General features: G+C 30.9%; 4 protein-coding genes across 5 annotated transcripts; 1 reads left to right on the top strand and 3 right to left on the bottom strand.

The window, feature by feature from the left end:
- Positions 1-12,606: 12,606 nt before the first annotated feature.
- Positions 12,607-13,804, bottom strand: LOC129302673 (F-box protein At3g07870-like). Its single transcript, XM_054941577.1, has 2 exons — positions 13,253-13,804; positions 12,607-13,134 (listed from the first exon to the last, which is right to left on the bottom strand). Exons 1-2 carry the CDS (start codon positions 13,802-13,804, stop codon positions 12,607-12,609), a joined length of 1,080 nt encoding a protein of 359 aa, XP_054797552.1.
- A 25,742-nt stretch (positions 13,805-39,546) lies between these two features.
- Positions 39,547-50,596, bottom strand: LOC129302921 (imidazole glycerol phosphate synthase hisHF, chloroplastic). Of its 2 annotated transcripts, none has more exons than XM_054941831.1 (19): positions 50,284-50,596; positions 50,102-50,184; positions 49,880-49,974; positions 49,523-49,626; positions 48,641-48,810; positions 48,431-48,545; positions 48,025-48,080; positions 47,881-47,919; positions 47,557-47,655; positions 47,145-47,207; positions 47,005-47,067; positions 46,810-46,892; positions 46,550-46,658; positions 46,393-46,446; positions 45,383-45,470; positions 44,969-45,006; positions 41,753-41,858; positions 40,558-40,724; positions 39,547-39,961 (listed from the first exon to the last, which is right to left on the bottom strand). In XM_054941831.1, exons 1-19 carry the CDS (start codon positions 50,480-50,482, stop codon positions 39,902-39,904), a joined length of 1,791 nt encoding a protein of 596 aa, XP_054797806.1. In that variant the 5' UTR covers positions 50,483-50,596; the 3' UTR covers positions 39,547-39,901. The 2 variants fall into 2 exon arrangements, with proteins under 2 accessions (XP_054797806.1, XP_054797807.1); XM_054941832.1 differs by having other exon boundaries at positions 47,881-47,916.
- A 9,887-nt stretch (positions 50,597-60,483) lies between these two features.
- LOC129304148 (uncharacterized) lies at positions 60,484-62,151 on the top strand. Its single transcript, XM_054943819.1, has 2 exons — positions 60,484-60,916; positions 61,773-62,151. The coding sequence occupies exons 1-2, from the start codon at positions 60,634-60,636 to the stop codon at positions 61,934-61,936; spliced, it is 447 nt and encodes a 148-aa protein (XP_054799794.1). The 5' UTR covers positions 60,484-60,633; the 3' UTR covers positions 61,937-62,151.
- Positions 62,152-63,012: 861 nt separating this feature from the next.
- On the bottom strand, positions 63,013-67,528 carry LOC129303696 (aspartic proteinase A1-like). The gene is made up of 14 exons (XM_054943174.1): positions 67,437-67,528; positions 66,757-67,132; positions 66,602-66,662; positions 66,233-66,327; positions 66,037-66,149; positions 65,707-65,875; positions 65,564-65,603; positions 65,388-65,452; positions 65,020-65,133; positions 64,798-64,862; positions 64,548-64,704; positions 64,344-64,463; positions 63,671-63,759; positions 63,013-63,551 (listed from the first exon to the last, which is right to left on the bottom strand). Exons 2-14 carry the CDS (start codon positions 67,123-67,125, stop codon positions 63,467-63,469), a joined length of 1,542 nt encoding a protein of 513 aa, XP_054799149.1. The 5' UTR covers positions 67,126-67,132; positions 67,437-67,528; the 3' UTR covers positions 63,013-63,466.
- Positions 67,529-72,089: the final 4,561 nt, after the last annotated feature.

The following is a 72,089-nucleotide window of genomic DNA, read 5'->3' as shown; positions in this document are numbered from 1 at the left end:
TTTCATCTTGAGTTATTTCTTTTTGTGATCATCTCTTATTTACCCCATTTACTTCTATCTTTTGGTTTTTCTCTTCTTCATTTTTGTGACTTTTTCATCTTATGTGAGTTTTCATTTTATTAGCCTTCTAAAAAAAAAGAAAAAAAACCTAGAAATTCATGGAAAAAAAGGCAAAAAAAAAGTGTTAGTGTGTTGAAAAAAAAGAGAAAAAAAATCCAAAAATTCAAAAAAAAATTACAAAAAAAATATATTGCTGTGAGTTATGACTGTAGAAAAAGGCTATTCTTGAACTCCAAGTCACCAAGAGGTTGCCTAAAGAGAAAAGTCGACTTGGGTGATAAGAAAGTTGTAACATCCTAAAAATTTTAAGACTCAAATTTATTTAAAAAAAATAAACAAAAATAAAATAAAATATCTATAATTAAATTAAAATTTAGAATAATTTGATAGAGGTCCAGAGTTTGAATTTTACTAAGCAAAAGTTTAGTTTTATTTGATTTTTAACTATGGGAAAAATTACCAAAGTTGACCCGGGCTTTTGTGCAATAATAAAAAATGTTGGGCCATTTCTTGTAATTTTCCCCAAACTTTTAAATCAGCTTTTATAAGATGAAAAACCAGACCAGAACGCAGAAAAGAAAACAAGGAAAGAAAGGAAACACGTGAGAGAGAGAGAGAGAGAGAGAGGAAGAAGAAAGGAGAAAGAGAGGGAGTTAGGCTCGGATCTAGGAGTCTTTGTGACCGTTGCGAGCTCGGCTACACGATAGGTAAACTCCCTACTTCAATCCTCTTCTCTTTCTCTTGATTTTCTTCAATTTTTAGAAGAGGAGATTTTTGGATTTTGATTCCAAAGGCTTTATTCTTGTAAGCTTTTGTTTCTTTGGATCCTAGGGAGCATGTTTTGAGTTTCTATATAGTGATCTAATATTTTGAGTGGATAATTAGATGAAAAGAGGTGTTTTGGACACAAAATAAATCCTGAGAAATTGGGTTTTTGCTCTTCAATGGTTTAAGCTTATTGATTTAGTTATAATTTTGCTATTTGAACCCAATAAGATTTAAATTAAGGTTTGGTTTTCATTATAAGGGCTAATGGTGAAAGTTGGTGACACTAAGTGAAGGTTTTTAATTGATAAAAAATTATATAAATTGAAAATTAGCCTAGTAATGGCTAATAAATGGTTTTGGTGGTTAAGTGATACTATGTGAATGGTTGGTTTAATATATGGACCATTAGGGTGGATTATGACTCATTGACCTAAGTTGTGTGGTATAAGTTATAGTCTTCATTAATACTATTTGTCATGATAAGTGATGTGGATCACTTATATGTTGTAGAAAATTGTTGGTGGAACTTATTGAGAAGTAAGGAACAAGCCGAGCCCTATTTTGTACAAGGGGAACTCTTTTAGTACCAAAGGGTTGAGGTAACAGGGGAATTTATATTTCTTATTACTTTGTTTTAGCTATTTTTGAATAAATATTACTAGTTATCATGCATTACATGTTTTAAAAGATTAAATGTGCTTTATAAGGGGTTATGGGGTACTACTTTGATTATAGTGCAAATATGTTTTCTAATTGTTTAATAACAATGTTTTTATGGAAATGAGATTTATAAATATTATACTACTTTAGAGTGTTGAATGGTCAATACTCAGGAAAGGTAGACAAGAGTAAAAGGCATGATCTCGGTGGGAGTTCACCAATGAGAAGGTGTGGATTTTTGATATTCTATGGCACACTGTCAGTACTCAGTGTTGTCTTACGTATTGTGGGCTCAGTGCACTAAAGTGGTTAGTGTATTGAGTGTTCGACACCTCTCAGTGGGGGAGGGAATCCGACATATGAAGTGTGAGGTTGAGTGCCTAGGCCAAGGTAGCCCTCACATGGAGAGTAAGTCGGGCTGGCTCTGGGAGGGAGTTAGCTTTGACTGCTCAGGATTCACGTCGAAGGGGCATAGGCGGTTCGGTGGATTAGATCATGCCTTAGATTATGTTTTGTGCCTGTGGAGGTACAAGTAGGTATAAGGTTTACCTGCGAGTTAAAGAGTGCCAGGGGGCATTCTGTTGGTCATGAAAGGCCATACCGGCCTAGGTCATGCATTCATGCATTTTAAATGGCTAAATTATATACTATGTTGAATTTATTATTCATTTATTTAATTATGGCTTACTTTGTAATAATCAATATAGATTTCACTGTTACTGAGACTGTGGTTGTCTCACCCCTTTCTTTTCAATATTCTAGGTCCAGGCGAAGGATCCAGTGGTGGACGGGGAAAAGAGCAAAGCTAGGGGTTTGCTTGTGATTTGTAAAGAACTGCAACCCCTTTCTTTTGAGCAAATATATTGTAATGTATTTAAGATTAGGGTGCCAGTAGGATATGATTATGTGTGTGTGTGTGAATATGTGTGGATTGTGTGCTTGTGTATGAATTTTTGTCTGTTTGCAGACTTGTGGCTAGGAAACTTGGTTATGGTGTGTGGTTTTGATGGATTTACTTAGTAGACCAAGTTTCTATTACAAGAAGATCTTTATTTTGATATATATGTGATTTTATAAGCAAATGCAAAGTGGTTGCATTGCAAATGGTGTGCTATGGGAAAACATACAGCTTGGATAGAGAGAGTGGGTGCGTGGGCCCCACAAGGAGCTCTGAGCCAAGTGAAAATGTTTAGCATATGTATTTATATAAATACATGGTATTTGGATTGATTTGTGACCACTCTTGTATGATTTGTGCATTTTGGGGGTTTAGGGTCCATTTTAGGAAATGGCACCCGGGTGGTCAAATTTTGATGTATGGGGGTTTTCCATCATTTGAATGTTCTATCAAGTGTTTTTAATCTTATTTGACGTGTCCAAAGTGTTTTCACAGGTTTGTGACCATTAGGATGGGATTTGGACAATTTTGAAAATGGTTTTTACCAAAAAGCTGCACTTTTGCATCCGGGTGTCCAAATCTTAATCCGACCGTTGGATTTCTCTAAAATTTGGGTCACAAGTAAAACCTTTTATAAGCTTCGTGTGGGCTTTGGAATCACGTCGATCGGATATCGGACGGAGAAACGACGCACTCCGGAATTTGGTCTGGAGGTGCTGTCATGACAGCATTAAATTGCTGTCATGACAGCTACAGTGTTGATTTTGTAACCTGCACAAAATTCAATCCGTCCGTTGGATCTTTTCAAAATTTAGTATGCTAATAGTATTCTTTAAAAGTGACATGTGGGCTTTGGAATCACTCCGATCGGAGGTCAGATGATAAAATGGTGCACTCCGGAAGTTAGTCCGGAAGTGCTGTCATGACAGCTTTTTAGCTGTCATGACAGCAAAAATAGTCAATCTTTTAACATGTCTAATTTTTAATCCGACCGTTGGATCTTTTTGAAATTTGGTACACTTATAGTACCCTTTGAATGTGACGTGTGAGCTTTAAAATCACTTCAATCGGAGGTTGAATGACGGAACACCGCCTCCTGGATATTGGCCCAGGAGGGCTGTCATGACAGCAATAAATTACTGTCATAACAGCATCTTTTTATTCCATTTTCGTCTAACTTGCTTCCGTGCGCTATAGGTAGAACCTATAATTATTTTTAAGGTTTTAAATGATTTATTTCTTAAGTTGGTTAGAGGATCAACTCCTTAACCACACTTAGTTTGTTTGAATTATGTGATTTTTGGATAACACTCAAGGCAAGTGTTACAAAAGTCTTATACGTTGATCACTTTCTTATTTTTAATTTTTAGTAGCACTTTTCAAATTCTCTACTCTCTTATTTGCTATTTGTGATACTCTCTTATTTTATTTAGTTTTCTATTTTTGTCTTTGAGTATTTGACTCTTTGACTTTTATTTCTTTCTTTCTTATTTTTGTTGTCACGTGTGGTTTTTCCTTTAGCAAACTTAATTTTATTTGAAAATTTTGATTTCCTATTTGTTTCAAAATTGTAAAAAAAAAAAAATTCTCTTTTCATCTTGTGCTTGTTTTCTATTTTCCTTAATTTAGAAGATATTTGTGTTTGGTTTCACCATTGGATTCTATCTACAAGCTTAGTGAGTGGTAAAAGGCAAGTGTGTTTTTCATCATTAAAAAAAAGCCATTAATTTTTTTTTTGTGAAACACGAGTGACTTTATTTATCTTGAGAGTAAACACATGAGTTTGTGTGTGTGAGGACCTATTTTTATCTTATATGGTTTCTAATGCTTCTTTGAACATGAATAATAAGGATGAATCCCCTAGTATTAATATGAACTTTGTTTTAGAACTTATCAAAACACAGTTGCAGCAGTTTCATTTAGAACTTGATCATAGGTTCCATAAAGATGATAAAGATGAGCCGGAGACTTCCTTTTCTAAAGGAAAGAAGCGTGAGATCCCCAGTGATGATGAAGAGTATGAAGAGCCCCCTTCTCCTAAGGGAAAGAAATCCTCAAAGCGTGATGTTGACTTACCGGACCAAAAAGTAAAGTATCCTTCATTCAAGGGTAGCAACAATCCAGAAAAATACCTTGATTGGGAAATGAAGATGGACCAAATCTTTATGACTCTTGATTTGTCTGAGTCAAGGAAGGTAAAAACTGCTTCTTTGAATTTCACTGACTATGCTGTTTATTGGTGGCAAGATTTGCAGTACAAAAGAAGCCAACTTGGAAAAAAGCCCATTAAAATGTGGGAGAAGCTTAAGAGGTACTTGAGAAAGGCTTATATCCCCAGCTACTACCACACAGAGCTGAATAGAAAATTGAGAATGTTTTCCTAAGGATCTATGATAATGGAGGAGTATGTGCACGAGTTGAATATCTTGAAGTTTCGTGCAAACATTCAAGAAAATGAACGTGAAGCAATGTCAAGAATTATGGATGGCTTGAGGCCAGAGTTGAGAGATAAGCTTGACTTGTACACTTTTGTAGACAAGGAAGAGCTCATACACAAGGCTATAAAGTTGGAGTAAAGAAATAAGAACAAACGTTCCAAGTCTTCTTGGAAAGACTCCAAGACAACTTCCAAATAGAAGGATTCCAAAGCCAAAGATACATCCCAGGCCAAGGAAGAAATAAAGACCAAGTATGAGGGTAAAACTTCTAACCCTAAACCTTCTTCTTATTCATCTAACACTTCTCCTATTAAGTGTTTCAAATGTCATGGTGTGGGCCACATAGTGAGAGATTGTAGCAATAAAAGAGTTATGATCTTAAGAGATGATGGTGGCTATGATAGTGTGCATGAAAGTGATAAAGATGATGCTGATAATATTGATGATGATTCTACCTCCCATGAATCAAATGATGAGCTTGAATGCAATGGTGTAATTGACTCTGTCTTGGTGGTAAGAAGAGCTCTTAATATTCAACCAAAGAAGGATGATGAACATAAGCAACGTGAGCATATTTGTCACACTAGATGCTTCATCAAAGAAAAAGTATGTAACATGGTAATTGATGGTGGTAGTTGCACTAATGTAGTTAGCACTTTACTTGTAGATAAATTATCTATACCTTTAATTCCACACCCTAAGCCCTATAAATTGCAATGGTTGAATGATTGTATTGAAATTAGGGTTTCTAAGCAAGTGTTAATTACTTTCTCTGTTAGGGTTTATACTTGTGATGTATTATGTGATGTAGCCTCTATGCTTGTTGGACACTTGTTATTAGGTAGGGCTTGGCAGTTTGATAGTAAGGCTACTCATGATGGTTTTAGAAATTGTTATAAGGTGCCTTGTAAAGGCAAGACTGTTGTATTAAATCCTCTTAGGCCCATCCAAGCCTATGAAGATTAACTAAAGATTACTCAAGATTACAAGCAAAGGAGAGATCTCCTTGATTGTGGCATGAGTGAGAGAGAAAAGAAAGAGAGTATTACTTTACTTGAAAATCAATTAAAAGAGAGAAAAAAGAGTAGTGAGAAGGTGAGAAAAGAGAAAAATAGAATGGTGGGAGTGAAGAAAAATAGTGAAAAGAAAATATTATTGTGTAGGAAAAGTGAGATTCAAGAGGCTTTGATGAGTGAGCAAGCTCTTATTATAGTTCCTAAGAATATTTATTTTTCTATTGACACTCTTGACCCCACTTTGCCTTCTAGTGTTGTCTCTTTGTTGCAGGATTATGGAGATCTATTCCCTGATGAAATTCTTGATGGACTTCCTCCCTTAAGAGGAATTGAGCATAGGTTAGATTTCTTGAATGAAGTTGCTATTCCAAACAAGCCTGTTTATAGGGCTAACCCTGAAGAGACTAAGGAGATCCAACACCAAGTAGAGGAATTGATGATGAAAGGTTTTGTGTGTGAGAACCTTAGCCCTTGTGCTGTCCCTGTTATCTTGGTGCTAAAAAAAGACAAATCTTGGGGGATGTGTGTTGATTGTAAAGCAATCAACAAAATCACTGTAAAGTATCATTACCCTATCCTTAGACTTAATAATATGCTTGATGAATTACATGGTGCTTCTATCTTTTCTAAAATTGATCTTAGAAGTGGTTATCATCAAATTCATATGAAAGAGGGTGATGAATGGAAAACTGCCTTTAAAACTAAATTTGGATTATATGAATGGTTAGTTATGCCTTTTGGTTTGACTAATGCTCCAAGCACTTTTATGGCATTAATGAATCATGTGTTTAGAAAGTTTATAGGCAAGTTTGTTATGGTTTACTTTGATGATATTCTTATTTATAATAAATCTTTGACTGATCATATGAATCATCTTAAAAATGTGTTTGACATCTTGAGGGAATATAAGCTATATGCTAATTTTCAAAAGTGTTTCTTTTGTATGGACTCTATTATCTTTTTAGGATTTGTTGTTGGATTACAAGGAATTCGTGTAGATGAGGAGAAAGTTAAGGCTATTCGTGAATGGCCAACCCCTAAGAATGCAAGTGAAGTGAGAAGCTTCCATGGCTTAGCAAGCTTCTATAGGAGATTTGTTAGGGATTTCTCTAGCATTGCTGCCCCTCTTAATGAACTTGTTAAGAAGAATGTGACCTTTAAATAGGGTGAAACACAAGAAAGGGCTTTCCAAACCCTAAAGGATAAATTGACTAATGCCCCTTTACTTGTTTTGCCTAATTTCTCTAAAGCATTTGAAATTCAATGTGATGCTTCTGGTATTGGTATAGGTGCTGTTTTAATGTAGGATTCTAAGCCTATAGCTTACTTCAGTGAAAAGCTTCACGGCACAGCTTTGAATTATTCCACCTATGACAAAGAGCTTTATACTCTAAAAAGGGCCTTAGAAACATGGCAACATTATTTGTGGCCCAAGGAATTCATCATTCATTCTGATCATGAATGTTTAAAATTTCTCAAGTCTCAAGGTAAGTTGAACAAGAGATATGCTCGCTAGATGGAATTTATTGAAACCTTTCCTTATGTGATTAGCATAAGAAAGGTAAAGAAAATATCGTTGCTGATGCCTTATCTTGAAGGTATACATTACTTTCCTATTTGCATGCTCAATTACTTGGCTTTGAGATTCTAAAAGATCTTTATAAAACTGATTCTGATTTTAAAAATATTTGGAAATCTTGTGAAAATCATGGATCTAGTGATTTCTTTAGATTTGATGGATCTTTTTAAGAAAAATAAATTATGCATTTCCTATTTGTTCTATGCGTGAGTTGCTTACTAAGAAAGCACATAGTGGTGGTTTGATGGGACACTTTGGTGTAGAGAAAACTTTGGCTATTTTGTCTAATCATTTCTTTTGGCCTCACATGCAGAAAGATGTCATATCTATTTGTGATAAATGCATTAAATGTAGACAGGCAAAATTTAAGGTCTAACCTCATGGACTTTACTCTCCTTTACTCGTCCCCTCTACTCTTAGGAACATATCTCTATGGATTTTGTAATTGGATTGCCTAAATCTTTTGTAGGCAAAGATTTCATATTTGTTATTGTTGATAGGTTCTCTAAGATGGCACACTTTATTGCTTGTGCTAAGACTAATGATGCTGTTAACATTGCTAATTTATTCTTTAAAGAGATTGTTAGTTTGCATGGTTTACCTAAGACTATTGTGAGTGACAAGGATGTGAAGTTTCTTAGTCATTTTTGGTGTACCCTATGGCATAAATTAGGGACTAAGTTACTTTTTTCCACTACTGCCCATCCACAAACTAATGGTCAAACTGAGATAGTTAACATAACTATGACTACACTATTAATAGCAATAATTCAAAAGAATTTGAAGAATTGGGTGAATTACTTACCTCATATTGAATTTGTTTACAACAGGGCTGTTCATTCTTCTACTTCTTATTCTCCATTTGAAATTGTTTATGGTTTCAATCTATTATCTCTTATTGATATTTTACCTTTACCTTTCTCTGAGCATGCTAACACTGATTGCAAGAAAAAAGCTGAGTTTGTGCAGGACTTATATATTAAGGTTAAAGCAAACATAGAGCAAAAGAATGAGCAATATGCCAAGCAAGCTAATAAAGGTAGGGGATGTGTGATCTTTAAGCCTGGTGATTGGGTTTGGTTACATTTAAGGAAAGAGAGATTTCCTAATCAAAGGAAGTCCAAACTTCAAGCTCGAGGAGATGGACCTTTTCAAGTTTTAGAAAGAATTAATGATAATGCCTACAAGATTGATTTGCCTAGCTCTTATGGCAATGTTAGTACCATATTTAATGTTTTTGATCTATCTTTATATGATTCTGCAGATTCGAGGATGAATCCTTTCCAACTAGGAGGGAATGATGGACCCCATGGCACGGATGACATAGCATTAATGGCAACGAAGCTTGAGGATGGTAATCATGAGCATGGTGACATGGAACGAGCCTAATACTTCCAATCCAACATACCTAAAGACCCATTACAACATATTGGAGGTCCAATAACAAGAGCCCAAACTAAAGCCATAAAGCAAGCATTATTCAGTCTTGTGCAAGAAGTTCAAGAGCTTGGAAAGCATTGGGGCACTCCTCTCAAGCCTAAAGGAGAGCATCTATACATGTATAATATACTTAAGATCCAAACTCATGAAGAGTCAAACCCAAGAGATGCAGACCCAAGCCCAATGCAAGGAAGACTACAAGTTGAGCCTCTTGCAAGCAAGGAGGCATGAAACCCTAGTGAAGAAGTCAAGCGTGGCGTGATTTCAAATCCTTTATGATCCCTTAATTGTCTCCTAAATTATATTTTATTTTAATCATCCTTTGATTTGATTTCCTATTTTGAGTCTAGTCAAAGGTTAGAATTAATTATAGTATTAATTTCTAAATTTTGTAATCCCATAATTTTAGGATCACATCTCCTAAATTATGTGGCTGAATATTTTATCATTATTTTATATTATTTCTCCTTTTAGTATTAGAAAATTAGGGTTTTAATTTTAGAAAATATTCTTTTCTATGAGCCTATATAAATTAGGCATGCTCCCTCTTGTAAACAGAACAGAAGTTGAATGAAATTATTCATTTTTAGAGTTTATAACTCTTGTGAGCCTTAGTGTTTTGTGGTGGCATCCCGTGTGAGAAACAAACGTAATCAAGAGTGTAATCAATTATTGTGGTGTCTTCAAATTGAGGTTCCTAGAAGCAGGTGCTCTAGAGGATCTTCTCCTTGATCATTATCCTATTGTTTACTTCATATAATTCTTTATTTCTATCGTAAATTTCGTCCCTTTCCTTTTGTTCTTGTATTTTTATTGTGTTATAGGGTTTTGTCCCTAAATTAGCACGATTCTACTTTCGTGTCCCCCATCTGACCTGCCTCTAGGAACCTTAACCTTCAAAGACACCACAATAGTTGATCAAGCTCTTGATCACATCTGTTTCTCACACGGGATGCCACCACAAAGTACTAAGGCTCACAAGAGTTATAAACTTTAAAAATGAATAATTTCATTCAACTTCTGTTCTGTTTGCAAGAGGGAGAATGCCTAATTTATATAGGCTCATAGAAAAGAATATTTCCTAAAATTAAAACCCTAATTTCCTGATACTAAAAGGAGAAATAATATAAAATAATGATAAAATATTCAGCCACATAATTTAGGAGATGTGATCCTAAAATTATGGGATTACAAAATTTAAAAATTAATACTATAATTAATTCTAACCTTTGACTAGACTCAAAATAGGAAATCAAATCAAAGGACCATTAAAATAGAAAATAATTTAGGAGACAATCAAGGGATCATAAAGGATTTAAAATCACACCACGCTTGACTTCTTCACTAGGGTTTCATGCCTCCTTGCTTGCAAGAGGCTCAACTTATAGTCTTCTTTGCATTGGGCTTGGGTCTACATCTTTTGGGCTTGACTCTTCATGAGTTTGGATCTTAAGTACATTATACATGTATAGATGCTCTCCTTTGGGCTTGAGAGGAGTGCCCCAATACTCTCCAAGCTCTTGAACTTCTTGCACAAGACTGAACAATGCTTGCTTCATGGCTTTAGTTCGGGCTCTTGTCATTGGACCTCCAATATGTTGTAATGGGTCTTTAGGTATGTTGGATTAGAAGTATTAAGCTCCTTCCATGTCACCATGCTCATGATTACCATTCTCAAGCTTCATTGCCATTAATGCTATGTCATCTATGCCATGGGGTCCATCACTTTATTTGATATTAAATCATTTTAAAGTTCCTTCGATAATATTCTCCCAAAAAAAATTATGGTCTTAAAGCATAAAAATCAAGTTTAGGGACAAGAATGACCCAAAATTGAGTTCAAGGTACCTGCAAACACTAAGTGAAAAGTTAGAAAGCAAAAATGACCATTAGCCATTATAAAAAATTATTTAAAAAAAATAAAAAATCAAAATAGTGAGACCCACATAGCAGCTATTAAGCTCAATAAGTTTGGATGATGAGGTTGTAGATTCCAAATGTTGAGGGATAAAAATTATCCAAAATTGAGTTCAGAATACTTGCAAATCTTGAAGGAAAAGTTTAAGGGCAAAAATATTCTTAACTCTAAATTTTTCATTTGATTGACAATTAATAGACAGATTTTGTTCATAAGAAAACAGATTTTTATAAAAATATTATCTAACTCGCAGGAGTGAAAAATGAAAAATCTAAAGAATTAATTGAAGGGAATGGCATGTTTAAAAAGTGAAAGGACAAAACAAATAGAGATGAGAAACAGCACATTTAGATTTCAATTAGATATAATTGATTATAAAAAAGTGATTAATATGATTGATTTTGATTATAATTGATTATGTTATAATATGACCATGTTTTGGTATTATTTATCTAAAATTAATTTTAATTAAAACGAAGATGTTTAGATAATTTTAATCAGAATTAATTTTAAATTTACAAATTACCATAAAAGACATTATTTTTTAAAATATAAATATTGATAAAATTGTAAATAATATTATTAAATTTGTTGAACTCTATTTAACAAATAAAATATGTATAATAATGATCCACTTAGTGTTTATATAATTATTTAAAATATAATTATATACTGATTATTAGAATTTTGAATTATATTATATTATAATCATAATATTAATAATTTAATTTATGTAAAAAATTAATAATTAATAAATCAATATATATTTGGCAAGGGGAGGAGACAGATGTAACACCCACGAGGTGCAATACACAAGCAAAGAGGGGGTATATATGGCGTGTGAGAAAGGTAGATGTGGCAGTTGAAAGTTCAGACACCCAATTGATGCAAGTAACACTAATAATCGAAATTGATAAACATCTTCTCACAACTTCAACCAGAACGGAGTTTTAGAGGCATAATCGATTTTTTGAACCAAAAAGGGTGTTTGGATGTTTTTTCCCAAATCTGTGGTTTAAGAGGGTAGAATTGATTAACATAGCTCATCCAAACAAGCACAAAGTGGAGGAAGACATGTGACAAGCACTTTTAATTGTAAACCCAACACCCAAACGCACTTTCAAAATCTACTTTTAAAAAGTTATTATCAACTATTTTTGAAAAATTCATTTTCAATCCTTTCAAAATGTACTTTTAGAATGTTCTTCCATCCCAAATTTGTTATTCAGACAATTTTAGACTTTTAAAAAGTACAAGCTAAAATTAGGTCACTCAAAAGGGCTTACAAAACTTTTATCTGAACAATCCAAAATTACTTATGTAAATGGTATAAATTTCATCCAACAATAGAGAGAAAATTTAAAAAATACAATGAAGAGAATCCATGTCGACAGAATACATGTCTCCATTAATCATCATTCTAGATAACATCACCACAAAAGGGAATCAACAACTATAAACCCATAATAATATCTGAAATGCTGTGGATTTATTTCCACCAGAAGTCAAAAGTTCTTACACAAAATAGCTAAACTTTAAGATCAAGGTTCTTTGATCTAGGAGTTACCAACTGATACAAGACTTTCTGCATAATTATAAAATGTATGTCCTTCGCCATATCCACGGATAGTAATCTTCTTGAATTCATCAGTAATGGCATTTGACAGATGCAGAAGAATTTTTGTTTGACCATTAATCTCATCTTCAGATTCAAATGCAGGTTCAGGTTCACAGACAACTTGATTTCTCCAGACAGTCATTGGATGGTAATCTTCTTACACAAAATAAATTCACAAAATAACTAAACTTTGAGATCAAAGTTCTTTGACCTAGAAGTTGACAACTGACACAAGACTTTCTGCATAATTGTAAATTGTATGTCCTTCGCTATATCTAGGGAAAGTAATCTTCTTAAATTCATCAGTAATGGCATCGGACAGATTCAGAACAAATTTTGTTTCACCATTAATCTCATCTTCAGATTCAAATGCAGGTTCAGCTTCATAGACAACTTGATTCCCCCAAACAGTCATTGGATATGAACATGAGAGGCCTGCAAAGTAGCTGGTACAATATTTTTCAGTCCAACTCCATCTCTCTCTTGATGTGCCTGTACCGTCCTCCTCCATCACCCACAGCTCAAGCCAATTAAATGCTTTTGTATGTTTGTGACAAAGCAAAGCAAGTTTGCTCTCATACACAGTAAGCATTTGTCTTTTACAAAAGCCTACATCAGGCATTGGTATCAATGTCAAATCATCATTTGATAGGTCAAATGAAACTATGTAACAATAATCATCATCTTCATAATCATCATCATCTTCATCCCCAAACCAAGCCATAACTCTCATTTTTTTCTGCCAACCAAAATATAGCTCCATTAGCAGTAACAGATTCAGTACTAATGCATAAACCCTCCAAGTTTCCAAATTCTACTTCTTTCCATGACTTTGTGGTTAATGAATACACTTTCACTCGACTCAATTGAGAATCACCATTCTTAAGCACGTAGAACATCATGATCTTATAATCATTAACAATTGGACTAAACCCGAATCCTACACGGCATAAACCTTTGAAATCATTTGTAGTTATGGGCAACTTTCTGACCTGTCTAGTTGCTGGATTCCATAAGAGAATGAACCGTGAAGATCTGCTACCATCTACGAGCTCAAGACAGAGCAAACCATTGCAGGAGCCATATATCCGAACTACAGAGAGGAAATCAATCAAAGGTGCATTATGAACTTCAACTAGTTGCATGTTGCAATCCAGCAAACTTAATTGGAAATTAGAGGATCCGAAATGATGCCATCGGAGGAGAAGTGAAGGGTTTTGATAACTGGAGTGGTGGAGATGATCTGCTATGAATGATGGTGACTTGAAAAGATTTTTCCAATGTTTGCATACAGATTGAAATCGAATCAGGGATTTCACTGGAAGTCCTTTGAGGATGTTAACTATGATATCATCAGGAAGAAAGGCTTTGTTTTCTTCCATTATCAGCAGCTTTACAGTTCTCTCCATTCTGGAAGGTATCAAAGAAGAAAGCACTCAGTTTGAAGAAGAGGTCAAAATAAAAGATGGGATCTAAGAGACCTTTTCAGCCTGCATTGCACACATATATAATCTGAATTTTTACTACATGCGTTTTACAGCATATCTGGTATACAAAGTTAATATTTGAAAACAATCAAACTAGATGAATAAACGAAAAGAATCACAACATGGCAAAAATCGTGAAAAAAGGAGAGATAGAAATTGCGGGGCAATAAATTTTACGAAGAGCTTCTCTCGGAATATTCCTGGACAAAATGTTTCTGTTGGAAATATCGAGAGAAATTCTCTCTTTATTATCTGAGGGAAAGTTATCTTGGTAAAAGCAAAGTGAAGATTTCTCTCGAGAAATTATGGGGAGAAACTTTCTCTAGAAAATACTTAGAGAAATTTCTCCCAGAATAAAACAAGAGGAAAGGCTTTTTCTCAATAAATACAAAGAAAAACTTTAATAGAAAAAATCTCGAACTTCAAGAAAAAATTCCCTACAAATAGTCCATTGTGTCATCCAAATAATCCCCTTGGGCTAATAACATTACTATGATTAAATCCTTTGGAGATTATGAATTTCTTAAAATAAAGTTCAAAATACAGATTCAACAAAACTCTCAAACAGCAGCAACAAAGTTTCACAAGCATTCGAACACAACAGAACTGCAGCCTACATGTATGTATACTGCTTGAAGGTATTGGAGTCTAAAATCTAAACCTACCATAAGGAATAGAAATTGCTCCTGGAACAGAATTGCAGGCTCCAATTATGACTAAATTAATAAATTGTATTACCCAAAAACAGCACATGTTCATCTTAAAACAATGTTATTCAAATAATATTTTTTTTCCCCTTCAAATTCTTTCCTCTTGATTTCTTTTCAACGACATTATGGGTACATCAAAATTTTGGAGATCTAAAGTAAAGAAGATTATTGAATAATTAACTTGCTATTGTAAAATAGCACTTACCAAAAAGAAGAAGCAAAGTTTCCATTATGAAGAGAAACAAAATAGATCAGTTTCTTCCTAGCTAGAGAATAAGTATTTTAGTGTCAATGAATCACAAGTTAGAAAATTTTTCTCAAAGACACAGTCTCAGGAAACTCAGCAATCTAAATCACAACTGAGATGCTTTCACCAGAATCCCAGCAAGCTACTTTCAAAACATGAAAGGCAGACGGTTAACAAGAATATTTCAAACTTGGATTGCTAGACCATGTGAGGAAATTTAAATAAATTCACTTATCAAAATTTTTACTTTAAACAAGGTAACAATTGTTGCATATCACTTCTAACTCATTACTTGACTCAACTTGCTCTTTCATTCACGACACTACACTTTCCCATCCCTGTCTTTTCTATTCTCAACTAGCTATTCATTCAAACACTTTTATTACAGTCCGTTAACAGGCAGGAAGGCAGCCACAAAATGTCAATAGTAAAAGTTATTTTTTTTTTAACTAAGAAAATCACTTAATGCTCAATGAAGAATGGTGCACTGCGATGTATAAATATATACTGTTCAGCAAAAAGAGATTTCAAACTGTATTTGATGTGGTGGAATTTCCAAAAGTTAAGTAGCACTATTATTCTGGAAAAGCAACGAATTTTCTCCCTTGAGATTGTTAACAAGTGGTTGTTAGGCTGCCAACATACATAAACTTATAATCATGGGATTAACAAAGCCATAATAATGTCTTTGGACCTTTTTTCCTTGAGTTTGTCGTGCCTATATATTGTCAATGGCCATACCAAAATAGCAGGCAATCACAAACTTTACTGCTTTCAGTACAATCCAATCAACTGATGCTTGTGAAGTGGGATAAACTTATGAACTTTAATTCCTTTGGCAGATGCATTCATGGTTTAACCGTTTGAAAATTCATGTCAAATACAATTAAAAGTTTGATCCATGTAACTCCAAGATTGATTAAAAGTATTTGATTTAGAAATAGTGTTGAAAACTTTTGAAGAAACTTGACCACCTTAATATATATTTTACTAACAAAATCACTCAATGCTCCATGACGATATAATCCCAGTAAGGATTAGAAGGCCTCTAATTTACCTTTCTCTAATGATCCTTTTAATGCCTCTTCTTTATTTGATAGATAGTATTTGTGATAATTTCATATTATGATCATGATATCACTTAATTAAAAATCAGGACCAATAAATCTAAAAATACACTGCAAGTTATTGAAGCTAAAATGAAAGCAATTTTGCAAGACAAATTACTAAAGTGCTGTTAATAAAAATGAAGAAAGAATATGTGAATCACTGCTTAACATGACTTATTAAATGTGTAACATGACTTGTTAAATTCATTACATTACTTGTTAATCACTTACAACTCACATAATGCTATTTTTGTAACATAATGAAATGCTATTTTTTAACAAGTATATAACATAATGAAGTCTACAAGTTGATAATTTAACAAGCTGTAATATATTTAACACAAGTTAGATAATTAACAAGCAACATAATTGACTTATCAAGTGACAGAAAGGAATTAGCAAGTAATGTAATATTTTTAACAAATACAAGTTAAGATAATGATTAAATAAGTTATAGAATAAATTGGGGCTGATAAATTTACAAGTAATGTTAGAGATTTAGCAAGTAAGGTAAGGAATTTAACAAGTTATGTTAAGTGATGATTCATATTATCTTTCTTCATTTATTAAGGGCACTTTAATCATTTTCCTTACAAAATCATTATCATTTTAGTCTCAACAGCCTGCATTATATTTTTAGATTTACTTGGCCCTGATTAATAATTAAGTTACATTTATGGTCCTAACATGAAATTTTCTCTAGATATTTATTTATTTTCGTTTGACTTAATTAAGATAATCCTTCATTAAATTTTTTATTTTTCCAATTTTTTTTATTGTTCTCTATTCTCATACTTTTCTTTCAATGCGAAGACTCTGAAATGAAATAGTCACTCCCTCCATTCTCGTATGAAATTATAATTTAGTCTCAGATGCAAAATAGATCACCTTATCACCTTATCATTAGTTTGGAATTTCAATCTTTATAGTCGTGGCCTTCATCTTGATGTGATAAAACATATAACACTGGTGCAACCTTCAAACCCTCATGGAGATGAAGGTGTCCTTTGTTTTCAACCTTCCTCTAACAGCAACTTTCCTATTAAATCAGCATATAAAACTTTGGGAATTCAAAAGATCAAACTAATTTTAATATTTAGTCTAGAATTTAAAAGTGACCTATTTATGAGAAAATAAAGTGTTTTCTTTAAAAAGCTGCACGGCATCTACTGCAGACCAATTTCATAATTGATGAAGGGTGAGCCTCATTGCAGTGAATTTTCACCTTTGATTGCAACTCTCCTGATTCATCAATTCATATTCTGGGAGATTGTAAGGAAATATGGGAGGTTTGTCTAAATCTAGTCAAACTTTTCAAACTAAATAATTTTTTTTTCTCTTTCGTATAAGACTGAATAACTTAGAATGCAAGAAATGAGGTGAGTAGCCTAAATACAAGAAGAATTCCATAACAAAGGCTCTTTGCACATGTCTATTAGAACATAATGAAAGCAAAGTGCAAGAAGATTTATTCTTAAAAGGACAATCATGACAAAGAAGTTGCCTTTTCTTGCACCTAACAAATAATCAATAATATGAGGCTTCAATTAAGAGTAAATATTTTGAATAAGGGCAAACTTGGACCTAAAGCTAACTAGAGTCCTATAGAAGCAGGGTGGGTCAGACTTGATATTGAAAGCTAATATGCTTGCACACCAAGCACTTCAAGACATTATAGATCTTATTATTTTTAATCAAATGCCTAAAGGATGCGTAATCCTTTTGAAATTTGACATAATCTGATCTCTTAAACTTTTGCATGATTATTTTTCTATGGCTTTGTAGGGGAAAAGATTTTTGTGCATTTCTAAAAAAATGATATAGATGTAGGTGGTGATTTGAGTAAGGTGGACTTAACTCAAATTGAGCTTTTCGAATAAGCCCGAACATATAAAAAAATTTATATAGTCAAGTTTAACTCTTATACTCCCAGCTTATTTAAACTTCCTCCAATGGATGGATGGATGTAAGTAAAATCTTAAAATTATAAGAAAAATTTGTATAATATACATTTTGATTTCAAAGAAAGTCCATATATGTTTTTAAAATAAAAAATGAGGCCTTTGTAGTTTAGATTAAATAATGGGGAGATCACTATATTTTGTGTTTTATTTTAAGAAAAAAAAAATTCTTACAATCCAGCCCACGTTTTATCTCCAGTTTTCTTTTAGATTTTTTGTTTCAATTGCCTTTTTTTTTTTAAACGGAAATCCTGAGAGAAGATTTTATAAAAATCTCACGTTTCTATTTTTATCCCAAAAGAAAATCAAGTGGAGTTTTTGAAAACGATGGTACTCTTCCTTAATATCTCCTACTTATTAAAAAAAAAACACAAAGGTAATATCTCCTTAACATAAACTTGCAAAAAATGTTTGAAATTTAAATTCCCGAATTTCAAAATTCAATATTCATTCATTAATACCTTCATATTAAATGAATTAATTAAAACTAATGATGTTAATTTAATGTTGGGAAAATCATCCAAGGACCCCTAAAGAGTTTTTATATCAAGAAGGATATCAAAATTCTAAAATTTTACCGTACTCTTATGGTACTCATCAAAAACTAAGATTTTATGAAAAAAATAAGTAATTACCCCTAAAGTTTAATAATTTAATGGGTTATTATTAATTACATACGGTTAGTTGTCAAAACCTGAATAAATGCTTGTTTATGCAAGATAAGGGTGTTCAGCTTATATCCATCCTAATTAGCCCAATATTGTTCTGATCATATCGGGACGGGTCTCGTCCTAACCAAAAACAATTAAGACAAGACTTTGTGGGATGGGATGGGAAAGGAGTTTGAGACAGGATAGGACATGGAATTACCATTGGGACGTCTCATTCCATCCCGAATATTATATATATATATATATATATTATTTTTTATTTTAAAAGTATACATTAAATATCTTAATTATAGTAATATAATTTATACTTATTTTAATTATATCAATTATAATTTTAATATTTTCAATTTTTATATAAAACTAAAGTTTTTTATATTGATAATTTTAATGACATAGAGTAAATAGGGCGATATCTTTTTTTATACTATATTAATTATATTAATATAATTTATTTTTATATCTATTTATTAATAACTTTTATTTATATCATATTTATCGTTTTATTTTTGGAAGAGTAATTAGCTTAGTACATATCAACTAAAGTAAAAGAATAATAATTTAATGTTGTGTTTAGCTTGCCTATTGTTGCTACTTCTATAATATAGAGATTACTTGTAATTGTTATCATAATATGTAGTTGTGATTAATGTAATTCAATAATTGATTTTAAATTGTTGTGATTTATTTACTTATATTGTTTTGATTTTAAACTTAATAAATTATATGATTTAAATTTTTAATGAATAATATTACCCAGATCTTTTTTTGACATTATCATATTTATCAATCTTGTCTCAGTCTCGTCTCGATTCCTAACAGGACAAAACGACTTTTGAGATGGGATGTGACACGAGACAAAAATTCAATCCCAATTTCTTTTCAAGAAAGATACGAGACAAGGGTGTCTAGATCTCGTCCTGTCCCATGAATACCCCTAATGTAAGATTAACACTTGTACAATTAAATATGTGTTATTATAGACTTATAGTCACTTGTTAGTTCCAAATGTGTTGTTAATTACGTATGGATACTTGTCAAAAACTCAAATGGATGCTTGTTTATATAGGATCAATATATGTATAATTAAACATGTGTTGTCAATTATAATCACTTGTTAATTTAAAATGGGTTATTATTTATTACATAAGATTACTTGTCAAAACCTGCATGAATATTTATTTATATAGGAATAACACATGTATAATTAAACATGTTTTATCAATTTTTTGTAACTTATTTATTTTCAAATGGATTATTGTTAATTACCAATGCTTACTTATCAAACCCTAAATAAATACTTTTTTTATATATCTATAAAAATTTAGAGGTAATTAGATTTTTCTCACAAAATTTTATTTTTATATACTCTTCTGGATCTTATTTATAAAACACCTTTTAGAGGTAATTTTTAGTACAAAATATTGGATATCTTATAATAATTAAATTACTTTTTTTAATTTTATTCCTTTTTGATTAGTGTGAAGATATTTAATATAGTTGTATTATTATTTAAAATTAAGATAAAAATAAAATTATCTTTCACCATTTTATGATATAAAAAAATTAATTTTTTATTATTTATGAAATAATTAAAAGTGTCTTGTGAGAAGAATATAATGGAAAAGATATTTCATTAGTTGGGATGTAGTGGGATTTTATATTTTTAAAGTGCTTGCTTGATATAAAAATTCTCCAAGATGATATTTTTCCAATAAAGTTTCACCTTTTCCAAGGTTAGAGACAGCGCGTCGATAAATGAAAATAAAAACAATTATGAAATTAAGAAGAAGAAGAAGAAGAAGAAGAAGAAGAGAAAGGCTTTTACTCTTCTCAATAGGCCAATTGTTTTCATTTTCTTATTTTATTTCCAATGAAAAGATTCCCTTCCTTGTATGAAATGAAATCTTTTCTTTTTGGGAGAATGATATTAAAGTCCCACATAAGGAAATTAATTACTGTAAAGTTTATTAACAACTAAAATAAACTGCATTGATAACATAACAGTTGTCAATACAGTTTAGTTCAGTTGCCAATGGACCTTACAGTAACTAATTCCCTTGTGTGAGACCTAATTGTAATTCTCCCCTTCTTTTTTACCCCCTCTGCTAACCGTATCCAATGAAATCAATCTCAAACTCAAATACTCACTTCCTCATTTGAATTTACTCAATTAGCCTCTGAAGCGAACTACGAGGTTGAAATTAAGGGTGTTCAAAATTAATTCAAATTGAAATGGCCAAACCAAACCAATTTGAACTGATGAAAACCAACCATTGATTAAGTCTGTTTTAATTTTTATGACACACAAACCAATTAGTTCAGTGTAGTTTCGGTTTTGAACTATGAAAACCGAACCAAACTTGAACCAAGCTTTATTAAAAATAGTATTCTTTTTTATATAATATGTGTCTAATTAAATATATCAGTTTTTTTTAAATAATAGGAAGTTGATATAATTTAAGTAGATATGATGACATTGAGAGATGGATATTGGATATTATGTTTTGAATATATATGTATGGAAGTATAGGTGTAAGTATTAATATAAAATAATGTGATATTTGAAATTTTGGATATTTAGTTTTTAAATATTTGTATATTTGCTACTTGCTATTAGGTGATGAATTTTCTCCATGAAGATTTAAATAGTGCATCTAATATAATTATGAAGATGATTAGTTGATCACCATCACTATTTTAATTTTTTGGCTACTTGCAATCATAAAATTAATTTACATATATATATATATATATATATTTTGGACGACATAAGAAAATTGATGAGATCATGAAGATATAATACACTCAAGGCTAATTAAATGAAGAGATGAATAAGATTAATATAATATGAATATATATATTTTTATCTTTGATTCATTTGAGACCAAGCAAAAAATAAATAAAAATAAAAAAGATGAATATGTATGCATAGGGTATGTGATTAATCAAGGTTCAAAGACTTTCCAATTTTCATAAATATATTATGATTGTGATTGATATAAGGTAAGTAAGTACCTTCCATACAATAAAAGAATTAACAATGCAAGAATCAATTCAAAATAAATGAAATCCAACTATTACAAAAATGGGAAAAAAGAAAAAAAATCAAATAAATTCAATGAAGCTTGATCCAAACTTTAACTAAATCAAATCAAACTAAAACAAAAATCAAATCAAACCAATTTCAGTTGAAACTGATCAAATTCCACTAATGTTCAAACCAATTGGTTCAGTTCAGTCTAGTTTTCACCCAAAATCAAATCTGAACATGTGAATACTCTTAGTTGGAATGAGCCTTGATCAATTTTTTTGAACACACACCCTTCTGATTTTTTTAAAATAATTTATATTTTAAAAATATATTCATTAAAAATTTTGTATAATTATATATAATTTTAAAAAAGAATATGCAAAGTAGAATCATATATCTGATCTAAATATTTAAGGAAACATTTACCCACCATTTCTTCCAATTTTGAATCAACTCATTCTAATTTATTTGATTTTAATCAAATTCTTGTAATTTAATTCCCTAAATTTATTAATCTCTGAAAGTTAAAATCCTTCAATTTTTTTTAAATGAAATTAAGAACTCTTATTCTTTTTTTAAAAGGTCACACAAATTTTTAATTAACATAATTTTTATGACTCAAAATTTATATAATTAGGTTATGTCTTTTAAATAATTTTTATCTATATGGAATTTTCATAAAAATTTAATAAAAATGTAATCATAATATTAAATCCTATTTTCTTTTTTTGGAAAAACGCATTAAATCAAAGTTTTTGTAAATTTTTTTTGGGGAAAGTTTCTAGGATTAACATATCTAATAAATTAAATTATTAGAGCTTGAGTAATAAAAAATAAATTACAGAAACTTAATTTAAAATTGAGAAAGATTATGAGAACCTATGATTTAATTTCCCAAAATTTTAGGTTGACAAATTTTAAAGAATATATAAACCGTTTATATTTTAAAACATTTTTATTTTTATTGGATATTAAATATTTCAACAAAAAATAAGAATATATGTTTAATTTTTGAAAAAATTAATCTTTTAGTCCTTTAATTTTTAATTCACTTGTAACTCAGTCTTTCAACTATGACTCGTTTATGATTCAGCCCCTCAACTTTTGACTCACTTATAATTTAGTCCCTCAATTTTTGTTAATTCTCTTTTTTCATGTTAGCTTAAATCTTATATCAAAGAGCAAGAAAAGGGTATTTTAGGCTAATATATGAGCATTTTTTTTATTTCTCTTATTTGATAAGGAATTTTTAAAAAAATTTAAAAAATAAGAACTGAATTATAAGTGACTCAAAAGTTGAGAGACTGAGTCGCAACGAATCACAGTTGAGAGACTAAGTTGCAGCGATTTATAATTGAGAGACTGAGTTACAAGTGAGTTAAAAGTTAAAAGATTAAAAGATTAATTTTTCCTCAATTTTTTTTAAAAATAAAGAACTATAATTTTTTTAAAAAAATTATATGCTTGTCAGTTGTCATACATAAACTACTCTTAAATAATATTATATAAATTAAAATATATATGTTTTCATCATCATCATTGAGCTTGTTAACTCATGGTGAAATTAGAATATCTAAGTTTACTTTCAAATTATTTAATAATTTGATATTTTATTTCTGAAGCATACATTATAACATAGAAAAAATTATAAATAAGTCCCTATAATAAATTTATTTATAAATAAGTTCTATAAAATTTAAAGATTACAGTCAAGTACCTTAAAACTTGAATGTAATGTACAAATATAATACTGTCCCTGTTAATTTGGCTTTCACTTATAATTATAATTTTTTAATTTACAAATAAAAATTTGTAATTCATAAGTTAAATTTCCTTTTTAACACTTGATATAAATTGAAGTTTTATGGGATTAATATACTTGGTTAAGGATATAATTGATGTAATTGTGATGTAAGGAAAGTAATGGAGCTCATTTGGGATTTATATATTTCACCTATGGGTTGTTTAAGGTTAGACTTAATGAATAAAACTTTTTGATAGCTAATTTGACTTTCATTTACAATTGTAACTTTATAATTAATAAGTGAAGATTTGTAATAAGAAGAGAAGTTTTTTTTTTTTAACATTTAATATAACATGAAGTCCCCATAGAGTTAATTATATTTACTTAAGGCTATAATTAGTCTAATTGATATGTAAAATTTGTAACTTACTTTGTAATTATAGTCTTAAATAGGGATAATTAACTTCCTTAAGATTCCGTGTTATATAAAGCTTTAAACAAGAAAATTGATTTGTAAATTAAGAATTTTTAATTGTAAAGTTGCAACTGAAAGTGAAAGCCAAATTAACAGGACAATATTATTTGTACACCCTAACCTCACATTAAACTTTACTCTCAAGAGATTGAAATGTAATTTTTAAATTTTATGAGACTTTTTAATAAATATATTTAGTGTACGGGTCTTGTTCATGAATTTTTCTATAATATTTGTATGTGTGTGTGTGTGTGTGTATAACATTATTTTTTATTTAATTATTATATTATCTCGATTATTGATTTCACTGGTTAGGCCATGAAAACATGACCCATTAACCTTTTTAGTTTGACACCAACTTAAGCCATTAGGAACTCTTTTTATGAGAGTGTATCAGTGGCACTCAACAATTTTGAGCACCCGACTTCTATAGATAAGAATAATGCTTCTTTTGTATGGAGAATACTAAGCCTCTATGGCTGATACTATACATAAAATACCAACAGGACTAATGAACTGATTAAAGCAATAGTTCATGGTTTATATTATAAATATTGTGTTATGGATATTCATAATTTATAGCTATTAAGATTTCTTTATATTTTTCTAACATTAGGATAGAGCTTGAATGGTTGGAGGCTATAAATAAAGGTCATGTCTAAAGCATATGGACCTAAGTGAATAAGAATTTTCCTTCATTATTTTCTCTCCCATTTCTTGTCTTGTCTTATTCTTCTCTATTTTTCATATTAGCTATATTTTATAACATATTATTAGTACAAATTGGCTTTAAAAATAAGAATATGGATACTTCCCTTTCTTTCATTGGACACAAGAATGAAGATATATATCTTGTGGATAGTGCTACAACGCATATCATACTAAAAATAAAAAGTATTTTACTTATTTAATAATAATGGATGGAAGCGTCTATACCATAAGGGGTAATACTAAATTAATTGATGGCTATGGAAGAGTAATTATAATATTACTTGAAGGAACAAAAATTATTATAAATAACACATTATATTAATCTAAATGTCAAAGAAATTTATCAAGTTTTAAAGATATCTACTGAAATAGGTATCATATTGAGACTACAAATGAGAAAGATGTTGAATATCTACATATTACATATTTTAGATTTGAAAAGAAATGTGTCCTAAAGAAATTATTCACGTTATCTTCTAGTTTGTACTATGTAAATATTAGTATAGTTGAAATAAATATAATAGTCAATAAGAAGTTTGCTGGTTAAGATACATTTATCATTTGGAGTAATAGGTTAAGCCATCTAGGTGAACTATGATGCAAAGAATTATTAAAAATTCACATAGACATTCAATGAAGAATCATAATATTTTTCAATTAAGAATTTTTCATGTGTAGCTTGATCTCAAGTAAAATTAATTAAAAGACCTTCAATTGCAAAAGTTGAGATTGAATCTCTTTCTTTTCTTGAACATATCTAAGGGAATATATGTGTATTTATCCATCCACCATGTGGACCATTCAGATATTTTATGATTTTAATATATGCATGCATGTTTGTTATCAACCCATAATTTAGCATTTGTTAGATTACTTGCTTAGATAATTCAATTAAGAGCACAGTTCCCAAATTATGCAATTAAGATAATTCATCTTGATAATGTGAGTGAATTTTCATTACAAAGTTTTGATGATATTTGTAACATCCCGAAAATTTAAGATTGGATTAAGTAAAGTAAGATAGAGCAATTGAGTTAATTAATGAGGTGTGTGGCTAGAGAGGTTTAACGAGTGATTTTGATTATGATTTCAGCTTTAAATTTAAGCCCGAAGCGAAGTCAGGTTACCTAAGCATCAAAAAAGGGGGAAATATGAAGATGGAGTTTCTTTGCCACATACCACAGCGTGCAGCATGTTCATCAAACATGCCTGTGGCAAGCTACAAAGGAAGAACCTCTTTGTGTCATGCATTGTGGCATGTGGTGCATGTGCTGTGATACTTGGTCAAAAATCTATAACCATAAGACTGCATTAAAGTTTGAGAATGGAAGAAAGAAACAAAGAAAAACAAAGAATATGGAAATTCCGTTGCTAGGTTTTGCCATATTGGAGGTTTGGGAGCAAATTAGAGTTAGAAAACACCCAAGGTAAGTGTACTAGGCTTCCACCTCCATTTCTCTTCTATTTTCTTGGAGATTTAAGTTAGGGTTTGAGTTGAAAAAGTGATTTTAGGTCCATAAAAGCTGTGGGTCTGAATTTATTAACTTAAATAGAATTGATATTAGTTGTTTAGATTATTTAAACTTAGCATTTATGGTTATATGAGTTTTTGGTCAGTGGGTAACATAAATACCAAAAAAAAAATAAATGAGGTGGTTGGAGGTGTTTTAAGGCCATTAATGGTGGTTTAATAGCTTATTGATGACAATGTGAGTTAAGGAAACATAATAGACTTAATGGATACGTTGGATAGTAAGAGGTTTTTATTTTGGATGAGTTGGAATAATGAGTTAGTGTTGAGATTTATCCCAATGAGGATATTATTGATAAATGATGTGATTAATTGTAGATATAATTACTCTTGTGTACCATTCAAGCTAATTGGAGCTTTGGAAAGTGTTAGTAATTAAGGGGTAAACCTTTGACCTCTTAAAGGTTTGAGGTACTTAAAAAAAATTTAATTTGTATAGTTGTTTATCAATTAATTATTTTGTTGAAATCATTTGTTTGAAAACTTATTAGATGTTGTGAAACTATTTTATGCAAATTATGGCATGTTACATGTTGGGTAAGGAATGTGCTTGAGTTAAGAAAATGATGTGTAGGTTATACATGTGTTATTGATGTTATTGATTAAGAACATGTATATATGTATGAATACGAGATACATGAGATATTGTGTTGGTGAAGTATGATGGAAATGATTTGTGATGAATATGAGATGATGTGATAAATGTCAAAATATGTGCATATTACGTGTTGATGTGCATGGCATGATCATTTATGGTGGGAGTTCACCTTTAGGGAGAGGAGTATATGTGATACATCTATGTGATAGTAGCAGCTCACTGTTGGAATTGAAAGCTAGCCTCGATACCAATAGTTGAAATTAGGAGATAGCCATTGTCCCATAGTTTAATAGGGACTATCCTACTTGTTCTTTAAGGGACTTGAATCTAACTAGTCTTCACTGGTTCATGAGGCGGCTAGATTAGGGTTACAACACCTCATAATTATTATTATGGGGGGAAAATCGCAGATCACAAGTGAGTGAGGTAGTCTTGGTCAAGTCTTCACAAGTAGAAGTCTTGGTTAGTCTAAGTTATAGACATAGCCATTAATTGCAATAGGTTTCATGTCGGAGGTATCAAGAAGGTGTAAGGTTGGCATTGATCATGTATTTTATGTTTTTGGCCACATGGTTGTTATTATTATGGATCAGTGTGATTTGATAAGGGCACATAGTTGTCATTATTGTAAACCCATATGTGTGTCATTGTTTATACATGTTGTGTGATGACAAAGGTTTGTGTCAGTCACATGATTGTTAGTATTATGGTCGTGGGAACCTTTTAAAAAATATATGATTTGTAAAAAATTTTATTGTCATTTATATCTATAATTAATTGATATGCAATTATATAGGTTATATTAACCTTAGTTACTAAGTAGTTGTACTCATCTCTCATTTTTAAATAATTCAAGGCCTAGCTCATTGGATTAGAACTGAGGAAAACAACCAAAGGCTTAGGATTTGGAGAAAATCCTACTAGTAGGCCTCATTGTCATATTTATGTGTATTTCCGTTGATAATTTATCAACTAGGATATCATGTGATTTATTTTGAATACTTACACTAATTGTGATTGATTCGAATGCATATTTTATGCCTTGGATTGTAAGAAACGATCTATAAAGTTTAAATAGAGCTAAAATACTAATGCAAGTAGAGAATTGTATAAATGATTGAGTATGATAATTAATATGTTGATTTATGAGAATTTGGCTCGCTCTTATGTTTTTGTAATTAAAGGGGTTAAGCATTGATAATGATTGGTTGTGGTATGTTGCACCAGTCTGTAATAGTTCATTGAGTGTAGTATATGTGTTGGTGTAGGTTTTTATACTTGTATTGTGAAATAGACACCTAGTTGTGTGTTACTTTAAAAAAGAGTGAGTTTTGTGATAGGTATCCAACTTTTGATTGAGAAATGACTTAGTTGTGAAATCAGTGCCATTAATTAGAGCTAAGAGAAAGCTCTTTATAAACACTTAAATCACCTTAATCGAATGTCGAATGGAGAAGTAGGGCACCTCAGAAGTTAGCCCCAGGAGTTATCATGTGACAGCTCTGATATTGTCAAATTCATACAATGCACCACGGCCCACGTAACATAACCCGCAATGCATCATGCTGTGTTGTGCTAAAATGTGATTTTTCTTATTAAATGCAAATGCTTTAGTTTAAAATGGATTCTCATGCTTCCGTAAACTTATATAACTTTGGTTTTTAGTTATAAATTATAATTGGGAGTGTTTTGAAGTGAGAAAACTTAGGATCCCACCCTTGTGAATGTACAAACTTGATAATCCTTTTGGGGCTAATTCTTTGATTACCTTGATTTTTGGAGTGAGAAGTAGATTAATAAGGGTAATCTTACTTGGTTAATTGGAGATTTTACAATATCAATTTGAATAATAGTTGGAAAATCTGTTGCTCATGTCTATACTCAAAATATTCTAGCAGAATCATTCATTAAATGCTTCTAATTGATAGCTAGACCAATGCTCTTGAAGACAAAACTTCCTATTTTAGCATGGTGATGTGCGATTTTACATGCAATAGTACTTGTGCGCATTAGGCCAATGAGTTATCATAAATTTTTTCCGTTATAATTGGCTTTTGATTTCCATATTAAAATTTTTGGATGTGTGTTGTTTGTTCTTATTGCTCCACTAGAATGCACAAAAATGGGACCTCAAAGAAGGTTGAGAATATATGTTGATTTTGAATCTCCCTCTACAATCAAGTATCTAGAACCATTAATTAGATATTTATTCATGACACGTTTTGATAATAGCCATTTTGATGAAACAATTTTCCCAACATGAAGGGAGAGAAAATAAGCAGCTAGGTAAAGAAACTACATGAAATGTATCATCATTATTTCATCTAAATTTTTGTATAAAGCAATGTGAACTTGAAGTTAAAAAAAATTCATCTACAAAATATTACACATTAATTACTAGATGCATTAGAACAATTAGAAAATGAAAATGAATCTAAGCAAAGTTTAAAGCATGATAGACCAATTGGTTCTAAAGATAAAAATTCTAGAAAGAGCAATGGAGTACAAGATAAAAATGGCATATTTGAGGAGGCTGGTACTCTAAAATTGTTTTTTTTTTCACATTATTATCATTGATTAGATTTATCTAATGGTTAAAGGGAATCGTGCACGTTTTTTTAATTTTTAAATAATACCATATTTGAAAGAACAAGAAAATTAAACTACAGACTAAGTCATGAAGAACTATTTAAGCACATATTTAGGTAAGATCATATAGATATATGTATATTTTTTTACATACAACCAAAATATATTGTGTCAACTTGGGGGAATTTCCTTGGCATTCCTAATAAATATGGGAGAAGGGGATTATGTACTTATATAAAAAATATACCATAGTATCCCCCAATATAAGACACCCAAAAAAATCTCACATATACATTCCTAATTTTTTAAAATATCTAAATATGCCTATTAGGCATGTTTGGAGATATCACATGTATTAGAGTCGGTTGCATATAAAAAGGTGGCTATGGCAGAGTCATAAATGGTGGCGGCAACTGTATAAATGGTAGTGGTGGCTGCATGAAAAGTGGTAGTAATGGCATGACAGATGAAGGGGTGGCTAAGTTTAGTGTTAATGAGGGGTACTAATAGTGGTAGGAAAAGTGAATGGTGTAATCAAAGGAAGGATGAGGAAGGTACTATCTAGTCTTGAAGTAGGTGGTAGTGGAGGATCCTAAATGATTTTAGAGTGGGTGTGAGTGCCCACTATCACTCAGGGCTGATCTATAATTTGGCATTATGGTTGCTATCAATCAATTGATGACAATACTCTCTGTTAGCATTTGGACACATTATGAAGATAATTAAATGAGATTTTTTTTAAATTCTTAGTAAGATCATAGATAAGAATTAATAATGGTCTAGCTGTTTTGAGTACATAACACTTTTCTTAATACTAAATAATTGGAAGCATAACATGAATAATTAATTACATTAGCCAATGTAACATCCTAGTTTTTAATCCCCTAATTTGCTAAGCTTAATTAGTATAATTCAGTAAATTGTAGTTGTATATGGCCAAGAAGGTCTAATAATCATATTCGATTGTGTTTCAGCCCTAATTATGGGTCTGGTATCAAGTTAGGCCACCCAGGCATTAAAAGGAGAAGAAAATGAAAGGTTAATGTGTTGTGCCACATGCTGTGGCGTGGTGTGCATCCACCATGGTACACAAGCACTTTAGATGTGAGAATGGAGACTTCTTTGTGTTATGGGCCATAGCTCATTGCGCATTCGCTATGGCTCATAGTCATTTTCTGCAGTTTATCAGTCATAAATTGAGACAAAAATAGAAAGGAGAAAAAGGAGAAAATGAAGAGGCGTGCCAAGCTCTGCTAGGGTTTGTTCTTGGATGACATTGGGAGTGTTTTAGAAGCTACAAACACCTAAGGTAACTATCATGCCTCTTAATCTCTCATTTTCTTTCACATTATGAAGTTTATGATTAGAGTTTAAAAGTAAAAGATGATTTTTCATCTTTATAGATTATGGATCTAAATTTATTGACTCAAATGGAGTTAATGAGAGTAGATTAGATTATCTAAACTTAGGTATAAAGAATTTTGGTGTCTTGGGTGGTTGGGCTTCATAAATATGCAAAAATTATATTAATGTGGGTTATTGGAAGAGTGTGATGCCATTAATGGGAGTTTAATAGCTCATTAATGTTATTGAAAACTAAAGAGAGTTAATAAATTCAATGAGTTAGCCCAAATGTGAGAAATGTGGGTATTGGGTAAGTTAGAAATGGGATGTGAGTTGAGAGTTATGTGTGATCGACATTGTTGATGAGATCTAACTTGGTTAATTATAGATTAAACTCTTGGACATCAATTTGGCTTAGGAATTCAAGCTTGGAACCTATAATATTAAAGGATAAATTTTTGACCTCTTAAAAGTTTAAGGTACTAGGGAAACCCTATTTTGGATAGTTATATGTTAACTGTGATGTGAATTGTGTGTCTATCATGCGAATTATGACTTGTGAAAGTAGGTTACATGCATTGAAACTTGATGTTAATGTAAATTGTGTGATGTATGTTAAACATGTAAAAGTGGTTGCAAAATGAGTTTTGAAGTGGTAAATGTGGTGTTCAAAAAAAAAATTTCTTTACAATGTGTTATAAATGAGTAATTGATGATGAATATGATAAAGAGAAATTTAAGAGGTTAAAAGTGATGTATTTATCTATTATAAGTGAAAATGAGAATTTATGCTCACTTAGGTAGCGCACAGCTATGAGCCTAACATGTTGATGTTGATATTGAATAATAGAGATTATGAAAATTGAGTGAGCATTATATATGGCATGGTTGGTGGGCGAAAGTTTACCTAAGGATTAGAAGTACAGAAAAATTTATATGGTATTTAGATTGCCCTCCGGTGCATGGATGTATAGCCTTGTCCTATAGTTTGTTGAGAGACTATCCCATAATTTGTTAAGAGATTAAAACCTAGCTTTCTCCACCAGTTTAATGAGGAGAATAACTTAAGGTATGAGACACCCTAGAGATTCGAGAGCGGGGAAAGCCGTGGTTCAAGAGTAAGTCATGTGATCTTTAACTGAGTCACACCTCATGATTGATGAGCTTAGGTTGTTCAATCACACAGACGGAGATCTATTCAGTGTTATAGCCCACAATTTCAACCTGAGGAAATAAAGAGGGTCTAAAGTTGGCTGATCATTACCTATGTAAGTGTATGATGTGTCACATGTTTTGAGTTATGGCAAGTCGCGCGTTGTGGCGGGTCATGATCACATGTCCAAGTGTCTTGTGATTGTGTATCTAGCATGTGTGAGATGAAAATGTATTAACTGGATTAATAAGTTATGATATGTGCTTAAGCAGGTTTTATAAACTTATTTTCATGTGCATGTGTTTGATTTACAATTGACATATAACTGTATAGGGTAGGTTTTACCTTTATTACTAAGTAGCTATACTTATCACTCTTCTGTAACATTCTTAGGCTCTAGCTCTTGTGCTGAGAGGGACAAAGCTACTGAGGCCTAGGAATCTATGTATTCCTTTAGTATGCCTCTTGTATCAATTTCTTTTGTGTAATAGAATATGATTTCTAATTCCAGGTTACATACCATCACACTTGCACTATTTTGGACCCTAAGTAATTGTGTATGATGATATATATATATATATATATATATGGTGATAGGGTCAAAATATTAGTACAAGTGTAGAAATGATGTTTTGAACATGTTTTAATTAGTTTTGATGCAATGCAATGAAAATTGCCTCCCCTTTTTATTTTTGGTGAAAAAGGAATTAAGGAGTGATTTTGTGTTATACGGATATTTAAGTATATATGACATGTTATATTGATAGTCCTAGACCTAATAGATATGGTTTAGGTGTTAGGAAAGGCTTTTGACACTTATTGTGAATTTTGGATACCCTTTTTATGTAAAAGTTGTAAAAAGTGATAAAAATATGTTTAAGTATTCAGCTTCTTGGTGTCACTTGTTTTGAAAGTGAAACTTATGCCATTAGCTAGTTTATGAAAAGAGCTTTCTGTAGATACCTAAATCATGTCATTCGGATGTTAGACGGAGAATCAAGATGCATTGGAAGTTCCTCGATTTTGTTGTCTTCATTTATGTGCAACACACTGCGGCGCATGGACAAGCCGCGACACATTGCCTTGGCTCATAGCAAATGAGGAGTTGTTCACTTATTTTTATTCTTTTTCATTTCTTTGAGATATTTCATGCTTTTGTAACTTGTTTTTACTCTGATATAAAATATTATGATTGATTTAAACTTATTTGACTATGAAAACTTGGGGTCCCTCATTTTGAAAATAAAAAACTTGGTCATCGCCTTTATGGGTTAATCCTTTGATTATCATGTGTTTTATTAGTTAATTGTGTTTAGTAGAGTAAGATATTATAGCTAACAGTATTAAAACAATTGTTAAATAACTAAAAATAAACATCTCTAAATTAACCATATTTTATCATAAAAACTCATATTAGGGCATCTCCTAGAGTGGATGCATAAAATAATTTCTTTTACTTGGATCTTCTTCCTAATTAAGAATTATACTGCCTTTATCTCGAATCTTCTTACAAAGAATTCCCTTAGGAATACACAATTAATATATGTATGTATGTATGTATGTATGTATGTATGTATGTTAAAGTAATAATTTTAATCATAACAGTCATAATACCAAAAATAAATATTAACATAATAATTAAACAATTATCACTAAAACTAAACATTAATAGCAACGAATATTTATATCTAATAATTGCAAAAAGAAATAAACATTAATTGAGTAACTAAGGTAAATTTAAGGAAGCCATGCAGGATTTAAAACAATTATTGTTAATACTAAAACATATTAATGGGGGTGCACACATATTTAACCACTATAGAAGAAAATAAATACTAATTATTTATCTAAGTGAGTAATTGATAAAAATAAATTTAAGCAAACAATGCATAATATTTAGAACAATAAATAAGTAATTATTAATAATAATGTATATATAAATAACTAAATATGACTTATTACACTGAGTAAATAAATAATTATTACTTAAAACTAAGCCATAGGTACATGTAACAAATACTTATAAAAATAAATAAATATGAATTATTAATTTTAAATGAATAAATATAGGGTAAATAAATAATTGTGTCTATCAATTATAGGAAAAATACAAACTAACTATAAAAAAAATTATAATAAAAGAAGCATAAATTACAACTAAAACTCCTAACATGTGAGTGGATCGATGTGTGTAATTTTTCCCCTTTTGTTATGCTCCTTACCCCTCTCTCGTCCAACATGTAACAAGGAATCAAAATTATATTTTATTCTAGCCAAAGGTGTGTGTAATTGAATGAATAAAATACATATGGGAGCACCATCATGATTAATAACAGATCTAAGAGAATTTTAACATAGACTAAATAATTGTATTAACTAAAAAAATAAATATATTATCTCAATATAATTAAAAAATATGAAACAAATTTAAAGAAATGTCTTACTGTATTCCTCCCTCTCTCTTTTTAGGTCTCTCTCCAAGATTTTTTTCCTCTCTCTCGATATTTCTTCCCCCCTCCCCTCACCAACTAGTCATCTAACTATTTAAAGGGGAAAATTGTGAGAGAAGGAGGTGGCAGCTTCTTGTGTCACTTCCTACCATTGGTTTATCCTATATTACATGATGCTTTCCTCACCATAAATTCATCCCATCCTACGCTTTTTTATTTATTATTTTATGTCAATTCTTCCTTTTAATCACATGCAATAAGCTTCATTTTTTTTCCAAAGTTTAACCTATCATTCTCTCTCTATCCGAGGTGTAACTTTAGATAATAAGAAAGTAGCTAAATATAACTTTATTATTAAAAGTCATTAATATCTGAAGTTGTAAATAGTAATAATTTATAAAAGGAACTATAATAAATAAATTTATTATATTGATATATGCAACACAGTCTATTTGCAGCTACATTGTAGGTAATGACACCTAAAATATATATATATATATATTCTTAGTGATAATATACACATCAGTATATAATATAATAAATACATCACTACAATATTATATTTATAAAACAATAATCACCTATTATAGAGTAGGTACGGATGCCCACATATATTGTAGATGTGTAAGAGGTGGAATTTTTTTTTTCCCCTAATATGATTTAGCAATGCACTAGGATTACTAAATTACGTTTAACTCAACCCATCTTTTTTTTTTAAAAAAACCAAAACATGAGAATTAAATACTTAGCATTTTAATATTCCACAAAATACAAGATAACATGTGAATTTTTCAAAATTCCTAGAGGAATCCTATATACATTTTTCATAGTAAATATATTGTTGTTGTTGTTGTTTTTGTTGTGTTATTTTTTTGGAGGGTGTTACAAAAAGACTATGGAGACATAACAAACCAAAAGACCCTAGAATAGGTCTCGGTACTATAAGATAATAAAAAAATCTCAATAAGTTATATAACTACGAAAAAAAGATGGAACCAAAAAAATATAGTTGTTGACGACATATTCTCATATATTGTTGCTGTGGAAATAATAAATCAAAATGAGGATTTAGAATTGAAATCAATTGAAGAATGTAGACATAGAAGTAATGGCCAAAATGGATAGATACAATTCAAGCAAAGTTAAATTCACATTTGAAGTTGTTGAAATTATAGTTTGAATACCTAATAGTTAGAGCCAATTGGATATAGATAGATGTGTGTGCAAAAACAAAATGAGAAAAAAATAAAGTCATTAGATATAAAGCGTGACTAGTAGTACAAGGATTTTGGCAAAAATTTGGTATTAATTATGAAGAGACATATTCTCTTATGGTAGATGCAATCATTTTAAGATATCTGATTAGCCTAGCAATAAATAGAAAACTTGATATGCGCCTAATGGATGTTATTATAGCCCATTTATATGACTCCTTAGATATAGAAATTTATATGAAAATCTCTAAAGGATTCAAGTTACTAGAAGCATGTACAAATTCTCAAAAAAAAAAAATGCAATTCATTTGCATAAATCTTTATATAGGCTGAAACAATATGGAAGAATGTAGTATAATCATCTTAGTGAATATTTGCTAAATGAAAGTTATAAAAATAATCCAATCTCTTCATGTGTTTTTATAAAGAGAAATAGGTCAAAGTTTATTATAATTGCTATCTATTTTGATGATTTGAATATAATTAAAACTTCTAAAGGGCTCCAAAAAGTAGTTGATTGCTTAAAGAAAGACTTAGAAATTAAAGATCTTGGCAGAAAAAAATTTTTCCTTAGTTTTCAAATCTAGCACTTAGCAAATGAAATTTTTCTTCATCAATCAACTTACATTGAAAAAATATTGAAGCAATTTTATATGAACAAAGCACATCGTTGACTACTACAATAGTTGTAATATCTCTTGATGGGAAAAAAGATCTTTTTCGCCCTCAAGAGAAAGACGAAAAACTTTTTGACATTGAAATATTGTATCTTAGTGCTATAGGTGTACTAATGCATCTTACTAATTTAATATGACCTGATATTGCATTTGTTATAAATTTATTAGCAAGATTTAGTTCTTCCCTAACAAAAAGACATTGGAATGAAATTAAACACTTATTTCAATATCTTTGAGGGACAACTCATATGAAATTATTTTTTTCAAATGAATTTGGATAACAAATTATTGATTATATAGATGTAGGATTTCAATTGTTTACTTGTAGTGTTATAACAATATTGTGGCGTTTAACAAAACAAACTTTAGCTGCTACATTATTAAATAATGTAGAAATAATTGGAAGTCAAGAGACAGGTAGAGAGTGTGTTTCGTTAAGGTCAATGATCCATTATATCCAAAAGATGTGTGGTTTATTGTTGGAAAAAAATTCTAACAATATTATATAAAGATAAAATAGCATGCATAACTCAATTGAAAGAAAAATACATTAAAGAAGATAGAACAAAACATATTTCTCAAAAAAAAATCATTCTTGACTTTTTGAAGAGCGGTGATATAGATATTCATCAAATTCGCTCATGTAACAATCTTGTAAATTTGTTTTCTAAGATATTACCAACTTAGACATTTGAGAAGTTAGTGTATGATGTTGGAATGCATAGATTTAGAGACATAAAGTCATAAGGGCTATTTGAAACTGTTTTTTTTTATTGTTCTGAGAATTGATGTTTTGTAGAACATGTTTTGAGAATAAAAAATAATAAAAATATGTGTTTTTTTATTCTCCCTTGTTCTCCAGAATAATAATCACAGAACACCTAAAAGTTGTTTCTATTTTTCTGTTCTCCAAAATACTTTTTGAAAATACGTTATTAAACAGATTTTTTTGTTCTTTTGTTCTAAAAAATAGAAAACTGTTCTCAGAACAGGTTTTCAAACAAGCCCATAGTCACTAGGGAGAGTGAAGTAATATTGTTATTAGGGGGACACTATGGGAAGTAAGTATTATGTTGTACTCTTCTTTCCTTTCCAATGTTTTGTCCCATTGGGTTTTTTTTTTAAAGTATTTATTTTAATGAGACAACTTTGACTAGCGTTTAAAAAATATTGTGTATTCTCTTCACTAGGTTTTTACTCCATTAGATTTTCCTAGTAAGGTTTTAATGAGGCACAATATTTATTATGGACATCCAAGAGGGAATGTTATAATATTATGTCATGGATGTCATAACTCATAACTGTTAGGATTCTTTTATTCTTAATGTCCTAATGAATAACTTAAAAAAGAGTTTCTTATAATTAATAGCCTATAACCTTTAAAGGCTATATAATGCATCATTATATGCCTCTTTATATCTTTTTAATATTAGGATAGACTTGAATGGTTGAAGACCTATAAATAAATGTCAAGTCTAAAGTATATGAATCTAAATGAATAAGAATTCTCCTCCATTATTTTTTTCCCTCATTTCTTATCTTGTCTTGTTTTTTTCTAACTTTTCATATCATCTATATTTTATAGCAGTTCATTGGTTTTCCATTAATTCTTGAATCAAATACTGGTTCATTGGTTTTCTAATTGAACCAACTAATCTAGAACTTTCTCCATTCCTAAATACAAAGCTAGTTAGAAGTTTATTTTAATTCTAAATAAAAGATCACAATTTTCTTTATTCCCCTCGTTACTTTTTTCCCCAAACTATCCCTTTAGTTAGATTTTACTTATTACAAAGTTAAATAGCCATTGTATTCAGCTTATGACTCATTAAGTTAGGCTATTTAGGGGCAAAAAAAAAAAACCCAACATTTACATACATACATATATGGCAAGTAGCCGAGAGTTACATGACATTTTACCCCTCAAATATTCATGTAAGAGCATATGATATTCTAATTTTTTTTTATAATGTAATGTTCCCTCTTAACATTTAAAAAGGATACAATTTTTGATATAAAAGAAATATAATTTTTTATTGGGTAAATGAGCAAATTAGTCTATGAACTATATAGATTTATAAATGTTTGAGACTCTAAACTTATTTTTTGTACAATATTGTTCTTCAATTTTTAAAAATGATGCAATCTGATATTGTCATTAACAAAAGTTAATTTTAACTATTAATTGATAAAAAATAATAGAAAAAACATAATAAATTGCAACAAAGGACCCAAAAGATTACAGAAAAAGACTAAGAATTTTTTTTTGATCCTTTCTATAATTTTTTAATTAATTAACAGTCAAAATTATAGGCTAAAATATATATAATTCTCCTAAACTTTAGATCAATTTCATATAACCCCATAACTTTAAAAACATAAAAATAACACCTTGAAATTTTAAATTTTGTTCATTAACTTTTTACCATTAAAATAGCTGTTAAATTTAACGGAAATTACACCTCAAACAGCAAATGATTTGGAATTTTGAATATTTTATTTTTATACAAGATTAAAGGATGTTGATTTTGTCAATTGGCCTTGAAGAAATCAGCGAACGTGTTCCTCTTCTCATCAATCTCTTCTCAGCAAAATAAACCAGTACAGTGTTACTCCCTTTGAAATTCTTTGCAAACTCATGAGAATTATTATATATACTAGAAGCTTGTTTGATGGCTTGTAATCGGGGCTTGTGAATTGAGGCACAGGGTCCATGGCATGTTCTTTTCCAGGCTCAGTTTCTTGCTTTTGTTGGGGGGAATTTCTGTTCACCGGAAGCCAAGATTTTCATCTATCCATGACTCTTCGTGAATGTTGTTTTTTTCTATTCATTCCCCATGAAATTGTTTTGAAATGTGATGCTATTTTTGTCAAGGATATAATTTTGTTTGAAATTGATATGAAAAATCACAATTTAAATTGGATCTATGCATTTAAAGATGGGACAAGAATATTGAAATTAAAATTCTGTCATTTGTCTAACTGTTCTTATTTAGTCTGAGGTGACATTTTCCATTAAATTTAACATTTATTTTAACAATAAAAAGATTAATGAACAATGTTTAAAAATTTCAGGTGTCATTTTTATATTTTTAAAATTGAGGGAGTTATATGCCATTGACTTAAAGTTTAGGAGAGTTAAATGTGTTTTATCCAAATTCAATTTTCCTAATGGCAAAAGTCAAATTGCACTATTTTTAAACATTACTGAAAAATATTGCACAAAAATTTAAAAAGAAATTTGCTCATTTACCTTTTTTTATTCAGTAATGTAATTTGTATTTTATAATAGATGTATATCAGCCAGTAGATATTTTAGATTTTTTATTTTCCTTAGGTCATATAACCATTTTCCCTTCTTGTAATCAAACCATGGAGAAGGGGTTCATTTTCAGAGCATTATGCAGAAGGAAATCTGCAGAGGTATAAGGAAGAAAATGGACATAATCAAAGCCTAAATACAATCCATTTATTTCAAACTAGAGTTGCAGCAACTCAGCATGCAGTAAGGTTTAGTCTCATCACAATATACAAACAGTACATGGGCAAACAGACCTCCGAGGTGGCTCCAAATTCAGAAACAATACATCAGACAAAAATAATTCAAGTTACTTGGAAATTAATACATTAATTTTACTCGGCTAAAAAAATACACTAAATTTACATGAAAGGTTGAAGTTTGGTATTTCCTACAAAACAGTTCTAGGTTTCCTTCCATAACAAGCAGCTTCATTTAAATATCCTGACTGACTAATCTATTTGCCCTGACAAAATACATCTCAAAATTTGTCAGCAAGCAGGATATTAGATTCGGACTTCAATATTTTCCTTCAACAAGTACTCCTTTACGGACTGAATAGGCACCTGAAAAATATCAAATCAATGAATCTCCAACCAAATATTTTAGGGTTAAGGTACACAAACACCAAAAAAACTTTTCTCTAGTGACTTTTAATATCCTTAAGTCAACAATGATTCTAATATCCAGAAAGTTCTAGTACCCATTAATTTCATAAGAGATGCCGCAATTCCCCAATCCATTAAAATAGCCTAATATTGATTGTTAAGTTCTAAAGATAGAACCTTACAGATTGGGGAATGTTGGTCTTTTATAAAGTTAATGGACTCATGCACTATTGTTGAATTAATGATACCAAAAGCTCTTGAATAAAAAGCTTTTGGGTATTTTTGCAGCTTAATCCAATATTTTAAGCAGCAAAACTAACAGAAAACAGAATCACTATCTTTAGTCACATTTTACTGGTTCAATTAGATAGCTTTAAGGTTAACCTTTGAACATTAAAAGCTTAAATTTACCACTAATTTGAGATTATTTATCAAGTTAATCCACACGTTGGATGTGATATATGTAGAATTGAATTGGGTTTATTAGCAGTGCACACGATGACAATAATTCCCAATAGCATTAGGAAAGAAGCCGATCAAACGAATGTTTTTACCTCTTTTCTATGAAAAATGCCAGCAGCAAGTGCAGCAGATGCATTTGTTTTGGTAAACACTTCAGAAAAGTGATCAACAGCACCAGCACCGCTACTTGCAATCACAGGGATACTTACAGCATCTGAAATTAACTTAACTAAATCTATATCATATCCTTTCCCTTGACCTGAAATTTCAATAATGGAAAATAGAAAGTTAGAATAGATGTAGCCATGTAAGAAACCAATGCAATATTCAAGTGAAATTGACATATAATTCTGCCTCAGACTGGTCTCAGAAACTAGATACTTTTATAATATCCTTTACCAGGAAGACCGAAGGATGATCCTTACTAAAGATTTGAGAAACTAGACAAAAGCAAGTGAAACAGTTATCTCTTTCCATTTGTCATCTCAAAATGACACATAAAAACGCCATTAAATTGGAACTACAATTACTGTTACTACTATTATTACTGCTCCCTCCATTTCTATTTACAGGGGAAAAAAAAACTGTATCACACAATTTAAAAAAATTAATTAACTATATTAATTGTGTTTGAAAATAAAAAAATTGGACTACAATACTCTTTATTGATTGTGTTAATTAAGTCTTTATTAATTGCTTCTTATGACTATTAATGATAAAATTATGAGGGTGATTTAAAAAGTTTGCAATAAATGCTTATTAAAAAAATGTGATTTTGCTTATATAGAAAAACAAACTAAAAGTGATAGTTTCTCTTATAAATAAAACTAGAGGGAGTACACTATTATATTATTATAATTATTATTATTATTAAGGTTAAGGTTTCTCCTGGTATCCTCAAGTCAAAAATGGTGCATGAGTACCTATTAATTTTATAAACGAAGCTAATCTCCCCCAATCCATTTAAATAGTCTGACATTGGCCATTAAATTCAAAGGATAGAATTTAATAGATTAAGGAAGATTGGCCTCTTTTATAAAGTTAATAAGCACCTATGTATTATTGTTGATTTAAGGATACCAAAAGCTCTTGGAAAAAAAATTTATGGGTATTTTTGCACCTAAACCCTTATTATTATTATTATTTGATTATTGATTATTATTGATGAACCAGTGATCTTGACAGCAGTCAACATTTCAAACAAATAAAATCATTAACAAAAAAAAAAAACTCATGATTAAAATATATATCCTTTTTAGAATAGTCTAGAAAAAAATAGTATATTACCATCACAGTCAATGCAGTTAAGTAGTATTTCTCCAGCACCAAGTTCTTCAACTGCTTTTGATAGCTCGTAAGCCCCAATTGGTCGGCCTTCTCGTCCCCCATTAACCTTAGAAAAAGAAGAAACCACCTCAGAAAGCAAGCAGTAAAGGGATTTCATCCTGAATTCTTGATACTTTCCTGATATAACCAGCATCTCTAACTTGCACAACTTTGCAGGAAAGCAAAAAAATGCATCATTGAAGAGAACGATTGAGATTATGTTTCTCCTTTTATAAGTAAAGATCAACATAGGACAGGAACAATTAAACAGAATCGATGGCTAACTGATGAAATATAGGAACTAATATTTTGAAGAAGCCTGCTATAAGAGGAAATCCATCTTAATTTTATATTTTATTACTTTCTGGTTTTACTCTATTTAGCAAGTGGGCTGTTATATCACTTCATGTATTAAATGAGCTGCAAGTAGATGTTTCCTTATAGGGAAGGAAACCTCAAGCTTATATTTTATTTCTTTTTTTTTTTATGTTTCCTTCATAAGAAGGAAACCTTAATTGTGGCTTCTATAAAAAGCCACCTTGCAGCACATGTAAGGGAGTTCTTAGATTTTGAATGAATGAATTGCTGAGCTATGTGAATGTCTCTCAACTCTGCGTCTCTTTCCTTCTACTCCTCCTCTCTAGTTTTGCATTCTTCTCCTCTTCCCCCACTTTCTCTGTTTTCTGTCATCTCTCCCCTCTGTTTTTGCTCCCCCTTCACCTCTCACTCTCTGATTCTGTTTCTTCTTCCTCATCCTATTCTGTTCAAATCAATGTGAGTGTGTGTTTTATATCAATTTGGTATCAGAGCAAGGCTCTGAACGCTCCTAGGCTGTTTCCGCTGCCAAAAGATTGGAGAAAACTCACTGGGAAGCTCAGCATACTCTGTTTCACAGTGCCAGAGCCTAGAGCCACAATTCCCAACATCAGATCCCAAAATGGACAACACCATTGCGCTCAAGAGGGGAAATCCAGTCAAAACCAGAAAGCCCACCTCCGTCAGCTGCTTGAATGTGCCTTCACGCGCCGGAGGAGTCCCTGCACATGGTCTTCAAGCACCGTCCGTACAGCGTCTCCAAAAATCTGAATTTCAGCATTTTTGGTGTTTTCAAGGAGTTTCTTCAGTTCTGATCAACCTAAAAGCCCTGAATCATCATTCAAAGTTTTATTCGGGGTAAAATTTCATCTTTTGTGGCTTTTGCAGCTTGCTAGCCTATCTTATGTGCAAGAAATCCTTTATGGAATTTTAGTTTTTGTTCATCATGTCCAAAATTCTTAAAAGTCATCTTGAGGAATCTGAAAGGACTCAAGCAATGCGTGGATCACAAAATTCAAGAGTTGAAGGAGTACATGAATACTAAGTTTGATGAAGCTTTGAGGGCTCTCAAATGTGTTAGCCATCAAAGGGGGAAGGAGATAACTTTTTCAAGACAAAATTAAGATATTTTCAAGGCACAAGAGAATGGTTCAAAAAGGCTACACCTATATCAGTTATACCAAAAGGGGATACTAATAGCATTCATGGTCCTGTAATTGGGAGTGAAAGCATTCCTATGAAAGAGCTCAAGTCAATAAATGGAAGTGACATAGATGTTACTATGAAGCAAGAGAAAGAATTTGAGTCAGAAGAAATCTCTATAAAAATTGTGGGCATTAGTCTTAAAGTGAATCAAGGCTTCAAATTGTTGACTAAAGATCATCACTTAGAGGCCATAGAGACTTGTGAGTGGAAGCCAGTTAGGGGTCTTGACAAGAGTGTTCAACTTTGTCAGATTCCTACTTCTAATCATCCATGTGCTATATCATTTACTGCAAAAGCTGTTTTGGTTATAAAAGAACATGTTATTTTCCCATTTGATAACAATTTCTACAGCTACCTTGTTCATCAGGAAGGTTTTCCAAATCATTATGATCATATTGCCTACTTTCCACACAGTCTCATTTCCCACTACCTTGTATGTTGGAAAGGATCTCCAGATTAATTGCTACTTGGAACGGTTCCTTACCTCACGCTCTAGTGGAGTTATCTCAACTTTTTTTTAATTCTCCAGAGGAGAGTTCCATCAAGCAGGGGAGAAATGATGAAATATAGAAATTAATATATTTTGAAGAAGCTTGCTATAAGAGGAAATCTATCTTAATTTTATATTTTATTACTTTCTGATTTTACTCTATTTAGCAAGTGGGCTGTTATATCACTTCATGTATTAAATGAGCTGCAAGTAGATGTTTCCTTATAGGGAAGGAAATCTCAAGCTTATATTTTATTTTATTTTATTTTATTTTATTTTATGTTTCCTTCATAAGAAGGAAACCTTAATTGTGGCTTCTATAAAAAGCCACCATGCAGCACATGTAAGGGAGTTCTTAGATTTTGAATGAATGAATTGTTGAGTTATGTGAATGTCTCTCAACTCTGCGTCTCTCTCCTTCTACTCCCCCTCTCTATCAGTTCTGCGTTCCTCTCCTCTTCCCCCACTTTCTCTGTTTTCTGTCATCTCTCCCCTCTGTTTTCGCTCCCCCTTCACCTCTCACTCTCTGATTCTGTTTCTTCTTCCTCATCCTATTCTGTTCAAATCAGTGTGAGTGTGTGTGTTTTACAACACTAACTAGATGCAAGAATATTTTTATCATAAGAAACAATTAATGGCAACATTTTTAATTTTTTAGTAGCATTTCTAATCACTGAAGTCCCCTGAATATCATTTGAACTCCTGTGAAACTCTAAAATTTACATTAACTAAGTAATAAATTGCCACGGCTAGGTTTCTACTTTATATCAAGCTATCTGACAACAATGATGATGAGGATGATATTGATAGCAATACCTCTCAGGCAAGATATACTTCATGCCGGACAGTTCTTGTAACATTTTTAGATCATGGAAGATACCCTCTATCATTTTGACTTTGGTCAAACTCTACAATCTACATAACTAAACTAAATCATGGTAGATTGCAATGGTTCTACTGTACATCTTGCATTCCCTTTTCTCTACTACAGGGGTCACTAAAAATAGATCTTGCATTTCATGGTCGGTCAACTTTTTACTGGACAGCGTCAATAACCAATTGGGAAAATGTTCAACTGAAGAAACAATCAGTCAAAAATCCTATACAGACAAGTGTGTTTAGAAAATAAAATTTAGAAAATAAAGAGAGGAGAAAACAGAGCTTACCGTACACTGGTACCAGGCATATTCTTCTCCATTCGGACCTGAAATTTGTTTTTTCAAATACACAAAGAATGAACAATTCATGATTCAAAGTGTCTATTACATCCCAAAACATCTCCCTAATGCTGTATAGCACTGGCCATATCATATCATGAAAAATGAATATATATTTCATCAATTGAAAAGGAGAAAATCATAATAGAAGCCAACAAAGTAAATTGGGAATTTATACTTGGATAATCGAAAGGGCTAATTCTTCAGGATTAGACTCAACGAGGACCATATACCTGTATTACTTTTGGTAGATCGATCAATATACCAATTTAACAATGGATATTCAATATACATTCCCATCATCTTAAACTAGGCAGTCCGCTTAGAAATGGAAAGGAAAGAGAAGGAAAAACAGATCATTACCTAGATTTGACACCTTTACAGTCTTGAATTGCACATCATTGGGATTCTTTACGTAAACTCTGTGAGGATCAATACTCACTACCACTGCCTGCCAAGTGAAATTAGATAGATGACTTTAATAGAATGTTCAGTCCATATATGCATCATACACAAACTATGCAATGAACCATGCATCTTATAATACAGTCAGACAATTACAAATAGCCCTTAGGCAAATGACTTTTTGTCACCTCTAAATATAACAATTAACCCAACATATGTCCTATGATCAACAATAGGAAATGGTGAAAACAAGATAAACCAGACAAGTTTAATAGGTTATATTCACCCTTCATCACTATCAAATTTCAACGCACATAAGATCTCTACCTTTCTACCTTCTCATCCTCTCTTACCACATAGATAGTGATTGAAGAAAAAATTCCTGCACCAGGAACTAAAAGCATTGAAACTCAAGACAAGACTGGCAGATATAACAATGGGGGATTGGCTGTTTACCTAGTCCAGATACACCCATTCTTCCAATCACTAAACAGTCAACCAAATAGTTTCCAATAGCTACAGAAAACAAATAGACTTGTATGACATTCCAATTCAAGCAAATGAACCATGAAAGAACCTCATCACAATAACAAAATCATGATCCTCGAAGTCAAGACTCCAGACAAAGAGTTCTTATCCTATTCCTTAGGTTAGTGATAACCAAGGCAAGTACCACACAGGAAGCTGGAAAGGAAATACATAAAAGAACTCGCTAAGACACTGACATAATACCATAATAATTAGGAAGAAGTAGATGCAACTAATCCCCCAAGGATCTTCAATATGCTAGATTTTCTTTTAACATTCAACCAACAACATATTAGCATATTACTTCGAAACCCCATGGATATTAGGATCTTCAATTGGAAATGGATATTTGGATGAAAACAAGAGTATGCACAGCTTATAGATATGTGGCCGGTAAAAAGTACAGGCATGCATATAAATGCTGCCAACAGTAGAATTACCTGATTCCCATATACTCTAGATATCTGTTCTAAGCTGCTCTTCCCAGATTTTACCTAAATGATATATCCTTAGTATCAGAAGAGATACATACGTACGTACAAACAAAATTATTAGCCCATATTTGTTTAAAAAAAAAACTGGGTTAAAATTCCATACTCCAGTTCTTAAATACTCTTCTGCAGCATAAACTGCATCACTTCCAATAGAAATCTTATCAGCTCCAGATCTAAAATATTCTGAAGCAACTTCCAAACTAGAATAGTGCCTGGGAACATAGTTTTAGGATATAACGCTCAATTAACATTCTAAGTAAACAAATAAAGATAAGGCTAAGGACCTTTACATCCTTTAGATAAAACTCTCACACGAAAGTTAAAATTATACAACTACAATCACCATAGTGACTGATACAATACCTGCCATTTGAATCTGTAAAATCTCTAATTCCACCCCCAACTGTTAAGGGCACAAAAACATTTTCTGATGTATATCGCAATACCTATGAAGCACAGAACACATAAAATTCAAAGTAAATATTGGAAATATGTAACATATATTCTATTCGTGCACAAACATACACAGAAACTTCCTTTCTGGTGTGATTGACAAACCTGCAACATTGGCAAATCACCAAGAGGGAAGTCTCGAAAACCAGTAATGTTTAGAAAGCTGATCTGCAACCCCAGGAATATATAAGTCTAAATAACATGGTTCATAGTAAGAGTAAAGAGCAGAAATTCTGAAGGCATACCTCATCAGCTCCATCTTTGTAGTACTGTCTGGCAAGCTCAACAGGCTTGCCAAGATTTCTTACCTAGCAATTAAAATAATACTATTAGATGACCAAAGTAACAGTGTTGACTAACGGGAAAAAATCATCAAAACATTTGATTTTGTAGTGGTGAATGCTGATAGCTAAGGAGAGAATGAGTTTAAAACTTCAACCAGTAAAAGACATCACTGATGGAAGGGTTGATTAATGAAATCATAGAATAGAACAAAAATTTAATCAATTTATTAAATAATAAACATCATCATGTTTGGTTTCGTTAGTTTAAATACTTATCCTCATGACTAGTTTGTGGCTTTGTGCAGCACAGGTAATGTCTAATGCTTTATTATAAACAACCCAATAAAAATAAAATTAACATTATCTAAAATACCTCTTTCTCCTTTGTTTGTTCTCTTACATCATACTGGTCCCCTTTGGTTACAACAAGGTCCCCCTTATCATTTGCCCTCACATCAAGGCAAGCGATCACCTTGACAGATAACTTCTTGTTAGAAAACCAAATAAAAATAGTGTCATTATCACACTGACCCCACTCCCCCTTCAAAAGAAGAAAAGCCCTTAAAAAATAAATAAGTAAAAAGAAACTGAAATCAGAATGTAATTGTCAAAGCCAGAAAATAAAGTAGACAGGTCTGAAGAAGACGTTAACCCAAGAATGGCTACAAAAACATGATACAGGCTTCCATGACCATACCCTTTTCGCTAGTTTTGAAGCCTTCCCTCCACCAGCCTTCTGTCATCAGATGAACATTACAGATGGTTAGCCAACCTGAGGTAAAATTGATAGTAATAGAATTGATTTCTGCAATGGACAAATTTAGAATAGCATAAAAGCCACCTTTGTCCTGTTTGAATTTGGATTCAAGAATCTTCTTAAAACAGAAAGACCAACATCTGTAAACTTCAATCTCAGGAATCAGTGGATAAACAACTCAAAACTTAAGAACTGAGAAAATCAAAGGCTAAAGTAAAATTTTAATTTCAAATCAAAGTAGATATCTCCCCTCATTTTCCTTTTCATTTCATTGTTCTGAGTCAATGAGGCCTCCAAAGAGGTTTCTACAGATTACAGAATTAGATACACTTCTAATTTATTACTTCAAAGACAAAATATGGGATCCTTTAATTTCTCTCCTGCATGACCAACATTTAGTTACAAAACATTGAAAAGTCTCGTTATCCAATGCACATTACTCCACAAAGGAAACAGAAAATAAATTATTAGAGAGAAGATAAAAACTTGCCTCCGCTCTTTTCAGGATGGAACTGAACTGCATGCACATTTCCTCTTCTAATAGATGCTATAAAATTGTCACCATAATTGCAAGTGGAAGATACCCACTCTTTATTTTTTTCTGACTGAGTTAATATAAAAAATAAATAAGTTACTTTAACAAAGGCCAATAATGAACAAAAACACAACAAAAATAACAAATAGGAAAGAAGAAATATACAGGCATTGCACGATAAGAGTGCACAAAATAGACATGATGGTTTCCAACATCATCAAGAATTTCTGAGTCCGTTGTCGCTTGTAGGGCATTCCAGCCAATATGTGGAACACTAAAACCATTTGATGAGTCAAATTGCCCGACAGTTCCAGGTATTAGACCAAGACCCTTTACTGAGGCAGAAACACAGTTGTTGATTCAAAAATTAGTGACAAGAAGCATTATAAATGATTAAAAATTTGCATGCACAATGCGCTGGACATTTGATGAAATAATTAAAATTAGAGGGCCTTTTCTCCCACATTAATCTTTTGCACGTTTGAGAAATTTAGTTTAAACTACTTATACAGATATTTATCTATTGCCCAATTCTCTCTCTAAAAAAGCCAAAAACAAAACAAAAACACGACTGACAATTATGGTAAAAGAATATTTTGAGACAATGCAGCAGTCTACACAGCCACAACCAGCATTGTAATTGCCTTGATCTTATCCACCACTAAACGCTGACAATAGTTCTAATACAAACCGAATAAATGCTAGACCAGTAAAACTTTTGAACGTGTTAGATTATGAATTGTCATTTGGCAAAGCAAACAAATGATAGTGTTGAAATATGATATGCATACATTTAAATAAATGCCTTGATCTTTCACTAACATTCCTTTCTTCTGGTTCATCACAACTTTTGACATCCTGCGAACTACTTGATTCTCACTTCTAGTGGCCTAGTTTCATTCTAATTCTATATCAACAAATATCAAAATCATATAGGCCACAGTAGTAACATAGATGGTGAATTATCAATAATTGAAAAGGAAACTGTTATAACAAAAGCTCATGCCACATAAAGACGAAATAATAAAAGAAGAGTGTATAACTGACTTGGTCCATTCTCCTCACTAGATTCAAAAAGCAGCTGAAGTCCAAGACAGATGCCTAAAAATGGGCGATCTTTCTCAATATATGAACATAGTGCCTCAGCCATCCTGCAAAATATTAACATGAATCTATTGAAACTGGGAAAGAAAAATGAAAGTATCCAACTTCCATTGGAAAATAAAAATAGTTAACTCAATTGATCTCACATAAAGTATCAAAACAACGTAATTGCAGTTCTAGTACACCAATCATTAAAGAAACTCAATTACAGAGCAGGACGAACGCTTTTTTTCTTCCATGTTACCAACGTACGTAATGATTATATATCAAAAAATGAAAGCGGTATCGTTTAAAAATTACCCAGTCTTGTTTAGCACTTCCATTGCAGGGGCAAATGCTCCAACACCTGGAAAGATTAAGCGGTTGGCTTTCAAAATGTCTTCGGGAGTTTGCACCTAATAAATAAAGTTGTTTCGTTTCAAATTCAAGAAATTCATGATATGCAAACCATCGTATAGCGTATAGCATATTCAACTATCTCAATCAAACGTAAAGCGCGAAAATCCAGCAAAAAGACATTACATCTTTAATGTCAAATCCAAGATGGCGGATAGCATTCCTAACACTTCGAACATTGCCAGCGCCATAATCAAGCACAGTTACAACTAAGCCAGAAGGAAAAGAAAACAAATCATGAATGGGGAGATTGAAGAAACAGAATCCATTAAGAACTTGACGTAGGCATTTCTAGGAAGAGAGCAAACCAGAGTCAGCTAAAGAGGAGGCACGAACTGAGAAGTTTCTGGAGTATTTGACATTGGCATAATGAGAACGATTTCTCATAGAAACATTACCCCGAAGAAGCAAGAGAGAAGAAGAAGAGCTACGGAAAAAGGACAATGAGGACGGCGATGCAAGTGAGCCGGGACGCTGACCAGAGGCGAACGGCGGCGCCGCCTCCATTGATGGTTTCTATTCTGACCCTCTGCTTCCTCCCCTAGTATGCGAGAATCTGAACTGAATTACCTTCTGTCTATTGTCTGACACTGGTGCTCCAAACACACGCGATCAAGCTAAGCCGAGCTTGGGCCTTACTTTCTCTCAAATATAAACAGTTTCAATAAACTTCTGGCAATAAAATTCTTAATTTCAATTATCAACATAATGGTTGAGAAATAAATTTATACAAAAATTTATATTAATAAATAAAAAGAGTCAAATAGTTAAAAAATATTTACATGCATTAGGTTATTTTATATTTTAAATTAATATTAATTGAAATAAAATATTTATATTTTAGATTGGAGGGAAATTAGAATTAGAACTAGAATATAGAGTTAGGTTGTATCACCACCACTAGATAATTTTGTGAGGAGTTACTTGCATTTTTTTTAAATTAAGTATGGTAGGATTTTACTTTTGAACTCTTGATGACTGTTCAAAAATCCTCAATTCGTAATGAAAGTCAAATGTCTGTTAAGTAAGGATGGTAAATCTCACTTATTATATTACATGTAAATGGGTTAATGCAAAGATATCCATCATATATGATTCTACGGTGCAATTTTGCACATAAAACCTAAAAAGTGATGCAAAAATCATCAATTTATTTGACTTGAAGAGTAATAAATAAAAAATACATGTGTTTAAATTTATTTTAACTAGCAATATTTTATTTTATTATGTAGCCTTGATGCATGATAAAATAAAAAGCTGTGCATAGGATTAATTTCTACCAATTAGAACGAACTAGAACATACATATTTTCATGTTTGACATTCATAGTCATAACGCATTAGAGATTTTTGTACTCTTCTTAGGATCGATGGGCAAAATCATGTCATTTTTTTATGGTTCATGTGTAGCAAATATATACTCATATTTATATTATAAGCCACATCTAACCGTCTTACTAGATTAAAGGAGAGATGATTAAGCCATTAAATTTACCTAAAAATAGAATAGACTTTTAATTTTATTTACACTTAGATGAAATTTTTTAAAATTTGTATTATATTCTCTCTCATAATAATTAATGAATTTAAATAGGGATAATATTAAAAAAATATTATTAATATTTCATCCAGTGGCTTATATTAAGGATCAAAATTTTTTTTATAGAAGACACCCTTTAATAAAAATCAAAGCATTATTTTTATTTAATTTAATTTAAAAATATATACATGCATACATATATATGTGTGTGTGTGGGCAACTCAATAGGCCGTCCTCTAGCTCTATTTGTTGGTTTGCTGATGGCACAATAATCATCATTATTAAGTTCCTATCTAAACTTTAGAAAACCAGCTACAATACTTGAACACTACAAAGCTTGGTTCGTTTCCCATTGTAACTGGATCCATTCTTGAGTTATCCGTTGGGGGGGGGGGGGTGCCTTGTAAGGGAAGTCGTCACATTGTGTACGTTGTCAATGAAGCTTGACACGTGTTCGAGAATAGTCGCATGGCATGTATAGTCAACTTTGGCCATTGTTAGAGGGCCGAAATGTCCTTCAGGTTTTCGCTGCCAGGGAACCGGCTTGTGCCATTTTTCCTCTTGGCTTTTTTCCTTGTTCTCAATGTCTTAAAGGTCAAAATTTTAAAAACCGGATCGATTATTGAACCGAATAAGATATTGGTTCACGGTTCATTAGTCGAATCGTGATTTAACCAGGGTTAAACCTGTTGACATTAAATTAATATATTTTTAATTTATGTATCATAATTAAATAGAAAATACATTTAAATATGTATTTTTTCTAAAAATATATTATAAATGCTTGGTAATATAATTTATTATTGATAAATACATAATTAATATTAATTATAAGTGAAGCTTTTCATTTAAATATCGAGAAAGATTTATTTTAATTTTAATTTTAATTTATTTTTTTATTTTTTAAATTCTGTCCGGTTTTCTCATGGGAACCGGTCCGATTGTTGACTGGTTCCATAATAACCAGTTGTTAGGGGTCAACTGAATCGGATCAAGAGCCGGTTCCCAATTCAATTGGTTGAATCGGCCGATCTGGTCCCATTTTTAAAACCTTGCTTAAGGCTAAATGGATAGTACGGGAACTAGCCTGTGTCTTTTTCTTTGGTGGTGATTGTCGCTTGCATTAGTAGGGTCACCGGTGGGTGATTCCCTAGGGTCTCAAGTTGTCTTTCCCACCTTGTGATTGATTAGTCTTCAGTTTTTTTTTTTCTTCCCCTAATATGCTCCAAATTTAAATTTGAGTTCGTTGTGTCCATTTATGTGGTTGCTAGGTGGAGGTTCCAATGCATGCATTGTTTTTCTGTTTTGAGTCCTTTGTGTTAAGATTGTCGTTACACCTAGGATCTCCACTTCAGAATTCTGGTGCCTTCGTTTCAAGTTGTTTTCATCTTTTTAGTTTCTGTAGACGATCCTTTTAATCAAGATTGTTGGCCAGATTAAATCAAAAACTAGAGAGTTTCTTTTGAATGTCAATTATCTCTAGAATTTATCTCAAGGGCTTTAATAACTCGATGAGTACTGTAAAACCCATAAGCCCAATGCTTCAATGTAGCTTCCCTTTTCGTCCTCCATTTTATTTAATATTAAACTATGCTTTTGTTGACCCCGTTAAGTTTGTGCTTAATTGCACGACCATTTGTTTATATCATTCATAGTCTTTAGTTTCTCACCGATTTACAATGTCGATAGGGTGAATGATGACAGAATTGAATTCACTTGCAATCTCTGTCTATGCATTCATTTGTTCATCCCTCCATAATGTTTCCTCATAGGCAAGTGGAAACAACTAGAGTTGGCTTTATGTTCCTGATCTAGAAAAGCATGAGAAAAGGAAAGACGTATAGCGTGTAAGCGGAAATAAATTTTCATCGTGATAGTGTCATGTTCTATGGTCTTTCTTCCATTTCTTTTTTAATTTCTAATGTGAACTCTCAGTGGGTTCATCTTTTCTTTGTGCTGCATTGATGGAAATTAGAGAGGAAAAACTCCTTTTATTCACTCTTTCTTTATAGTAAGGAAAAAGTTCAGAAGGAAGGGGGTGGTTAATGCTCTGCTTAATCATCTCTTCTGGGTTTTGTCAGGCACCACATATGGTAGTAGAAATGAGGAAATGATACATTATCACCTCCATTTCTGCTCACAATTAAAGTTGGTTGTTTGCACATGGTTTTGTGTTTTCGTCGTTAAAGTGAAAACACATCTTAAAGGTCAGAGCTATGGTGCTCTTGTAGACACTAAGTTAAGAAATTTTGATGAAGACATGCATTTTCTCTTAATGATTGACAATCTGCATAAACAAAATTACATCTTTTGACTATTCATAAAAAAAAAAAATTGAATCCAAGCTCTTCCCTTTAATCGAACTTAAAGCCATTTTGAATAGAACGGCTTCCAGAGTATTTTTCCTTAGTGAAGCATGACCTCTAAATTTGCAATCATCTACTAATCCATTTTGTGGATTAGCCTGTCGTTTTCATGTGAAGATTCTATTAAATATGCATTGGCCCTTTTCACCTTTGCACAAAGCTTCTAATATGCAGTGCCATCTTTCTTTGTGGATATTGTATACAGCATTGATTTGTACTGAATAAAGAACTCTTGAAGGCCTTGACTTCTCTAGCTTTTGTCATTCAACTTTTTTTTCTTTTTACTTACCTTTATTATTATATCTTTGATGTGTTCCTGTGATTAAATTAATTTCATTTGTTTAGATTTTATACACTTCACTGCATAGACTTCACCTCTATTTTTGTCTCATGTAGAGTGACCTTGCTCAATCTTCTACCATGATGAGTCCATCGTGGCAGACCACGCTTAAATTAATTTGTTTTACCTACTAGTTAATATTCTGTGCATAAATAGTGAGAGTAAGTTACTTAAAATTTTAAAGTTTAAGGTTTAGAATGCTATTCTCGCAATAGTTTAGAGTCTGTTGCTCTAATTAACAAATGATACATAAACAAGGGACTCCATATCAAATTGGGCCCCATGGTGAATAGCATAGTAACTAATAATGATGTTAACAAAAAGATAACAATATGATTTAATTTGTTATGAATTTAAAAGTTTAGGATTCATTTTACACATTTTAAGAGTTTAGGGTCTAAAGCGCTTTTCGTGTAATACTAAAGGTCTGGGATGCTCATTAACCCTTTTCACTAATCTTAAATTTAATTCTTATATGAATGTGATATCAACTAATCCAATATGTGTAAATACGTTTAATTAGCACTTAATTTGTTATCTATTGATTAGATTATTGTTAAGAACTTACATGATTTGAAATATTTATTATTTTATATAAATAAGACAGATTATGGGAATATATCATACTAATTTTCATGAAATGTATCTCTAAACAGCAAAAGCCTCTATTGATGATAAATGCATACATTTATTGACGTGGAGACAACGAAGAGGATGATTTACATATACTTCCAACTTCTTCTCCAACCCCATCACCATCCAAAAAAATATACATAGTATGTATATGTACAAATATATAAATATACACACATATACATCAACTTCCCCTACTTCATAAAAAAATAACAAGGGGCGTCATTTATATAACTTATGGGTGTGTTTAGATTTCAATGAAAAAATTAATTACCAGAATGTGATGATATTTGAATAATTTTTTTCTAATATCTACTAAATAAAAGAAAAATGGGAAAATTGCCTAAAAAGACTTAACCATATTTCATTTGCTAGAAGAGACTTGAGATGTTAGGTCCTTCATTGTCATTAAACAAGAACTACAAATGACTAAATTATCCTCTCCAAATTTTCTCCCTCTCCCTCTCTCTTGCTCCCATCTTGTGTGATTTCCTGTACATTATTCTGGCCGATTGTAATTTCGATGGCAATGGCGATGACAGAGAGTAAGGTGAGGTCGATCGTGACATGTGACTTTCACTTGCCTTCTTTCTAACTCTTATCTCAATAGTGTATCGCCTACTTTGAATTCTTTGAACTTTAAAATCCTCTCTACTCCAGTCATCATCCTTTATCATCTTTGTTTGTCATGGACTCATGGCTTCTACTTTGCAATCTTCATGAGAGTGCATATTTTTCATATCATTGAACCTTCTCACAATATTGTAGCATTGGTTTGGGCATTCTTTTATTTGCTTCCCCTTTTTCATTTTAGATATGAGGGTTTTGCAACCTGTGACTATCATTACCAGGACATTATCATTGTTAAGATGCACTATTTGGGAAGGTATGTATTTATTGCATCTATATTCATGTCTAATATCAAGTCTAGAAAAGTTGTGAGATTTGGAGGGTATATTTTTAGCTAGTAAGAGATTACTAATTGTATTCTTCTAGTTTGATTTGAAATGCTTCAAATGCAATGTTTTCATATACAATCTTTATGTTTGTGAAATTTGATTAGCATGAATTATGTAAAAATTGATTAAAAGTTACTTGCACAACTACATTAGGTTCAAACTTCAACTTTGCCATACATGAACAGCAATCTAGCTTAGAAGCAAAAATACTTCATTAAACCATTTAATTTGATTGTGAAGTGATTAAATTCACTCAATCTCTCTACCCCAAAAGGTTCTTTTTTAAAAAAAAAAAAACCTTCATGGCTTATATACACGTATCCTACACTTATGACCTAGTAGGAAATCAGCATACCTTGATAATCAAATATATATGCTCTTCCAAAATCTAATATTTATGCTGATTTTGTTGTGATATAGCTATACTTTGTTCAAAATGTTTGATGATATTGTATTTCTAGCCAAAGATGGTTTTATTGCATATCATGATCCTATTAAAAATGTGAAAGAATATTTTGCTGGAATAGGAATCATTGTACCTGATCAAGTGAAGACCATTTCATTGAAAAGTAACTCAACCATAAGCCTACTAGTTAGATTTTTTATCTCTTCATTTTTTAGACTTTGGAGGAAGAAAATGGATCAAAGGAAGTAAAAGAACTGAAGGTCTTTTAAGACTATTCCTACATAATTGTATATATAACATATATTAGACTTGTTGAATCTAGGTGAAAAGTCTCTACATCCTACCACCTTTATAAATATCTTAAAAGATGTTCATTCTAAGTTTCTTGAGGAGAATTTCAATCATAGAAATTTATTGAGCATAGACCTTATGGACAAGAACAAGTTACAAAAGAGAACTTCTACAAGATATAATTTATTGCTTTGTAATTGCATTAGCTTATAGGGATAACTTGTACATGAAAAATCATCCAAGAGATGTAAAAGTTTGTATTAGATGGCAACTTATGTTTTGCTTTGATGTTTTGAGAGTTGTGACTAATAAATTGTAATTGTTGCAAAATCCATATGAGATGTACAAGCTTGCATTAATTCAATGTTAATGAACTTATTCATCAATTTATAATTTGTATTTCTCTCCAATATTTTTGCATGCCTAATATTCTAAGGATGTATATTTTTCAAAATATCCATATGTCTTTTTAAGAAAAAAGAGAAAATTTTTAGAATAGCCATTTGCTTTTTTAGAATATCCACATGCATTTTCAGAATAATCATTTACGTTTTCAAAATATTCATGTGTTTTCAGAATAACCATGTGTTTTTAAAATAACCATTTATGTTTTTAGAACAACCATTTGTATTTTCAAAATATCATTTTGTGTTTTCATGAAAAAAATTTCAAAATATGCATTTGTGATATTTGAATAACAACATGTGATATTCATCTAAGTTAAAAATTTTCAGAATATCAAAAGATATTATTTGAATAAATAAAAATTTTCTTACATATAATTAAAATTCAAATGCATATAATGAAAGAATTATATCATATGACCAAAAACCCTTGCTTCTAGTATTTCAGAATGATTCCAAGTTAAGAATTTTACAAATATTAAAAGTTATTATTTGAATAAATGGAAGTTTTTTTTTTTTACAAATAATTGAAGTTGAAATGCATATAGTAGAAAAATTGTTGCATATGACTAAAAATCCTAGCTTTTACTATTCCAGAATGCTTCTAAGTTAAGAATTTTTAGAATATCAAAAGTTGTTATTTGAATAAATGAAAGTTTTCTTACATATAATTAAAATTTAACTACATATAATGGAAGAATCACTGCATATGATTGAAGACCCTTACTTCTAGTATACAGAATATTTATATGTATTTTCAGAATATTCTTTAATGTTTTCATAAAAAAATTAAAAATATGTATTTGTGTTATTCGAATAACAACATGTGGTATTCATTTAAGTTAAGAATTCTCAAAATATCAAAAAATATTATTTGAATAAATGGAAGTTTTTTTTTCATATAATTGAAGTTCAAATGCATATAGTGAAAGAATAGTTGCACTTGATTGAAGATCCTCACTTTTAGTATTCCAAATTGACATATTGACATTAAAGGCCTTGTATTAAGTGTTACATAAAATTATTGACAATGAAAGACTTGTGACATATTGATAGTGAAGAACCTTGTGACTATTGATAGTAAACTACCTTGTGCAAAATGTTGTCAACACAAAACCCTATTCAACTTTTGCTTTTTTTTTTTTTAATCATCAAGGACATTTTTATCATTTAGTCCTAAAAGATTATTGCCAACAAAGGATTGACCTCAGTCTTAAATCTCTCCCAACTCATTTTCAGCAATTAATTTTGTGTTGGAGTCTTTTATGACAATTTTTTCAAGAAAAAATAGATTATGTAAAATTGAGTTTGAAAAAATTGGGAATGTTTAGATAAATTTTTTCAAAATTATGATTTTGAACAGTATAATTAATTCTAGAAAAATATCCACAAACAGGTCCGCAAATCCTCGTCGCTGCTGTTGGTATTTCTCAAGTACTTCTTTTTTTTTTTTTTAATAAACAACCAATATCCGAAAGTACTTTTATTACATGGTTCATGATGGAAGCTGTACTTGAAATATTTTTATTTTCTGAAAGATTAGTTCACATTATTGTGAATGGCGGATATGTGATATCCCCTTTATCTCAAATTATAAGACAAAGACAAGATTATACATATTAATAAAACTTTACAAACTTACTTTTTTAAAATAAAAATATAAATTAAAAATATCCTTCATTTAAAATAATTTTAAAAATATATGTATGATCATTTAAATTCTCTCTCCACTTAAAGAATAATATTAAAAAAATATTATTAATAAAACTTTATTTTTTTATTAAATTGTTTTACATTTTAGGATGATAAAATTCTTTCAATGTTATTTTATATCAATATATCACTTAAATTTGTTCCACTGAATTCCTCCTTATAAACAGTAATTAGGGTAGTTTTGGCATTTTAAAACGTGCACCAATAATAGTGTACCAAGGCAAGGGCATTTTAAATGTTTGACTCTATTATTTTTTATTATTAAAATTACTTATTTTATTGTGAATTTCATTTTTTTATTCATTAGTTCGATCTATCAACTCTTGGGCAAAGCTATTATCCTCCTCCTTTTGTTTCTCCTGCTTTGGCTGTCATCCTCTTTTTTATTCATTACTTTGGTCAATCAACACCTGTCAAATACCCATTCAATTCTCTCTTCCTTGAATAAAAAAAAAAAAAAAAACTTTAGCCATTTCACTAGAGGTTTGCCTCAACTGGCGCTTTTTCTTTTTTTTTTTTTTCATTTCTCGAAATTTCACTCGGCTCCCTACCTTTTTCACTTGTCTTCCTCTTTTCTTTCCTTCGAAGCCTTTCTTCTCTAGCTAGCCTTTCTTCGCTCCCACCGCCGGCTCCCACCATTGCTTTCACAATTGATCCACTGTACACAATTTCTGTGAAGGAGGTGAGGAAGATTGTGAGTGCATTGCAGCTCGAGAAGCTCAAAGCCAAACTGAGGCAAATCCCAGAGACCTTGATTTCTTCCTCTAATTATGTTCGAATCTGTGTTGAAGGATGTGAGAATGAAGATCAAGTAATAGTTTTATGCGACAATGAATCAAATCAGTTTGTTTGGAGGTTTAATATTTGGGCTGAGGATAAAGTTATTTATTAGTTTTTTTTTTTGAGATAAAGATAATGTCATTGACCTTAATTGAAATTCTTTTACAATCTACATAATTAAAATTAGAGCTCATGATAGGATGTTGACATGCTTATATAGGGTGTCAGTTTGTTTCTGCTGTTTGCTAGCTTTCTCTTCTTTCATTTAATGTCATTTTTATAATATATTATTTTAATTTTTAGCCATGATTTTTTAATCTCAAAGTCACATTGCTACTATCTAAACTTATCCACAAATGAAAGAAAGCATGGAAGGTCTATTGAAACGTGTGATTGGTCATTGTAGTTATGATATACTACCTATTAGCTTTTTGGCCAAGTGGTAGCAATAAATTAATGCATTAATGTGACTTTTCAATTTATGAATATAGGATTATTCTTTTCTCTTCTCATAAAACATGTTTTACTTTTTTATTGAAATTCTTTCATCAAATATTTAGTAGTATTGAAATGAGTTTTTCTGTGTTATGCTTCTTACAGTTATAATTGTCTTCATATAACATTGTATAATTTGAATTCTTTAATAGATTATCTAAAACCATCTCATGAATTTTTATTTTATTTATTTTACAAAACATGGGGTATTATATTGACTCTAGATATTACAATAACTCCTATATTTGGTGCTCTTACTAATATTGAAATAAATCTCCTTATTATTTTCATAAATATTGTATGATTAGTCCATTGTATTTCAGAGATTTATGGCAATGCAAGAAAAATTAATTATACATTTAGATGAAATATAATCATTAAATATTATTAATATCTAATTAGTTAATACTTTCCGTGCAACGCACCGGTGGTGAAAGCTAGTTTTGGAAAAGAGAGAGCACCCTGTTACGCTTATCGAGGCGGGCAGCATAGATTCTCATCAAACTTGTTCAGCTAATTCCCCATATTCTCTGCTTCACGTGTTCACGTAAAGCACAACAGAAAATTCTTCGTCAACCTCCCTCAAAAGCATTAAAGAAGACCCAAACAAAAACAGAGACATACTCAGAAGAACTTTTCTTTCAAAATCTCTCCTGATCGTTATTTTCCTCCTTCATCGTACATAATAATAATTGACAGGGTCATTGAACCACGTTCTGGTGCAAATTAAAGATGATACAGCCTTTGTTTGGTCTTGTGATGGTGGAAATGGCGGTGGTCATGACGATGTCGTTTGGGAGTCCGATAAGGAAAGTGATGGTGAAGGGGCTTGATGCGTTGAAGCAAGGAAGAGGACCGTTGGTTACCAAGACAGTGGCGGCAACCATGCTTGTGGTGTTTGGCTCTGCGCTTTACACGTTAACCAACGTTCAAAAGCGCGTTCACGAAACTGGTGTTCTCGGCCACACCGATGAAGTTCTCATAGCTCAACATCTATTGGAAGTTGCTCTAATGGGTAAAACAAACCCCTCTCTCTCTCTCTGGTTTTTTTTTTTTTCAAAATATAGTTAACAGATTGGGTCAGACTCAAACATTATCAAATTTAATTGAAGATATTTTTCTCAAAAGTGTTTTCCACATTCACAAACTCAAGTTTAAAACCTCGTGCTTAAATAACCATAACTCTTTTCATCAAGATCAATGCCCTTTGATCAAATGCATTTGCTTTTCCCAAACAATATTATGGCTAAAGAAAAACATACATATAGTTCTCTAGAATTTTTTTTAATAGCACTCTATGTATGTCTTTTAGCCATAATACATACAGAGTTCTCTAAAAAAAAGTTTCTTCTGGAGAACTCTATATATTTTTAAAATTATTTGCATATCTTTAAGAAAACTGTGAGAGGTTTGCATATTTTACTTTCATTTTTTGGTAAACTTTTTTTGTAAGTTTAAACATGAAAATGGATTTTTTTTTTTCATTTTTGACATAATCAAAAGAAAACCAGTATAATTTACTTGTTCATTTTCATAAAAAAAAAATGCGTAAGTTTCAAAATTTTAAAAAGAAATTAATGTGCTTCAAAAAGGGGGGGGGAGAGCAAAAGACAATTCCCAAAAATTACTCTCGTACGAATAATCTCGTGTCATGAGAACCAACAATCAGATCAAATGAAATAAAATTTAGGTCTATTAAACATGCTTTTTTATGTGAAAAAAAATCTTATAAAAATTGCTTTTAGTTAAGCCTAACAATAATCGATTAGCGTATCAAATGGTCAAATTTACTATTATCATTCCCCCATATATGTCATATTCATGAGCCTATTGAATTGAAGTAGCAAATATAAGGAGAATCAATTTTGCAGGGTTCTCTCTGTTCCTTGCATTGGTGATAGACAGATTGCATTACTACATCAGAGAGATTACTACTCTGAGGAGAAGCTTGGAACTAGAAAAGATTTTTAACCACAATCATGAACAGCCCAAGAGCAAAAAGTCAGAGGAAACAAAGAAGCAAAAGGCTAAGTAACTGAACAAAGAAAATGCCAAAATTCATTATTTTGTGTGTGTGTGTGTAGGTTACTGCAAATTTGTTGATTGTCACTAATTGAAATGAATAAGTGAGTGATGTTGCACTCTAAAGTTTGCTTATTTCAGCTGTTATTTTACTGTTAAGGAAGAAAATATGTGGAACAAAGTTTAGATATGTTCTATCAATGGAGATATAATCGTTCTGTGAAGTAATTGATGTTTTACATGAATTTTAAAAGCATATTTGGATAACCTCTATAATCAAATTTAGAATCCAAAATCATAATTTAATAAAAATATATCCAAACAACCTCATTATATGTTAAAATCAAATATAAATCCAAAATTATATGTTTTTTCAAAAAATATCCATAGACCTATTTTACATACCAAAATCAATTATAAACTCATAATTATGATTTTTTTTAAATATACAAACACTTGTCATACATGTTAAAATCAATTATAAATTAAAAAATATAATTGGTAAAATAAAGTTTACATAATTTTTAGATTGATTTTTAGGAAAGTATAACTGGAAAGTTGAATTAAAAAGCAAGCAATAATAGTTTATGAAATAAATATTGTTTTAAACTCATTTAGGTATATATTTGGATGAGCCAAACCTCGAAACCTTACGTCAACCAAGGGTAGGAAGAGGATTTATTTGAGCGGGCAAAAATCAAAACAAGATAATTAAAAATTGAAAGTGAAAAAAAGATCAATAATTAAACACGCAACATTTCAACAGTCAAATTAGAAAATAAACTTATTATTGTACTCGAAACTAGAAAACATATAAATGGAGGAGAAATAGAGTGATAATATGTCATAAAAATTTTCAAACCCCCGGCTTGTAACACATTCAATATCAATGTAAAATATTACTTTACTAAATAATTACATGATTTGATAATTTTAATAATTAATAACGGTTGAAAGAGTAACTTTGATTTCTGTGCAATTAATGGTTAATATTAATGCAAAAAAATGTAAAATGGGACCCATACGCAATTCCCAATCGTTTTCAAAATTTCAATCACCTCCACTTCTAAACGGCAACCAAAACCGACATTGTGAAATACTGTGTCGTGATTTTACCAGTGTTTTGCATATATCACAACACAATTCAACACAGATTATCATGCCACCACACTTTAAAGTACTCAACTAAACATATCCTATGCGGCTTGTGAGTGGGAGACACTCTCAACCAATACAAGCTCAAGGCCACCCGTTATCCATCATTTTCAATATTCGTTCCCTTCTATACTCACATAATGACATACCATATACGCACCAGTTTACAAGGCACACAATAAACAGAGTGTTCTGCCTTGTACTTGCTATGAAAGTAAGTAATCCGACTAGTTTTCTTTTTCTTTGATAGTGGTTATAACATTGGACTAGATAAAGAGGTCATGTGGGGTGTGTTTTCTAGTAGTTATTACCCATAATTTATACAAAGGAGCACTCTTACATGACGATATGAACTGCCAAGAAACTGAGATGAGTATAAGAGGTGCACTCAAGCAGCTTCTGCAAACCCAATTCTCAGATTTCCATAGTCAAATACTGTATGGTATGTACCCATAAAAACGTCACCCAGGATCCTGCATAGCATAGCATAATAGAACAATCATTAGCTAATGACCTTCTACCCATCAAAGGCAATCATGTTAAAACTAAATATTGAATTAAATAACAGGGGAACCGATTGTAGGGCACATACCAGAGAGGCCCACGTGGGGGCGGAACATCCATGGCAATAAATCCACTAACGCACTGAGCTACGTCTCCTTCACCAACTTTGAGGACATACTGATTTTAAGAGACCAACAAAAACAGAATGAGAGAAGAGATATTTTGCCGAGTCTTAAGAAATCCAAATTTCCATATTCAAAGAATATTACTATTATCAAGGAAATCACAAGTTGCATGCTTGAGTACTTGACTTAGCAGCCAGAGACCTACTAAGTGGACCGAAAGGATAATTAAAGCCAAGTGAGGCGCAGTTTGACTAAACCCTTCCAATAGACACCTCCTCACGGGTTATGTCTCCTAGTCCTACAGCCACAATTAACTACACCTATCCAGAGCAGAGTATTCTTAGATGGTATAAAATCATGCCTTACGAAATCCAATGTAGTGTGTTCTTTATAAAATCACGCCTTACGGCCTTAGCATGCCTCTCCACAAGTAAGCCAGTCCCTTTGTGTTGGTTTTTGCTTCTCTTTTCAGAAAGAGGGAAGCCAATGTTTTGACCTTCTATTTGCGCCCATACCGAACCCCAAAACCAGACAAACCAAGGTTCTAAGCCACCATTTTTTAGCAAAAAGAAGTCTAACAAGATGCATCCTTTATTGGTAAAATAATTTACAGAAAAGAATTGGAAATTGCTGCACCTGCTCAGGAGTGAGTTCAAATATCTTCCCTCCAATTGTGAAGGAAATATTAGGCATCGATGCCAAACTGTTACAGTCAACTGATGATTCACCCATTGGACTAGGCAGTCGTTCACAAAGCTACAATGACAGATAACATTTAGCACAAGATCGAGCATATAACCTATGCAAGGCCTACAAGAATTAGGTGGAATGATCACTCACCTCATTAACATAGTTAAGTATACGCTCCTGGGTTTGGTTCTCCCTAAGCTGGTTTTGCATCCATACCACTGCCATCTCACAAGTGGAGCACATGCCATCACGCAAACCACCATGGCCCCTTCCCGCACTCTCATTAACAACACTCTCGATACCCATGCTAATTACAAAGACAAAAATAGATGTTCCTAAAGAATATTCATGACATGTTATGTCAATCAATTCCAAAATAATATCTACGAAAGAATCCAACCTTACACCTTGCACACCATCAAAAGTGCATAAACCAATTTGTGAGCATATTTTCTCCGGTTGATCCTGCATTTTTAAAATAGATGCAAGTCTAGCAATCTAGATGTGAAGATTCATTAACTGACAGAGACAACATGTGTTGACCACAGATAGTTGTAAACAGTAGATGTTAGAAACCACTGACACTAATGTAAATAGAAGATGTCATAAACCAAGTATCTACCTTGGCAAGAATCCTCTCTATTATAGTTTCTCCATACTGCAAAACTAGAGCTTTGCACTCTTGACTCACAACTCCTGTGGCCCCAATTGCATGATTGACTTCAGTAATAATAGCCTGCAACAAAGGGATAACATTATACAACATGACTGAGACTCATGGAAATTATATGCACTGGTAAACAAATTCTTTTGATAGGTTTCATCAACATCAAGTGAAAATCCTTAGCATGACTTGGGAACACTAAGCAATAAAGTATCACGCTCCAGACAAAGTTTTCTCTTGCACAACACGCGCGCATGCACAAACACACGCGCACAGAGAGAGAGAGAGAGAGAGAGAGAGAGAGAGAGAAAGAGAGAGAGAGAGACCGTAGGACCAGCCAACAAAGAGGTTCCAGAATCAGCAATTGCTGAACAGCCACCAGCACAAAATCCTAAATCAAGGAATGCAATCAATGTAATATCAAATAAAAACTTCTTAGAGAAACACATGTTCTTATATGCATAAGAAAACTAAATGGATTGCAACTTTCAGATTTTCTTACCCGATGATTTACCAGCAATTAGTACATCACCCATATCAAACTGCCAAAAAGACCAAAAGTAACATGAATTCGAAGATGAACATGGATAGATGTAAGTTATAACCACGAAATGATATATCTAGGATGGAAGACAGAAACACAACCTGCCAATAACCCTTTCTGGTCACTGGTACATATGTGTGCTCACCATTGTAATGATTAGGGTCCTTTCCACCAAAAACAATCTCACCTCCTTCTTCATCATCAGCATTACGGTTAAGCCAAAAAGAGAAAACAGGTTCATTTACAAGACCTTGATTAACCATGTTATACCTGGAGAAGATCCACTGATCCAGTTAGAAATCTCAAATTGAAAAATGTGACCCAACTTCCTTATAAACATCATCAACCTCATGAATTATGGTCATTATAACCAGCATAAAAAAAACCTGCCATGTATGCCTAATTATTACTTTAATGCCAAGAAATCATACCAGACAGGTACTGCATTTCCGACAGATATCTCTTGAAATCCAAGACCAAGTATGCCATCAAACTTTGCAGCTACAAATGTGAGACCAGGCTCCCTCGTTGCCTCAATAAACTCCTGAAAAGTATTGCAGTAGAGAAATCAAACACCTGAATTCCTAACACACAGGCAGGTATTACCAAACAATTTACCATTACTACCTGATCCTCCACCACAAGATCACCAAGTTTCACACGGTCTTCACTAAAGAACCCAGAAATAGCACCAGTTCCATAACGTATGTCAGCAGGTTTACCTGCAAGATACCAAAGTATCTTCTGTTATGAGGAATTTACACATCAAGGGTAATTTTTGACACTTACAACAGTATTTTAGGAGACATATGTATGAAAGTCTCAAGGATAACACTTTAAGACAACGAAAACATTAACTCATGGTGAATTTAGAACAAAGGCCACAGCTTCAGGAGCACATGCTAGTTGGAGTTGATAAAGTTTTTCAAAGAACTAAACAACAACAAATAAATAAATAAATTCGAATCGAAGTGAATGAAAACTCAGAAACATTACCATTCTTCTTATAGGTACTTGAATGCCCAGACTTGTACCTAGAATGAAAATAGCAAGCAACCTGCAGCAAGATGCAGTGAAACCATTCTGTTAAATTATATAACGTAGGATAAGTATTCAAATGAATATTCATCTTTGATAGAATGGGACCTTACCGAAAAATAACATTTAGATGAAGGAACCCATAAATTGGAACTGCCAGTGTCAAATATTACTTTGAACTTCTGTGGGAGACTGCCAATGCCAATCTCACCAAAGTATTGAGCATCCAGATAATTCTTAAGAGGCAGAATATCAGTATCTTCTCCGTAACCTGATTTCCCATGTTGATAATTCTCAACGTACCCTTTCAAAAACCGTCTCTCCTTAAATTCTAGTTGGGCAGCAGCTCGGTTGTTCTGATCAAATTTCCACTTTTTCAGTCCAATTCTGATCAATCCATCACCAGAAAAAGAAAATATAGAAGGCAACAAGCACAAGAAAATGAAGAGACTGGCTACAACAGGTCCACTCCTAGTTTCCATCTTGTTCCTGCGTATTTTCACAACGATTTCATATTAAAAAAGCAGAATCCATAGAAAATTTCAAGCCGAACGCCGTTAAGGAAATGATCATCATAAACTAAGACAACAAATGAGAAAAGACAATAATTCCTCGTCAATTCCATTTTCTACTCCAGTACAAGAAATCCAAAACAGTAGGGAGGTCAAGGAAGGAAAACCACGACAAAACGAAATTACCAACACAAATCCAAGCCACAGTGATGCAACCACACAAGAAAAGGACGATTATCAAAAAAGAAAACGATCAGAAACAATCGCCAAAAATCAAGTACCTCAAAGTCCAACCTTCAGAGCTCCAAGTTAGAAGTTCGAGGAGGACTGTCGTGAATGAGATATTTTATAGAGAGAACAATCCGGTTCGTACAGTTCAACTGCTATTGGATGTCCCAACGGAGCGGTTACGGCATGTAAAATTAAAAGTAAAAATGAGATAATCACATTTTTAACCTAATTTGTCTTCCTTATTAATTTAATATTTTTAATGTAATTTTTCTTCATTTAATCCCTTAAATTTGGTTCAATTATCAATTTGTTTTTATTATCTAAAAATAATATAACATTATTAAAATTTATTAAAATAAATAACAGAATATTAATAATAATTGTATAAATTAAGTATAGTTAATTAGATATGAAAAATATAGGCTCAAAAAGTTTAAAAAAGGTCAAAAAAAAAAGATATTAGATTAATGAAAATTAAAATGATTTTAAAATTAATTTTTTTTATTTAATTATATATACATGCAAAGTTATTAATATATTGTATACGTTACATTAATTTAAAAATTAATTTATATTTTAAAATTTAAAGAATTGATATGATAACTTTAAAAAATATAAGAAGTTAAATTAATAATTAAGTAAAATTTAAGAGGTTAAAAGTTTTATCATCTCATTAAAATTGAATTAAACTACTATTACAATTCGTACAATGATTTGAGGACAAAGTCCAAAAAAAAGAATTTCGCGTCTCAGTCCTCAAGGACTCCCGATTTAAAAATAAAAAATAGTTTGGTGCGCATCAGATTCTTCGTCCAATAGTTTGATCGGCCCATCTCTACTCGGCTAAAATTGGGTCAAACTATATGTCCAAATCATATTGGCCAGATAAGATTGGATAAAAACTAAATTGACCAGAATAGATTTGAGTCACACTCTCATAAAACTTGAATCGAGGAAAATAAAAAGAAATTAAAAATTATTTTCTTTAATCTTTTTTTTGGTACTCTTTTTTTTATTTTCTTTAATATTATTTATAAATTACTATTAGCATATTTTACAAAAATAAATTAAAATTTTAAATTTCATTAATTATATTTAAAAATTTAATAAATTTCCATATCTATTTTTAATGAGGACAAAAAGATTATTTTTTATAACTTTTTATAATATTTAATAAGGGTATAAAAATAAAAACAAATATAAAAATAATCAAATTTCCTATAAACAGAATCAAAATTATAATTTAAAAATTATAAGTGTCCTATAATCTTCTATCTCTACTATACAAGTAACACTAGAAAAGTACTTTAATTTTTTAAAAAAATTAATTTTAAATATAGTTTAAAAATTATAATTATAAATATAAGTAAGTATTAATATCCTTTTCTATTTTTTTTAAGTATAGCTAGATTTTATCACCTGCATGGGAAAATTAAAATTTTTAAAAACAAATTTTAAATAAATATGGATTTTATAGTTTTATAAAAAACAATAAAATCAACATGTAAAATAGAATTATATAAACAATTGCAATTTATTTATATAAAAAATCTAAAAAATTCACTGTTATGCTGCCAAAAAAAGCCTGTGTTTGAACTCTCATCCTCTTTTCTTCATCCCCTCAAATCAAATAGACCACAGATGCCTACAGAAATCAAATATTTAAAAATTAATTTGATAATTTAATTAAAAAGTGATGTCATCTAGGATAATATGTGGATTCATGTTTTTGGTAATAACTTTACAAAAATAATTGTGCATAAAAGGAGTGAGGTGAAGTTTTATATGGAAGCACAAATAAATAGGATAACATTTGAGATGAAAAAGTAGCTACAACATTAGTAATAAAAGTTTAAATATTTTCTAGATAAAATAGAGTGCCTTCTTCTCTATTTTATTTTAAGTGTAAAAGAGTAAATTAAACCTCAAATTATAGGATCAAGAACATTTGAGACCCTAAATTTATTTTTTATTTAATATTTTCTCTCAACTTTTAAAAATGGTGTAATATAGTTCTTGCTACTAACAAAAGTTAATTTTGACCCTTAGTATTGCTAGAAGGAAAAAAATTAGTGATGGACAAATTCATCACTAATAAGCAAAACTGGTCACTAATATTAGATTTAGTAATGGATTGTTCGTCATTAATTTTTGTCACAAATATGGAGTCACTAATTTGGTGACTGAAATGAATCCGTCACCAATTTAGTGATAAAAAATATCTGTTACTAATTAATAAACTTTCATTACTAATTTATTTTATAACTGTCATATTGCTACTTAGACCTCCATGTCACATCACCGCCATATCAATAATATATTTTAATTTTAATTATCTTTAAATGTGACATTGCCTCGTTTCAAACCTAATATCTCTCTCTTTTCATATGTGCCTTTTACCAGTTATGTTATGATGACTTTTCATTTTTAATATACAAAATTTAATATATATTACTTAATTAAATACATATATTTAACTTAAATGTATTTTTATATATTTAATATATTATTATTTAAATATGTTAAAAATATATATTAACATATACACACACTAACACATAAATATATATTATTAGTTAATAAATATATTATTTAATACCAAATAATATTTATTATGAAAATAAATATTTGTATATATCATTTTATATTATCTATGTTATAATTAAAATATTTTCATATGGTTAAAATTTTATTTTATATTTAAATTTACGTAATAAACTAAAAAGTATTTTTTATTTTTATATAATTTTATATTGTATATTTTACTTATAATAAGAGAAAATTTATTTGTGTAATTATTTAATTTAGTCATTTTGAATTTTTTTGTGAAACTTTCTGTGTATATTATAAATTGTTTATTTTTATAAATTTTTTCAACTCATTTTACTAATTTTTTAATTAAAAATATTTTTTATTAATATAAAGATTTAGTGATAAAAATTAGTGGCAGATTTAAATTGGTCGCTAAGTTTATAAAATTTGACCAAAATATAACGACATCCTATATCTGTCACTAATTTATATAATTAGTGATAGATTTTGGTCTCTCACAAAATTTCCATCACTAATGCCTATAATTAGTGATGGAATAGAGATCTATCACTAAAGGTCCATCACTAATTTTAATTTTTTCTAGTAACAACCAGAAAATAATAGAAAAGGTCCTAAAAAATTAAAGAAAAAGACTAGTAAAAATTTCTTGGATTTTTTGTGTAATTTTTTTGGTTCTTGTCTAAAATTTTTAGATCCTTTATTGTAATTTTTTTAGTCTTTTTCTTTATAATTTAAATGTCTTTTTTTTTATCATTTTTTGTTCAATTAAATGTCAGAATAAATTTTTATGAATGACAGAGGAGCTAGATTGTACAATTTTCAAATGCAGATGGGGCATATTGCATAACAAATGAGTTTAGAGTTTTAGAGGCTTCTGGGTCTAAAGATGAAAATAGGCCAAGCCCCAAGCAAGGGCCCACGGCTTGGCCAAGTTTAGGCTTAATTTGACCTATTTATTAAATAAGCCTAGAGTAAGTTCAAACCTTTTATTAGACTTATTTAGTTAAATAGGTTAAGTTTATTTTTACAAGGCTTAGCCTACTTGCTTAAGAGGCCAATCTATTTACATATATATTTTTATGTAATATCTTACATACACATCACCTTTATTATTTGATTGTTAATCAATCTATTTTTTTTATTTCTAGTTATGATTTAATCAAATTAAAATTACATATGAATTTTAATACTGTTACTTTATTGTTGTATTGTAGTTGATAAGTCATCTTAATTATTATACATTGGAATTGATAAATTATGTTATACATATATAGAGTTTAATAGTCTTAAATCATATTTGAGACATTTAAAACTAATATGTAAGCATGTATAAAAGGCTTACTTTTAAATAAGCTTTCAGGTTATATTAGATTTCAAGTAGGCTTAGGGCTAATTCATGAAAAAAATTTATATAAACTTTAGAACAAGTTCAAACCTCTAATCTATCATACGGGCTCCTATCTATTTGGCTAAAATTTAGCTCAACATAGTTTGTTTCCACATCTACCAACGAGAAATTCTTAAGTAGATTGGGTGCACCACGTTATTTGTGGTTTATCTAATTAAAATGCTTCAATTAATCTGAATAAAATCTTATATAATATTATTTTAATTGATTTTATTCTTATAATAGAATTTATGCTTAATTTTTTACCTTTTCTCTTTCTACTATTATTAATGTTAGAATTAATTTATATTTAATATTATTTAAATGTTATGTTTTTATTAGACAAACTATAAATGATGTGGTGCACTCAATCTACTTAAAATTTTATCCCTACCTAGACCTAGAATTTAGGGTTTAATGTGTTACTTTACCTTTTTTTTTTTGGTGCACTGCTTTTTTACCATTATTTTGATTATGGATATATCTCTTGTATCTTTAAAATTAATATAAACTTTTTTTAGAATAATAATAATAATAATAATAATAATAATAATAATAAAAACAAACATTTTTCCTTCTTTCAAGATTTTATTTTCATCCATTCAATTATTAATTGATCGTTAAGTTACATATATTAGATGAAAATATCCCTTTTTTCAAAAATGACATTTTTTAAAATTCATTCAACTTACAAAGAAAAAAAAAATCAATGCATATATAACTATAATAATAAAAGCATACATAACTATATTTTTTATTCCAC

This window comes from Prosopis cineraria, unplaced genomic scaffold (genome assembly GCF_029017545.1).
Source record: "Prosopis cineraria cultivar Desert tree isolate PC_DT_omini unplaced genomic scaffold, ASM2901754v1 PC2, whole genome shotgun sequence".
In the NCBI taxonomy this organism is placed as follows: domain Eukaryota; kingdom Viridiplantae; phylum Streptophyta; class Magnoliopsida; order Fabales; family Fabaceae; genus Prosopis; species Prosopis cineraria.
The sequence above is the reverse complement of the archived record's forward strand: the minus strand, read 5'-3'. Positions and strand labels throughout refer to the sequence as shown.

Coding starts and splice junctions, on each gene's coding strand:
- LOC129302673 (XM_054941577.1), bottom strand. CDS start 13,804: ATGGAGAGAACTGTAAAGCTGCTGATAATGGAAGAAAACAAAGCCTTT. Junction 13,135..13,252: donor GTGATTCTCAATTGAGTCGA/GTGAAAGTGTAT, acceptor TTTGGTTGGCAG/AAAAAAATGAGAGTTATGGC.
- LOC129302921 (XM_054941831.1), bottom strand. CDS start 50,482: ATGGAGGCGGCGCCGCCGTTCGCCTCTGGTCAGCGTCCCGGCTCACTT. Junction 50,185..50,283: donor CTCCTCTTTAGCTGACTCTG/GTTTGCTCTCTT, acceptor CTTCTGGCTTAG/TTGTAACTGTGCTTGATTAT. Junction 47,656..47,880: donor CTTCAAAACTAGCGAAAAGG/GTATGGTCATGG, acceptor TTATCTGTCAAG/GTGATCGCTTGCCTTGATGT.
- LOC129304148 (XM_054943819.1), top strand. CDS start 60,634: ATGATACAGCCTTTGTTTGGTCTTGTGATGGTGGAAATGGCGGTGGTC. Junction 60,917..61,772: donor ATTGGAAGTTGCTCTAATGG/GTAAAACAAACC, acceptor TCAATTTTGCAG/GGTTCTCTCTGTTCCTTGCA.
- LOC129303696 (XM_054943174.1), bottom strand. CDS start 67,125: ATGGAAACTAGGAGTGGACCTGTTGTAGCCAGTCTCTTCATTTTCTTG. Junction 66,663..66,756: donor CATCTAAATGTTATTTTTCG/GTAAGGTCCCAT, acceptor ATCTTGCTGCAG/GTTGCTTGCTATTTTCATTC. Junction 64,705..64,797: donor GATGGTGTGCAAGGTGTAAG/GTTGGATTCTTT, acceptor CTTTGTAATTAG/CATGGGTATCGAGAGTGTTG.